The following is a 55,840-nucleotide window of genomic DNA, read 5'->3' as shown; positions in this document are numbered from 1 at the left end:
TCCTAGTGATGGCTTCCACCAAAAATAATAATAAAGAACCAGCATCATCCAGGACTGGTACAATACAATAAAACAGTCCTGGATATAGCACTCTGCTTCCAATGTACATAGGATCAGGAGTAGAAATCTTTGATGTGGCATTTAACATCCAATCACATGTACATCAATCAGCCTTACTGAAATGGTTTAAGCTTCCAAACCTTAATAAAGGTAAATCTTTTTAATTGAGCTGGGAAGAGCAAGCAATAGGCCACTGTAATTTTATGGGATATATATTTTTTCCTACCCTGTCTAATGTATAATCTGGTATTTCAATTTTAAACTTTACAACCCTGTAATATAGCAAATCATAACCTTTCCTCATACACAGGAAGAAATATTGTTGGCCATCCTTGCAGAATCGGAATGGCAGTTTTCATAAGCAGTGAGCAAAATACACATGAAACTATTAAGGCACAAGTCAAGCAGAGATTAGAAAGTGTCATGAGAATAATTAGAATAAGTTAAAATAATATCTGGCTTCTTATGGAGGCACAGGCTGTACAATCTTGAAGAGCAGTAGTAATCTTCAGTCTTGTCAGTCCAAATTTAATTTTAGTCTATAGAAAAAAGGGGGGCAGGGTTTTTTTTCCCCCATGTTAAAATTAACCAGACATTTTCATCTCTTCTCATATCCATTAGATTCATTTGCTTGAAAATGCATGAAAGTATAAACTTTGGGATTCACTTTCAGAATTTTCTGTTGACAGTTTTGTCAGACAATTTTTGACATTCATAAGGGTGCCTATAGCTTGAGTGGAATATTCCAGAAAGAAACACAGCGCCATAGCTTAAGTTAATATAACATCAGTTTTTTAGAAGAACTCTGAGCTTCATTTCTATCTGATTGATTTACTTATAGTCAATTTTATGGGGTTTTTTAACAAATATACATCAGTGAGCGACTATAAGAACACTGCACTACTTGTTAGTAACTTCTACTGCTTCATTAGTCCTGCATTATTAATTGTATATAACAAGTCTAATCGAAACACATAATTTAGAATATAAACGATGCTGGAAGCAGAATTAATAGGGCTAAAAGATTTCTGTAGTCATTTGGGTTAAGTTCCCTTGTTTCTAAATTACATCTGGAATCATTAAACAAGAACCCTTTGCACTTCACCTCTAGCAAGTGATGTGCCTATCCTGAATCAATTAAAATCTAAAATGTATTCATTTCAACTCTTTGAGTTTTCCTATAAAATATATATAGTGGTGTCCAATCTAAGCAGTTGCAGTGCTAATAAGTCATCCTCAAGCACTCAGCTGACTAATAGTCACAAGTTTTAAAAATATTTATGCAAGAAAAGTTGCCGAATGAGCATGGTATGAATTATTATGCTTGATTCCTTCCATTTTGTCCTTGAACTGCACTCAATAATATATAATTGGTGTGGTGTGCACTTAATATAAATTTATTTTGTCATATGGCTCACTTGCATCTTCTTTACCAAATGTATTTTCAATAACTTAAACTAGCATATGTATAATAACAAACCCTGCATTTATAAGTAATATATTTTATTTACATATTATATATATATATATATATATATATCAACATACATGTTTATGTTTCAATGTTCTGTCTTAGTCCACATGTTACTCCTTCCATGCAGATCACACCAAAAATGGCCTCCCATAGTGAGTTTTCCATCCCCAGCAATAAGATTAAGTGCTACTCAACATGTAAATTAGGGCAATAATGTTGCAGATTTCTTGGTTTCGCTGAATTTAGTAGAGATGCTAACCACAAATTACAGCTGGGAATGGTAAACTTGTCATGGCCAAATTACAAGCTTGACCTGGCTAAAGTAGTATGTGGACAACTTATTATTTATGGCTATTAGTCCTTTGATAGATTTACTCATGAGTAAGACCCATTGATTTGGTATATTTTGTTCCCCGATAATGCATCTGAAATTGAGACCTTGCTTTTCCATAATAAGAGGTGCAATGGCATATCTGCATAAAAATGAGTTTGCTAACAAATTTAAGACACACTGATTAGAACTAAGTTCTAAAGAAACAGATGAACTGTAGCTCAATATAGGGCTGCCTTCTCCATATAAAATTATTTAATAATAGGACCACAGGAAAATATTTATGTAAATAGGCATTTTTTCGTGTTGATATTTTATGGTATACATATAGCTTTTTCTTTAGACCTTCATTGCATTATTTTCATTTTTCTTATTTGTAAGGTAATGTTTTTAGATCAACGTAGACTTGAATTAATGTCATAATTGTCAGTATTACTGAAGTTTATGTCAACTGTACTGTTGTCCATTTGTCCCATAGTTTAGAACATCATTTAGTTATTTGGCATTGTTGCAAGTGCCTTAAATTCATGGCATCCTATTAAAAAAAAATACAAATTTGGTGTTATGCTGCATGACCAAGACAAACACACCTCAAAATGTTGTCCTTTCTTAGCTTGCTGCGTTTTACAGTTCTTTCGGCTAACAGTTTATAAGCCTTTACTATATAATATTGATGAATTACAGAAATGATGAAGTTGTTCTCTTATTTCTGTTATAAATGTACCAGAGCTGTGTATCTGTTAATGAGATACAGCGTCATTTCTGTGAAATGTATAAATGTATGTGCAGGTCAAATTAATATATGACATACTATCAGTCTGTATACAGGTATTCCTGTTTGCTAAGGTGTGCAAATTTTAAAACAGTAGTGCGGTAAAACTTCAGACATGCCACATTTTGTAATAGATTCCATAGTAAAAAATTTTAAAAAAAATTCTAATCAGGCAGATTAGAGAATAAAGTTGACATCATAGCAAAAACTGGGGGGAGGGGGAAATCCTCTGATTGGAAAATCATTGACTGCAAAAAAAAAAAAAGGAATGAATGAATGAATCTTATTGCACCGCTGAACAAAACAGAGCCCATGCTTTCTCTGGGTTGGTTCCAGACTAAGTTACCTTTAGAGTAAACCCATTCCCATCAATGGGACTTACAGAACTTGTAATTTTCATTGTTAATGGTATACTCAAAGCTGGCTTAAATCTGAAATCAGTCCTATGATTTTATGTATATGCAAACTGTTTCTGAGACACCTTCTCAGTAGTATATCTAGAAAGTAAAACACTGAAAGCCTTGTCCTACTTCTCTATGAACAGTCTGCTCCAAGGCCTGAGACTTTGATGTTTCAGGCTTTAATAGCAAAGGGAAATTTGATTCAGAGTTGCCTACTAATGTACTTATTCCAATGTATGATGTTTTTACACATGGTGGTTTCCTTTATAATCCTAATGACTCTTTTTCTTCTCCATAAGGATTCTACACGAATGAGGAGGAGTTAGTTTTGTTTGTCCAAGAATACACTTTCATCAAATGGTCTTTGACCAGTTGCACTCTTTTGATGTAGACTGAAAAAAAAACCACCTTTTTATCATGAAGTTAACTGCTTTTGTTTTGCTCTGTATTTTCCCTGCAGCTGTAATTGCCGAGTGCCTGTTGTATACTTTATAGAGTTGAAATAAAAAAAAAATACTTTTGAATGGTGTTGTCCATATGTCATATTTTAGAGGAATTGTTATCTAAATCATGGCTCTATTATTTATTTTGTTTCTGAACTCTGATCTCTGCCAGACATTATCTAAGAAGTCTATTGTAATTAAATGAGCATTATTTTTTTCTTGTTGGAGCTTCCTTCGCATATAATCAGATTATTCTCTACAGATCAGATTATTCTATATTAAGAATTTTTATGAGCTAGTAGCTAGTTGTCCCTTAAGCCAAAGGATTTTGGCTTGTATCTTTAAAAATAATGTATGTTAGAACATAGTTTGTTCACTCTGTAACTATTTCACAGGACTGAGAGAACTACCACTAGGATCATGTTGTCTCCAGTTTATCTACAAATGTACATCCATAAGTCTTAGTGAAGACAATAAATCCCAATAATCAAAATTAATCAAGATCTCAAAGAGGAATTAGAAACAATGGGGTGTGTGAATTGACTGGTGGAATACTATTATTTATATGCTGTGTAGTAGCCAATTACCTATAAAGCTGGTTTAGTGTAGATTTCTTTTTAATAAAGATTATAAGGATTATAAAAGTTACATGAAGGGATCCTATGCATATTTCTCAAAAGTAGCTCAACTATTTGGAGGGGGTTTACTCTCAAATAACCATATTTAAGGATTTCCCTCTGGTATTGTTTTTCCACTGATTAAGAAAACTAATAATAGAATGAAATAATGATATATATGAAAAAGTCAGTTTTCAAAATAGGGTTTGTGAATACCAGTAATGGCCAAAAGAAAAGGGACAGTTCAGAAACAAAACTGAACCCTGAAACAGGAACAGTTAATGCATTCAAAGGGCAAGGATATTGGTTATTTCATTATATATTACAACTTATAACAAAAACAGAAAGTAGGATCTAAACCAGGGGTCTTCAAACTTGGCCCTTTTATGACTTGTGGACTACAACTCCCAGAATTCCTCAGCCAGTGTGCCTGGCTGAGGAATTCTGGGAGTTGAAGTCCACAAGTCATAAAAGGGCCAAGTATGAAGACCCCTGATCTAAATAGAATGAATGGATAAAGGGATGAATACGTGTATTACAAAATCATCTATATTAATTACATGTACTTCAAAACATTTAAATTCCCTTTCAAACAAATGATAATAATCACAAAGGAGAACAGGGAATGGTATCTTCAACTGACTGCCATTAACATTTGTAGAATTTGTTTCTCAACCTGAACAATTATAAGATGTATGGACTTCAACTCCCAAAAGTTGTAGTTCATACGTCTTAAAGTTGTCCCATTGAGAAACATTGGGATACTGTATTGGAATGTCACCAAGGAAATGTCACACTGTAATTCTAATATTGCCTTAAAGACATGGTTGTGTCAGGAGGTTTGGGGATCTTGATGACAGAGTCTGTGCAATGTACAATGCAACAGTGGTTATGTCCATTTATTTGTTGGTTGTTTGGGTTCTACACTATGAATATTTCACCTCTATCGTTAAATGTTGTTATACAGGTTTTTTAAATTGCTATTAACTGTCAGCAGTTTCAATCAATCAATTGAAATAGAACTGGAAGGGACTTTGGAGGTCTTCTAGTCCTACCCCCTGCTCAAGCAGGAGTTCCTATACCATATCAGACAAGTGGCTGTCCAGCCTCTTCTTAAAAGCTTCTAGTGATGAAGCACCCACAACTTCTGAAGGCAAGCTGTTCCACTGGTTAATTGTCCTCACTTTTAGGAAGTTTCTCCTTAATTCCAGGTTGCTTCTCTCTTTGATTAGTTTCTATCCATTGTTTCTTGGCCTGCCCTCTGGTGCTTTGGAAAATAAGTTGACTCCCTCTCATCTCATTTCAAATACTGGAATATTTCTATCATGTCACTCCTTGTCCTTTTTTCTCTAGAGTAGCTATACCCAATTTCTGCAACCATTGTTCATATGTTTTAGTCTCCAAGCCCTTAATCATCTTAGTTGCTCTTCTCTGCACTTTTTCCAAAGTGTCAACACCTTTTTTGTAACGTGGTGACAAAAATTGGATGCAGTATTCCAAGTATGGTCTTACTAAGGTTTTAGTAAGTTTTTAGTAAGGTTTACTAATGTTTTAGTAAGGATTGAGAAGAATGGCTACATAAATTGAAATGTAAATAACTAAGCAACCTAAACTATATTTTCAATTATGCTTTGGGATTTTTAATCAAATGCTGTTGAAATAATTTATCCTGGATAAATGGATATTGATTTTACTGTAGAGTGATTAGCATTTCTTTTTCAAATCACATCACAATAAACTCTAGAGTAGCAACACATTAAAATGCCAGAATGCAAAAAAGGAAATGGCTGGGCATGTGAAAAATTGTTTTATTTTAATAAAACTAAAAACAACACATGACCTTCATAAGAAAATTTGGTTCAGAGATAGGATTACTCTAAAGAAAGTCTATGTCTTTTGCAATTATCCACCTTATGTAAGCAGATGCGAAAAGCCACAGCATCATTTGATAGCCAGGTTAATGACAGACATTTTGGTGAGGAGGAATAGACAAATGTGTTACTGATTTATGTCATAATAGCAAGATGTGCAAATGAAGTATTTTTAGGACAGGGGTAACTTTGACATTTGAAGTGAGTGTGATGTATATCCTTCTGAAAGCAGCAAAGATGCATATTTTTTCCTTTGAAAAAAGCCTTTCCAATAATCACAAATCCAGTTCATAACACAGCAAGTTTTTTATTTTGTAAAGCCACCGCAAGACATTTTCTACAAATTCTGACACTGCCTCAATTTTCAGTTCCTACCTATTTTCTGACCTCAGCAAGTATTCAATTCTTTGCAGGACCTGAAAGCATTTTTGTTAAAAAAATGTCACCTATAGACAGTCAGCTAATTCCAATTATATAATTAAAGAGCTCTGTTCTAAAATACAGATACCCAACTCTTAAAGGGAATTGACATTTGCAGTCTGTACTGTTTTCATGAATAGTAATGCAGTTTTATGGAATTTTATTGTTTGGTCTTTCTACTTTGACAACCCTTTTCATATGGAAGATAAGTTTAATGATATTTTTATCATTTCCCGAGTGAAGGAAATCAGTAAAATGAATTGTCTACATTTCCTGAGAATGGTGAAAAGCTATTGCAAAGAACTGGAATGAATTGAACAACCTGACCCCGTACAAGGGAACTATAAGTCTTGATGGAACAGCCCCAACTATGAATACATTAGGTTTACTGCTACTATAATAATCAAGAAAGATCAGAGAGAGCTGTTGCATCATTGAACAATGCCATAAGGAAATATGAGTTTTGGAGCAACTAACTGGTGCAGGACAGGAAGAATGTTAATACCTTTGAATTTAGTTGCTGGAGAAGACTCCTGAGGGTATCATGGACAGCTGAGAAACAAATGTATCATTGAACAAATTAACCGAGAGGTCTCTCAAGGCTCAAATGACCAGGCAAAAATGACCAGGCACATAGTGTCAAGACATATCAATAAATTCAATAAAAGATGGGAAATGCAACAGATCCAGGCTAAAAGCCTGGATGAAGATCAGATGTCCAATCGGTTAATTTGCTCCCTTGAGGATGAAGAAAACCTACCCAGTAGCATTCAGAAAACCAAGGGTTTAAATCTTCTACCTTTCAACAAGAGAGTAGAAGGTTCAGCCAAAAATCAGACATAGCAAATTTTCAGGGGGAGAAAATATAAAGTTAGCTAGTTTGACTCAGTGGTTAAGGTGCTGGCATAGAAAGCAGGAGGCTGTGAGTTCTAGTCCCGCCAGAAGCACCAAAGCTGGCAAGTTGACTTTTATTTTACTCAGTCACTTTTTCTCAGCCCAACCCACTTCACAAGGTGCCTTTGGGGAAAATAGGATGAAGCTGCCTTGAGTTACTTGTATAATAATAAAAGGAGAGAAAAAAAACTAATCTAATAAATGAATAGATAAAATAGATATCACTTGCAGAAATCTGAGTGTATGCCCTCATTTTTTTTATTATGTACTTCATTATTGTTATGGTGTGTGTTTTGTTTAAATTTTGTACCTGTGTTCAGTTGATTTGGGACTATACATTATGAAATATATTTAAAAAGCAGATATTTCATAGGCTCAAACAAACCTCACTTAATCAACTGTATTGGGAAAATACCTCAACTAACCCAATCAACCAGTTTGCCTTGGTCTTCAAGAAACAAGACCCTTTGGTCTATGATTGTATGTAAGGTAGTAACAGCAACCCACTGGCCTTTATTGGGCTTTATCACAGTTTTCCCAGTGGCATCTTGGCAACTGTGCTTTCATTAAAGGACTAACAACATTGCTAGTTGGTGAATGCTCAACCTCTACCTCAAAGACTAAGTGTTCCCTTTCAAACCTGCAAGCGTTTCACAGATATGCTGTTCATACTATAGAGCAGAGATGTCAAACTCACAACATCATGTGATATTGCAATTTTTTTCCATTGCCAGCAATGGGGTGGGTACGGTTTCACTATGATGCATCCGGCCCACAGGGCGGCAGTTTGACACCCCTGCTATAGAGTAAATTTGTTCAAACAGGTGCTCTTAAACTCTCTCTCTCTCTCAGATGGGAACAGCCAAAGTCAGGATAAGGCAAGGTTAGAAAAAGTTCTGTAGATCCATGTAATGAGTAGATGGAACTCCAATCTTACTCTTGACTTTTTTGACCAAGCCTGCAAAGACTCACCACAATCTTTCTTCCTGGGTGAATGCATCAACCCTGGGTGAGCTAATTTCTGTACATCTTGTTCTATCATCTCTATATATCTGTCTATATATCTATATATCTATCTATATATCTGTGTCTGTCTGTCTAGCTATTAAAAAAATGCTACAAGTGGTGCAAAGAGCCATGGAAAGATACATGCTGGGCATCATAAGGCAAGACAGAAAGTCCTGCACATGGATCAGAGAACAAACAAAAATATATGATGCCATCAAAAGATCCCATTTAATAAAAAACATCTCCGAAAGTGACCTAAAACAAGATGGATCAACAACATAAAAAGTATTGCAGGCCCAATTGGCAAAAGAAAGCTCAGAACTTGATATTGGTTGGAAACATGCACAAGAGGCCTTCATCCTGAAGTGGATAGACAATGGCTGGAATAATGATGTCTGTCTGTCTCTCTCTTCCTTATTTATTGCACTCCAATACTGCCTTTTATCCGGGAGCCCAAGGAAATTTCATCGGGGAGGGAGAGGAAGACTCTCTTCCAATTTTTGCTTCAGGATAGCTGTAGGAAAGCAGGTTGGGAGCAAGCGCCCCGGCTGCCCCCTCCACGCGGGTTTCGGGGTCCAGAAGGTCTTCCCGGTCTGCACCTGAGCTCTCCCTCCCCCACCCTTTTGCAGCGGGAGCCTTGCTCTCGCCGCGCAGCCTCTCCGATACCCCAAACGCTCGCCAGCGGCGCAACGAAAGCGGAGCCTCCACCAGGGGGAGCTGCCCGAGTGGGTTTCCTCCGCGCCCGCCAGCTCTGCGCCGAGTTACGATCCCAGTCGCTGCTCTCCTTCCTCTGCTTGGAGAGGGCTATGTTGATGGGGCAGCCCGCCGGTTGGCTTCCTCGCTCGGGCACTGCCCGCAATCAAGCACGGTCCGGCTCGGGGTGGCAGAGAAGAAGCTCCAGGAAGAAGGCGGGAGAGCCCGTTTGCAGATGCCGCCAGACAGCTGATGAAAGTCTGGAGTCGTGGGACTTTATTTTCGTAACCTCCACGCTTCAAAGAGAGGCCCCAGCAAGCTTCATTTGACACCGGTCGCTGGCCCGGCTTTGGCTTGAGAAAACACATCCGCGGAGCCCAAGGCGACCATCGCCGCCTCCTCCCTGCTCCTTTCAAGCGATCCGGGGAGCTTGGATTGTTGATCAACACGTCGGCGAGTTTTCTTTTCTTCCCTTTCTAATAAGGCAGTGCTGCTGGCTTTCTGCGGTGGACCCTGGACGCTTCCTTCTCCCTTTCGCCCCAAAGGATTGTCTCTAGGTTAGGATAATCCGGAGTTAACCTGTCCAGAAAAGCAGCAGAGGGAGGAGCAGCGTTTTCCTTTTAGGAATAAATGTTTGGACTGGTGGAAATTGTAATTCGGTAGATCTGGAACAGCCTCAGACTAACGGAGAGCTATTTAAAAATAGAGGGCAGGACAAAGAAACAATGGATGGAAACTAATCAAGGAGAGAAGCAACCTGGAATTAAGAAGAAACGTCCTAACAGTGAGGACAGCTTGCCTTCAGACAATGTGGGTGCCTCATTACTGGAGGTTTTTAAGAAGAGACTGGGCAGCTACTTGTCTGAAATGGTATAGAGTCTTCTGTTTGAGCAGAGGGCTGGACTAGAAGACCTCCAAGGTCCCTTCCAGCTCTGTTCTGATTCTGAGAGGAGGAGTTTGAGTGGGTTGTATGCATTGGGAAACAATCCCTGCAGTTTTCAGTGGCAGGAAGCATTCCAATGTACTGAGTTTCTTAATGATTATTCATATTCCTTCCTCTTCCAAGAGAAATAGAGGTGGATCTTCCTCCAGCTGCCTGCCATTAAACAGGGCTACCATTCAACTGAGAAAGGCACAGGAGTGTCCTTGGTGCACATTACAAATGGGTGGGGTTTCAGTGGTACCATTGGGGCTGCCATCTTGACTCTTTTGACCACTGAAAGGCAACTGCCTACTAAGGTAGCATAGAGCAGTCAGGCATCTAGGAATCAATTCTGTGTTTTGAACAAATTAATCTATTGCTCCCAGATACAAGGAAAAAAAGGGGTTTCATTGTCATTGGTTTGTAGCTACGAAATATCATGGGACAAACCCTGAGAATCTGAGATGATATTTAAAAAGTCAGTGACAGAGTTCCCATGAGAGTAATCAATTTTTATCTTCCCAGAAAAAACAAATACACAATCTTATTTTCATCCACTATGTGATGCATGATATGATAACATAGGTTTTTCATTTAAAAAAAAATAGCAAAGCTTCTCTATCTGGTCTCTTTTGTAGAAGGCAGAGATGCATTATGTTTCACTTCCAGTTCAGTGCTGCAGATCCCATCCTTTGAACTCCTGCTTCTCATCTGTTTTTCTATAACTGGATGAAAACAAACTCAGTTTTCAAAAAGTAAAGAGTAATACTATAACTCTGAATTGGTTTCAATTTTCTGTCAAAGCTTTGGATGATGGAACATTGGATAGCTTCTTGCACAGACTAGCTTCCTAATCATGGTTAAATTCTGCAGTATCTCTGAGAAGCCCAACTGTGTCAATCATGGTTCTTCTAGGACATTCTGGATTTGCCTTACTGTCATCTTGCTCACTGAGAGGATAAAATGCACAACAGGATTAGCTATCTCTGACATGGTATTAATATGAAAACCTTAGTCAAGAATGTAAAAGGAGCAGAAATATGGGATAAATTGGCTACCAACTGGAGTGTAACAAGTTTCAGTCCTGGGTCTGTATATGACTCAGAACCACCATGATAAAGTAAGAAAAAAAAAAGAGCTGAATTAGTACTTCTAATGTTTTAGTCATTCTCTTGCGGCTGGTTGGCCTCTTCTTTCTTTCCACCTTTCCAAGCATTCAAGCCTTCTCTAGAGAACTATATATCCAAAGAAGGATAATTTGAACTTGGTCTTTTGTCCCTTAAATGAGAAATCTGGGTTAATGGGATTAACCAACAATCCATTCATATGTTTTCTTGGCTGTCCATGGTATCCTCAATCTCCCGTATTCTCCAATATGAAAGTTCAAGAGTATCATGTCCATCCTATCTGCTCTTCAAAATATTTGCTACTATAGAATGTCATAAGAAATACCATCGCTTGCATAATTCTACAATTTTGATGGTGTCTCTTTTGCTGTCAAAACACTGCACAGATGCTTTCCTGAGAAATGAAAAGCCAGCTTTCATATAGTGGTGGGAAGGGAGGAAAAGAGACACAATTTCAGCCCCAGATGTGAGAAATGAATATGACTAGCTTCTGTAGACCTGATCTTCACCACTGGTAGAGCTTCTTCCAAATCTGAAATGAAAGCAACTTACCTATTTTCACCTCAACCTTGAATTATCCCATGTGTTTGTGTTTCTAGAGATATATTTAGCGTCATGTCATGATGAAACTGAAAACCACAGGATTAGAAATTAAGTCCTATGAAGAAATTAAGAATGGTTAACCTTGACGAGATTAAGAAGGATGTGATGTCACTTTTCAAATCCCTAGAAGGATATCTTACAGCAGGTCAAGGCCTGTTCTCCATTGTTCTAGAATGCAGAATAGGGAATGATGGATTTAAATCATATGAAAGCAGATTTTGACTGAATAATCCAATAAGCTTTCTAACAATAAGAACAATGAATTGATGGTGAGTTCTCCTTTGCTCCATGGCAGAAGTCAAGGTTAAACAACCATCTGTGTTTAGATGCCTTTAGTAAGAAATTTGAGTTATATAATTTAAATGCCCAGTTCCATCTGTTACAATTTTGGGAAAGTGACTCATCTGGATTTGGCTTCAAAATATTTTTTAATAATTAGCAACCATGCAGTTAGGTAGACAACCAAATGTCTTTCAGATAGTTTGGGCTTCGTATCCCATTATCCCAAGCAACATTACCAATACTACAGATGTATTGTGCTCCCAAATATTCCAGTGCTTCCAAGCCTATTCCTGCTCTGTGACACTCTTCTAATAATGATGCCTGAAATACTCTGATTAGCCAGGGGCAAATTGCTACCTCTTTATCTCTGTTGCTCACCAGATACTAATCCTGAAGCTCTTTATATCCCTAAAGCAAGCACTCCCTCGCTGAGTCAGAATGCCACATTAGTTTTGGCCTTCTGGGGGAGCGTATTGTGAAAAAGGCGTCAAGTGAAGACAAAAAATAAAATAACCACTTAAGTTCAATGATTGCTATATTGAAATATTTTTTCGTCTGCCACCAGTGGAAACCTATGAAATAAATCTATTGGTCACTCTCATTTGATTTTACCGTTTTCGCTGTGGAAGGGTTCAGGTTTTTTCTTTTCCTAAATCAAGGATCAGTAGCTTAATAGGTGGAGGAAATCCTGTCTTTTACTTACTTAGGAATAAAACCTATTGAACTCAATAGATCTACCGCTGATGGAAGCATGACTGTAGCTTATATTTTACTTGTTGAGAACTACGGGTTTTCCTAAATGTAAACAATTAGCGGAATTAATTTGAATCCACACATTCATCTTGGAAGAACTACATGGAAGGGGTTTATGGATCCCAGCTATTGCTGGTTGGCTGACTTTGAACTCGCGATCAACCTACCCTGGTTATCGGATCTAAATCCAAGACTAGGCTCAATCAACAACTGAGGATCAGAGAGGGCTTTTTATCGACCTGAACTCATCAAGCCATCTGTTCCGAGAAGGCATGAAAGGTGATGATGATTTCGCTCAGAGCTTCTCTGGGCTTTTGATCTCCCCTCAGTGGTGGTTCATCAGCCGCTTCAGCACTGGCCAATTCAAAACCTTTCCGAGGAGGCTGGAAAATGCTTTGAACGGGATAAAACTTCAGAGATAGAAGCGAGTAAAAGAAGTGATTCGTGTGGCTGCTTCCCTTTTGCAAATTCCAAAGAGGGGGTCCTTGATGCTCTCGGAGCTTGTTTCCTTGCAGACGTTTCATTCCCCTAACTAGGTAAAGTCAGTGCTGATGATGCTACCTAGTTAGGGGAATGAAACGTCTGCAAGGAAACAAGCAAGCTCCGAGAGCACCAAGGACCCCTCACTGCAACCCTGAGCTACAAATATTCTCCTTCAAATTCCAAAGAGCCATTCGCCCTTTCCCCCTTAAGCTGCGATTATACTAAACGGCGGTCTCTCGCCCTTCCTCCGGCTTCGAAGCAGCGCACCAAAGAGCCATTAGGGCGCCCCGCCCCTGCCGGTTCCTTTCTTGGGTGTGCGTGTGTGTCTGGAAATCGCGCCCCTCGGTGAGGACGTCGGAGGCCTCGGTGGAAAATGAAATACCAAGGGGAAGTATCCAGCTGTTACCCATTCACAGCCCCGTTAGATGATTACATTCTGAAACTAAAATATCGATTTAAAAAGAAAGCCGGGGAAGGGTTGAGTCTCCTCGGCTAAACACTTAAGAGCTGCAATCCTCAAAACTCACCATCTACGTGTTAGCCCATCCAGAGGAGTTTATGCTTCCCCCCCCCCCGCGCAGCATTTTTGGAATAAAATATAGTACGGAGCCCCTCCAACTTTTATGGAGTAAAATAGTACGGAGCCCGTTCAAAGTTTAGACTCTCCGGAAAGCAGATCTATTCAGGCTTTCGGGGGATTCATTAATTCCCTTTTATTGAACCGGCTTGAATTTTGGAATAAACCCACCTAGGATGGAGCTGCAAGAATGGCAAAGGGGAAAGAATAAGATCCGTGCGAAAGCGTCGTTTCTCCTCCTAACATCTTAGGCGCCTCGACTCTCCCCATCCCGATTGGGTGAGGACGCGGGAGCCCCGAATTACTCCGAAACTACTCTTAGAGAACTCCGGTTGCGATTCGTCCCAAGAGAAAGAGGCAACGGGGTGGGGTTTTTTTTTTTTTTTTTTTTTGCTCCGATTCTCTGCGCCCCTTCTGTGGGGCAACCAAAGCAACAACGGGTAGGACAGACCCCCCTCCCCTCCCGCTTTTGCAAGCAGAGCGTGCCTCAAATATGCGAGTAGGGGATCCACGCAGGATCTCCTCTCGCACGGAAACTACTCGCATGATAATAACGAAGTCGTACCAACTGTTTGGAGAACCATTCATTTATTTCCCCCCCCCCCAGGGCGCGCGCGCACACACACACATACAAATCCCGAACGCCCAATGAGCCCGTGACTTTGCGGAGAATGTCCCGTAGCTTTCTCCACCTCCACCCCACCTTCCGTTTTATAACCCCACCCTCGTTTATCTTGCGCGCCCTCTTCCCTCTCCCTCCCTTCGAGAGGCGGGAATCTAAAAGGCGTCGAGCCTATAAAGGCAGCCCCAAAGCCGCCAAGCTGAGAGTCTCCACTTGGATACGCGTCTCCGCCTTCCTCCCGCAGGTTGCCTCGTCGGGCTCGCCTTTACGAAGATGCTCGCCCTGCGTGGCCGCGGAGCCTGCCGGGCGTGGGCGGCCGTGGCGGTGGCGCTCTGCTTCCCCACCTGGTTTGGAACCGCCGCCGGCGGCCTCCCTTTCAATTCGAACGGACTGGGCTCGAACTCCATCAAGAACCCGCTCTCCGGCGGCTCCTCGCTTAGCGGAGGGAGCGGGGCAATGTACGACGGCAGCAATAAAAGCCGTGCCGGCGATTCACAGAAGGTAGGTCAGTTGGGCGGGGAGGGGGCTGGTCAGGGCAAGGTGAGACACCGTGGCTTGCGTCTCACCTATTCCTCCGCTTCTGCCCTCTCGCAGCTTGCCTTGTGCGCCGCGGACGAGGATTGCAACGCCGAAGAGTTTTGCTCCACCACTGCCCGAGGGGGCGTCTCCGGAGGAGGAGGAGGAGGGGGACTGGTTTGTCTGACCTGCCGCAAACGCCGCAAGCGCTGCTTCCGCGACGCCATGTGCTGTTCGGGCAACTTTTGCAACAACGGTGCGTTCGAGGGTCCCGGGAGGAGGAGGTGGCGGGGGGGGGGGGAGACAAACGGAGCCTTCAAACTTTTTAAAAATCCGAGAAAGGAACTTCTCCAGCATCACCCTGACATCTCCCTGCCATCCGAAGAATTCTTTGGTCTTTTGAGAAGCCTTCGTGGGTCCTGAAAGGGTATGGAGATCGGGTCCCTCAAGTTTGCTCCTCTCTTGCCTGGACACCTCCATGTAGTAGTGTTTTGTGGCTTCCTGATGGAATGGACTGGCCATCCTTCTTCTGGGATTCCTGGCCTAGTATGCACTCCTGGGGGGGGGGTGTCTTGAACCCAGATTCTAACCTAGAAGGGTTTGGTATTTTTGAGATCATCCATAAGTGGATTGTGTAGTCTCATAGGGTTAGAAGTAAAGGGACCCCTCTTGCATCTGTCCATGGAGAGTTTTGTGGATTTGTTGTTTTTAAGGCCAAGGGATATTGGCAAAAACCAAAAGAGGTTAGGTTGTAAATTCTAAGCATCCTTACTTTGAAATAAAGAAAAACTAGTCAGAAAAGAGCTGGAAGGGACCTTGGAGGTCTTCTAGTCCAATCCCCTGCTCAAGCATGAGATCTATACCATTTCAGACAAGTGGGTGTCTGTCTTAAAAGCCTCCAGTGATGAAGCACCCACAATTTCTAAAGGCAAACCATTCCACTGGTTATTTTTTCTCACTGTTAGGAAGTTTCAGATTGCTTCTCTTTGTATTGTGTTAATAGAAGGTGTATTACTCAGTATTCTGGAATCCATTCTACAAGGAACGAGACACGCTATTTTTTGCCTTGTTTAGGAAGGGCTATTAAGAGTTCTGCAATTTTAAAGAAGCAAACATTCATTATTAAATAACTTCCTTGCATACAGTTTAATCTCTTTTCTCTGCATGAGCCAAGTACCCACTGAACATCTTAACTAGCATCTTTTTTTCATCAATGGCTGTTCAAATTTAATAAAACTCCAAGCAGTACCTGGATATTTTTCCTGCAACATATTACTAAGCTATACCCTTTTTCTGAGGCTATCCTAGTATCTCAAGTCAAGCTTTAAAAGAATCTAATTATCTAATAATCACATTAGTGCTTGGATACACTCCTTGCTGATACTCATTCAGGCTCCAGTGCTAAGGAAAATTCCTATTTTAACAGAGAAAACTTAAAAAAAGATCTGCACCAAGTCATTTATGTGGTTTGGATTCTCTGTGATCTATAGATAGTTTCTGCCTAAGTGAATAATCTGCAGTCCTCTAGAATCTGAATAGTCAATATCCAGAATATTAACATTTTTTTTTAATCCTTGGGAAGTTGACAGATGTTCATGATTCCCCCCCCCCCTTTTATCAGGTATGTGTGTAGAATTTGACCACTTTCATCCTGGAAGGTTTGAAATCATCACAGAAAATTTTGACCATGGTACTTTGGACTCCCATCTGAAAAGGACCACGACGTCATCCCAAATGTATCACATAAAAGGTAAGGCCAATAACGCAGTGCTTTTAAATCCAGAAAAGAATAAATATCATTGTCACTGAAACGTGTTTCAGTGCTGAAAGAATGTGCTTGATTTTGGGTTGATCCAAGCAAGCTTGGACTCCATAAAATGACAGCTGTTAGAGGACTCTGAATACCTTTTGGAAAGCAATGCTGGTAGTCCTCAACTTACAACCACAATTTGAGCCCAAAATTTCTGTTGCTAAGCAAGACAGTTAAATGAGTTTTGTGCCACTTTCCGACCTTTCTTGCCACATTTGTTAAGTCAGTGGTTCTCAACCTTTTTAATGCCGCGATCCCCAACCGGTCGTAAGTCGAGGACTACTCAACTGGTGCAGCACTGTTTGCAGAATGGGACTTTTGGCGGGCTCAGCAGGGCAGAGACAGCCTGAACAATTCCTATTGGCTTTTGAAAGCCAATAGAATTAGACTCTATTCAAGAGAGTCTATTCTATTGGCTTTCAAAAGCCAATAGAATAAAAGGGAGTAGCACAGCTAAGGAAAAGGGGGCAAAAATGGCGGACTGCGTTTGGCGACCCCCGTGAAATGGTCGTTCGACCCCAAATGGGGTCCCAACCCACAGGTTGAGAACCACTGTGTTAAGTGAATCACTGCAGTGAAGTTAGCAACGCTTTGCTTGTCAGAAGGTCGCAAAAGGCAATCACATGGCCCCAGGACACTGCAACCCATCATAAATATGAATCACTTGCCAAGCGGCTGAATTTTGATCATGTGACCATGTGGATGCTGCAATGGTTATAAGTGTGAAAAATGGTCACAGCTTACTTTTTTCAGTGCTGTTGTAACTTTGAATGGTCAATAAACTGTGGTAAGTCAAGGGTTACATGTACAGGTTCAATTGCTATTAGGAAAACTTAAAGACTTTGTGGATATGCTTCTTAGTTTCTGCTTCAAACTATTATTTTCTGAGCTTCAGTTATTTAGATTGGTTTTCAATGTCTGCTCTTTTTTTTTTCAGTCTTTTATTTGCCTAGTTCAGTGGGGTGCTTTTTCCAGTGTAGTTTTCCTTCTCATAATAATACTGTTTAGCTAGGCTAGAGAATATAATCTTGCTTGTTCGCTTACATAGCTTGCAGGGGTCTACTCCTGTTTGCTAGGAGAGCTTAAATATTTGACACAGGACCAAAGGGTGTTGCGGGTACATATCGTTTGATAACCTGTGGCAATATGTACAGCATGCTTACACTAATTATTTCACCCCTGTGGTGGATGCCAATAGTAGATACCAATAATAGCAATTCAGGCTTTCTATCAAATGACCCCAAATCTATTATATTAGTTTGGCTTTCTCCATCTTTGTGCTTCATAAGTGTGTCAGATCACTACTCCTATTGCCTTTCCTTGCTTTGGCTGCTGGAATTATAATGGGAAGAGCATCAGCTTAGGGCAGGATTTCAAGTTACCTCAGTATGAAATGAGCTTGTGAAGAAATGTTCTGTATTCTTTTACTCACTCTCTCTCTCTTTCCTAAGGCCAAGGAGCTGTATGTCTCCGTTCCTCAGACTGCACTGAAGGACTCTGTTGCGCCCGTCACTTCTGGTCCAAGATTTGCAAACCTGTCCTTAAGGAAGGTCAGGTGTGTACAAAGCACCACAAAAAAGGCTCTCATGGTTTGGAACTCTTCCAGCGGTGTTACTGTGGGGACGGACTGACTTGTCAGCTGCAAAAAGATCACACTCTCAGCAATTCTTCACGACTACATACTTGCCAGAGACATTAGCAGTGTTTGCTTTCTCCTAATCCTGATGGACTCAGAGGGACTTTAATTAGTGTGGGATGCTCTCGTTACTGAAAATACCTTGAAAGACTGACTTTTTTTTCAGAGTGTACCCTAAAGTACTCTGGCATTTTCCCCTCTGCAAATGGAGTACAAGGCATGTTTCTTTCAGAAACTATTTTTCAAGTGACTAATTGCAGTAAATTACTGTGTCTGTAAATTCTTGGGTGTGGCACTTAACTGTACACTGTATGGAATTTTAATTTTTCCCAAAGTGCTACATGGTGTCTATTCTGACATGCGTTATACACACTGGTTTTATTATATTGAACATAAAAATTGTTTGGCAAGTTTAATAAAATCTTTTAAATATGCCTTATCTGGTGATCTTATGTTTAATTAATTAAACTGACTCCAGTGCGCAGAATGGGAGTCCAACAATTTGACAGAACTCTGAAAGTCAGGCTAACTTAAATTGAAGATCTGTGGTGTTAGATTCTTGTAAATGAACAAGTAATACTTTGCCCGAAAGAGTTAATAATCCAGTTCACACACTGTGTTAAGATGTGGTGCCTTTGTATTAGTGTAACTTAAGTCACTGGTGGCTTACTTAATAAACCATGTTAAAAATAAACCCTGGTTTTGCACAGTTTTTGGACTGGGCCATTCTTTTTGAAAATGGCAGAGAAGTTATGACACGTGATAAGGCAGACAGAGCTTAAAATACATGCTTCTTTACTACACATAAAAATCTTACCATGAAAAATGAAATAGATTTCACCAGTTAGCTGATAACCGCATGAACCAAATCCTGAGGATTGTAACTTACTGTATTTTGTGTCAAATATTTAAGCTCTCCTACTGTATTTTTAGCCTGTTGCAAACAAAGATTACTTTTGCCTTCATTGGGGTGAGTGACTGATTATTGATGTTTACTGGTCTTTATATGAAGAGAATTTTATGGGCAATTTTCTGCGCTCAAAAAGTTTTTTTTCTCTTCCAGGACTGGATAAATTGGCATAATTTCTCCCATTCTGGTACATGATTTATGTACTCTATCTTTTTATAGGAATATAAGTATTATAAAGAGATATACATCTCAAACTGATAGAAAAGCTCTTTTTTTTAAAAAAAAATTACAAATAGATTCACCTTCAGTTAGAGTAACCCCAAAGCAATATTTAGTGCTCCTGAAAATAGCTGGGATTCACTTTCCTCCTAAATAGGCCATTTTAGAAAAATCAAACAAAACTTGAAATTCAGCCAGGTTCTGATGCCTGTCAAAGTTTCTAAGATTAAATAGTTGGACAATTTATGAGTGTTCCTTGAAAAGGAGGGAGGGAGGTGTATTCTCTAGGACATTATTGTGCTTTGATCATTATCTACTGCATTATGTAGGTTTACCTATCTATACCTTTCTCCCAAAAGACATTGAGACAGCAACTTAAATATTTTATCGATCACAACCAACTAGTCTTGAATGTGCTATCTCAAGGATTGTATGGAGTCATGACAGATTGGGGGCGGCCTATACATTCTATAAAAAAGTAAGGTTGCTAACTTTATCGTCACATTTCTCCAGTGAGGACTGAATCCTTTTCCTGTTCAGGAATCTAAGCTAAAGGGTTTGCCATGATGTTTTCTTTGGCAATTGTCTGCATGTTTCTCTCCTCAATCTACTTTTATCTCATTCACTGGGCTAGAGCACTTTATGCAGATCCTGTCAGCATGATTTCAAAGCACAGGAAGTGCAGTTATTATCACTTCTTCTAATGGAGGGGTGCTAAACATTTCAAGAGGAAAAAAACCTCATAATCGCTCCTCCCTTTGCAGGCCTCTGTCCATCCCAGGAAGTTGCAGATCCCATCCTATTCATCTCTGTAGCTTGGATGTCAGGAAAACACAACAGAGAAAAGGAAACAGGAAACCCACTTAGTTGCAAAAAAGAACAGATCCTCCAAAGGGGATCCTTAAGAGGGAAGATAGGTGATTAAATGATGCCTTTTCTAACCACATCCTTCTTTCTCTTTCTTGCCTCACAATGTTTCAGATCAGGGTCTCCTTAGGAAAGTGGTAATTGTAGCCATGGGGAAACTTAAGGCTTGTGTGCAGGGGATTTCTTTATCAGAGGTTAATGGCAGGGAAACAAAGGAAGAAAAGGCCTCAGTATCCCCAAAGAGCAAAAGACTGATATTCTGCTTCACAGTGCTTTACAGCCCTCTTTAAGTGGTTTACAGAGTCACCATATTGCCCCCAAGAATCTGGGTCCTCATTTACCAACCTCGGAAGTATGGAAGGTTGAGTCAACCTTGAGCAGGTCAGAATCAAACAGCTGGCAGTCAGCAGAATTAGCATGCAACACTGCATTCTAACCACTGAGCCATCAGGGATCTTAAAGCATCTTTAATCCATGCATAGAAATGTCAATGTTAATTTTAATTATTCCTTGATGTACTCATTTGAGAATTACTTCTGAAAATAAATGTTTGATACAGGTAATCCTCATCTTACATCCATTTGTTTAGTACCATTAGAAGTTACCATGGCACTGAAAAAAGTGACTTATGACTGTTTTTCCACACTTATGTCCATTGCAACACCCTTCCCCCCATGGTCACTTGATCAAAATTCAGGCACTTGGCAACTAATATGTATTTATGATGGCTGCAGCATCCTGGGGTCAAGCAACATCAATGGGGAACCAGATTCACTTAACCATTTGACTAACTTAACAATTTATTGATTCACTTAATAGCTATTGACAAGAAAGATCATAAGATGAAGCAAAACTCACTTAACATCTGTCTTGCTTAGAGATAGAAATTTTGGGATCAATTGTGGCCATAAATCTAGAACTACCTGTATTCAATAAGATAACAGCTAGATTGCTAGAACATAGAATAATAATATAGTTAGAAAGGACCTTGGAGGTCTTCTAGTCCAACCCCCTGCTGGAGCAAGAGACCCTATACCAGTGATGGCGAACCTTTTAGAGACCGAGTGCCCAAACCGCAACCCAAAACCTACTTATTTATCGCCGGGTGCCAGGTGGGCATGGCCCACTGGGTGGGCATGGCTGTGGTGGTCATGGCAGACTGGGTGGGTGTGGCCATGGTAGGTGTGGTCATCTCGATGTTGCTTGTGAGGAGGGATGCCTGTGGGGGCCGGGCAGGGTTGGAGGAGATCCAGGGGGTCTCTAGCAGGTGGGGTAGTGGGCAGGAGGCTCGTCCTGCGGGGTGAGGCAAGGTGAGGCAGGGTGGGGGTGCCATTATCTCAGGGCAAGGCAAGGCAGGGGCCGTGGCAGCTACTGCCTGACACTATCGGCCTCCGCACACACAGGCCAGTGAGGACATGGAGGCCGACAGTGTCCGTCAGCAGCCACAGCCTGCCAGCCCCTCGACCGGTACATTCTGGGGCTCCACAGCCCACCAGTTCAGAGAAGCGCCTACAGAGAGGGCTCTGAGTGCCGCCTCTGGCATGTGTGCCATAGGTTCGCCACCACTGCCCTATACCATTTCAAATAAGTCTCCAGTCTCTTTCAGAAAATCTCCAGTGACGGAGCACCCACAATTTCTGAGAGCAGATTGTTATTTTGGTTGATTGCTCTCACCGTTAGGAAATTTCTCCTTAGTTCTAGGTTGCTTCTCTCCTTGGTTAGTTTCCATCCATTGGTTCTCATTTTGCTAGAAAGAGCCTAATCTAGTTTTCTAATAACATAGATCATAGGATGTTGTCCTGAGTACATTTAAAAGGAGTATATTCTTCTTCTGGTCTTACGTGTGATTACTTCAAAGTAAGCCCTATTGAACTTTGCAGACTGCAGTGCAAACCTCTAAATGCAGATATAATTGTCAAGAGAAATGGTTGTAGTCATGCCTAATCTTAGGCCAGGACAATTTTAACCTGGCTTCTTCAGCTAAGCAACTAAGTTACAACATCTGGGTTTATGCATCACATTAACTCCTCCCCCCCAAAAAACCAAGCAATGTTATGACTTAATGTAATAAATAAACCTAGCCAATAACTTTAAACATCTCCACAGCACTGGGATGTTAAATTCAGTAAAATATCTGAATTATTACCCCACACTTTGGCATGGCTTAAATGATCCCTTTAATTTGAATGTGTCTTACATGGCTATAACTTGTTGACAAATGTTAAAGCAAATGTTGCGTGAACAAGCTTAAAACCACCGCAATTTTTATTCCTTTGAGTTTTTCCACTTCCATTTTTTCCCCATTGTGTCATGCTATGTAAATTCTGCTTGTTATAGAAACCATATTGGCAGATTGGTGTGGGCTTTCTTCCAGCTGTGGCTTCTTTTTGAAGGGAGTTATAATTTTTTATGAGGACACCCAGCATAATGGCTTGTAAAAACTTAAAGCCCTCAACCTAACCTGACTTCAGTTCTCTTGTGTCCTGTTTCAAACTGCATTTATTTCCTTAAATTTCAGCTTCCACATCTAAGAAGTACATGAGTAGAATTAAATTCTGTTGCCAGTCAAAATACTAAAGAAGTCAGTACTGCTCCGTCTGCCATATGCAACAGTTCTTGGTGCTCTCTGAGTTTGGCTGTTTGCTTGCAGATATTTTATTACATCACTAGTAAGGGTAGGAATAACTCCTTACACTCCATACTTACAACCCCACACTCCCTAGCACTGATGATGATATCTAGTTGAGTAATGAAATGTCTACAAACAAACAACCAAGCTCAGAGAGCATGAGAGGCTCCACAAATCGGTTCTGAGCTATATATATTCTTTTCTATATATAATGGTTTTCAGATTAGGAGGGACAGTTCTTTTTTCCTAAAAGCACAGGCCATAAAGTCTATTTCTTTTGAACAGTAAAATAGGTGTTTGAGTAGGTGGGCATGTATGTTATATGAGTAGTCAGGTATCTTGTCTTGAAGAGGAACTATTAATTTATCTGATAATTTTAAATAACAAAAATGCCGCAGATTCCAGGGATGTTTTTTTCATGGAAAGAAAATACAACTCTTCCTTAAACTTGTATTCCTACCTTAGTTTTCAAGAAAAAAAAAAAAATAACATTGTTGCTCAACTGGAGTCAAGGTCTGCTTGGTGGTGTTTTATTGATCAAGGTAACTTTAATATATTTTACTATTTTGAAAACCTATTGTTTCTATTTTAATTGAGCACAGAATCTTCATTTGCTTAAAGGACCCATGCTCTAGCTTGATTTGTCTTCCTCCCATTCAGCAACTTGACTCCAGAGCAGGGATTCTCAATCTTGGCAATTTTAAGACTTGTGGAATTCTGGGAGTTGAAGTTCACAAGTCTTAAAGTTGCCAGGGTTGAGAACCCCTGCTCCAGAGTTTCATGGTGACATTGTATGTAGAGAGTAGATCTGCTCAGCCCTGATGCTAAACATGAATTCTGATTCCTAGTATCACATTTTCAAAAGAAGAAATATGAGGAAAGATGTTGGAGATAGCGAACAAAAAATGGAGCCACAATTTTTAAAAAGTAATCTGCGAAAGTTAATCTGAAAAAATGAGTGAAAGCAGACCATTCAAGCTCTTAGGAACATCATTCATTCATTCATTCATTCATTCATTCTCATTATTATTATTTGTTGTTTGTTTACTAAATTTATTTGTTGCCTATAAGGCCATGGGACTATTCTAGGTGGCTTTCATGGCTAAACTGGGATTTGAACTCACAGTCTCCCACTTTCCAGCCTCATGCCTTAAATGCTAGATCAAACTGGCTCTCTTAAATGGCTTTCTTAGACTGAACTGCATTAAGATTTTGGCTTAGTGCAACATGTATGACCATTTAAAAAGCAGTTTAAATTGTACTGCTTGATAATGCTCTTGAATGATATTCCCTCTGGTTAGCTAGCTAGCTAGCTCTTCCTCCTCCTCCTCCTCCTCCCTCCTCCTCCTCCTCTTGCTTCTGCTTCTCCCCCTTTCCCCTTCTTTTCCTCCTCCTCCTCCCTCCTCCCTTCTCTCTTCTCACTTCTCCCTCCTCCTCCTCCTCCTCCTCCTCTTCCTCCCTTTTACCTTCCCCTCCTCCATTATTCTGTTGTTAATAAGAAATCTGTTTGAAACCTGTTGTTTGTTCCTCCGTCTTAAAAAAAGAAACCATAGCAAGAAGCATCAAGATGAAAGGTTCAACCAATCATAGGGTTTACAGCAAATTATTTTGGATCTGAAAGGTAAATAAGAGAGACAAAGTCTGACTTGTGAACACACCACGCTTAGTATCCCATTGATGCAAGTTGTACTTTAAACAGGAAATGAAATCAGGCAGGAGAGTAAAATATGACTATAATCCAAAAGAGAAATAATCAAAGCTTGAATTTGTGTCTCGAGCAGGTGATTCTTGTACTTCACTGGTGTTCTTGTGTTTCTGTGTACTACAGTGGCTTTCCCTCCCATTTTGGCACCAGACCTACAGTAACCCTGCAGCTTTAACTACCTAAGATCAGAAAATCCAGCCTTTTATCTTTTATCTTGCAGAGTGCCCCAGAAGCAAAATGTCTTGAGTTGTTTCCTATATTGCTTCTTTGGGGGTTGTTAGGCAGGGGATGTAGTGTTCAAATGTGTTCAATTTATTTGCCGTGACCCAGCACAATTGTTTGGATGGTTGAACATTATTTGCAAGGGAGATATGTTTATTTTATTCATTTTATTCTATTCTCAGTCAAGATTATAATGTCCTTTGTACTTCACATTCTTGACAAAGCTAAGAAAAAGGTTTTGTTGGGATTCAAAGTAAGACATTTGGTTGCATTGGGCTTTTTCATGCATGGTCTGCACATGGCTTTGATGAGTTATTTTACTTTAGAAATGTTTGTGTTTTGTATCACTTGTGGAGAGTTGGGGGTGTTTTTTATCATTTTTATAGCACCTATTATGTCTTTCTCCCATTTTAAGGAATTTGGCTTACTGTTCTACATGGCTGGTGGGTGGGTGGGATACCTTTTTAACATTTATATCCATAAAGTTAGCTCTTAAAAGACAGCTTTGATAAAAGAAAGATAAAACATCAAAACTACCCATAATAATAGTGTTGTATTTACTCAGCACATTAACTTAAGATCTCTAAGGTATTTTATCTAATGAATGTAAATAAAATGAGTTTCAAAATAATATTTACCAAGATCACAAGCATTTTGAAAAATTGAAATTACTTCAAAATTGCAATAAATTTCTTCCTAAATAACTCATTTGGCAGCCTGACTATTTTCTCAAGGAATTCCGGCAATGGTTGTGTACCAGATCCAGAATGCTATCTGAACGTTTTTTTGAGAGTAAGACTGCAACATTAGAACTATTATCAAATTGTGATTATGTAACACTTCAATATCTGATTAGATTAATACAGTGTTTCCCAAACTTGACAATTTTAAGGCATGTGGACTTCAACTCCCAGAATTCTGGGAGTTGAAGTCCTCATGCCTTAAAATTGTCAAGTTTGGGAAACACTGGATTAATATATATATCACATAGTGAATATGGAATTCTGGCTGTAAACCAGAATATTGGCCCATGCAAACATTACGTCAAAATCAGATTTGCAGACCATTATTTTCCATATCCTCTGAAGCACAGTCATAAGTACCCTAAAATACACAATTTTTCCAATGTTTCTATAGGAATTTGCTGTTTATTTTTCTATAGATGGCAATCACTGTTTCAAAAGTTGAATTCACAGTGAATCCATAAGTTCATTTCTTGAATAATGATTTCTTTGAAGTCACAAAATGTTTGGGTTATCCTCATCTTGCAGCTACTTGTTTAGCAATCTTTCAAAGTTACATTAAAAAAGTGACTTACAACTTGGTCCTTGTACTTAACCACTGTCACAGCATCCCTACAGTCACTTGCTTAAAGTTCCAAAGCTTGGTAACCAGAATGTATTTATGATGTTTGTAGCATCCTGGGGTAATATGATCACCACCTGTGATCTTTTCAACTGATTTCCAACAAACATAGTCAATGGAAAAAATGTGATTCACTTAGCAACTGTGGTAAAAAGGAAAAAGGTTGCAAAATTAAGTGTAATTCACTTAACAACCACCTTGCTTAGCAATTGGTCATACATGAAGGACTACCTGTAACAGACTTCAATAGAAGCTAGGAATGGGACACTTTGTCTCAAAAAAGAGAAAAATGTGGGAATGTCTTATATCTTCATTTCTACAAAGACTGGAGAAAGCAGTAACACTTAGACTTATAGACCGCTTCACAGTGCTTTACAGCCCTCTCTAAGTGGTTTACACCAGGGCTTTTCAACCAGTGGTACGGGTACCATCTGTTGTACATTAGCACTTGGCAGGTGGTATGCGACTATCCTAGAAAAGTGGTAGTGGGGGAGGGGAATGAGCTGAACCGGTGGCAGCACCACACAAGCCTGAGCGAGAGATGGCTGGAACTGCAGGGCTATCAGGGCTCAGCGGAAGCACCAGGATCAGTGCCACTTTCCAGCTGATCAGTGCTTCTTCGGGGCTGTCAGGGCTCAGTGGAAGCGCCAGGAACAGCGCCAGGCTCCAGCTGAAGCTCGGCGGTGATCCTGGTGCTTCTGCTGAGCCCTGAAGAAGCACCAATCAGCTGAAAAGCAGCATTGATCCCTGCACTTCTGCTGAGCCCAGAAGAAGCGCCAATCAACTGGAATATTGCAGAATCTCCAGGGTCTTGTGATTTACATTCAGATGCTTGGCAACTAATTCATATTTATGATGGTCACAATGTCCCAGGGTTATGTGAAGTGACCAAAACCTGCTGCAACCACCCAGTAGACTGGGGGAATAAATACCAAACACCCCCCACCCTACCCCCACTGCCAATCCTCAACAGAAATGCTCACAACAATGAAAACCTTGGATAGGAGGAAAAGTGCCGCCGGGTGGGCAGGCAGGTGTCTTGCTCGGCTGTGGCTTGGGGGGCACTTTTTTCAGTGCCATTGTAACTTCGAACACTCACCAAGTGACTGTTGTAAGTCGGGACTACCTGTACTTTTTTTCCTTTTTTTTTTTTGGTCATCAAGTTTTTGACACCTTGCTAGGCGACTGGTGGTACTCGGATATTGCCATATCCTAAAAGTGGTACAATGGGTGAAAAGGTTGAAAAGCTCTGGTTTACAGAATCCGCATATTGTCCCCTGACAATCTGGGACCTCATTTTACTGACCTCAGAAGGATGGAAGCCTGAGTCAACCTTGAGCTGGTGAGAATCAAACTCAGAATTAGCATGCGATACTATGTTCTAACCACTGGGTCACCATGGTGCTATTATTCCTTTCTCTCTCCATCTATTCCAGGGGTATCAAACTACCAGCCTGTGGGCCGGACACGTCACATGGAAGCCGCGCCCACCCCATTGTCGGCAATGGCAAAACAGTCCCGATATGTCGCACGATGTCACGTGACATCACAAGTTTGACATGTCTGATCTATTCTTTCCACTGAAAGGTGCAACCTGGGCTAGTTAGGGGACCCTCTAAAACTTGAGATACAGAGTCTAGGGTGCAAGTATCTGGACAACTAATAAAATAGTTATAGAGACATACATGCTGTTGCCATCTTTTGATCTTCAGATATTTGACAGCTTTAGATGATGAGAAGATCAACGGTGCCTTCCTCCTGTGGGCTAATCTGACCATGTTTGGAATTCAGCACTAGTGCCTTCTTCCACTTCCAATTATTTTCCCTCTTTCCTCTTGGGATGGATCTATTTTCACACTACAGTATGCAGACTCTCACATTTTGCTGAAGTTTTCCAGGTATAACTTTGAAACCTTTAAAGGCAAACTAATCTCTAAGCATGGTTTTGAACTCTTGTTGGCATCTCAGGGCACCGTTACTAATTAACCATATTGCATACAAATTGCTTAAAAATAGGATCTACTAAAATCAGTGGACTTCAGCTTTAATATATATAGAGAGAGGGTTGGAAGCACGCAAACTGATCTGGCATGCAAATTTATTCAGAATGGTTTCCCATCATGTGTATCCTTGATTGCAAGTTGCACACCGTGAGAAGAGCCCTGAAAATCAAGTTTAATCATCTTCAAACTTCCTTTTCTGAACCCATTAAATAAGTGGATAGAAGTCTCAAAGGTTATTCTATAAAAGGGGGGGAACCAGTTAATTTCTTGATAGAAGGAAAGCTATAATGATTAAACAAAAGAAAAAAGAAAGAGGTAAGCCAGCTGCTTAAGCTGTTTGCTTTGCTTTTCTAATTTGGCTACAGGGCTCCGTAACTAAAGCTTGATTCCCTTTGAGATGGGAGATGCTTACAGCAGATCACAAGTCCAAAGACAGACATCAGTATTGTTCATTGCGTCCTATCTTTACTTTTTCAACAAGGCCATTGCATCACTGGACAATTCTACATAATGATTAATATATTTTGTTTGTTTGAAATTACTGGGGTATTTTTCCCAAGGATATGGTTCCTAAAAACATAGGTAGGGAAGCAGGAATGGAAATGCCTCTGTGTATTCCCTTGCTCTTTGGGTATAGAAAAAAATCAGAGGGAATGCTAATAGAATAGAATAGAACAGAACAGAGATAGAGACTAGACTAGAGACTAGACTAGACTAGAACCTGGAAGGGACCTCAGAGGTCTTCTAGTCCACCACCCTGCTCAAGCAGGAGACCCTATATACCAGACATGTCGAACACAAGGCCCAGGGGCCAGATGCGGCCCGCAATATGGTTTCATGTGGCCCGCAAAGCCATACTGGAAACAGTGAGGAAATGGCCCCCGCTGCCTTGGCCCCGGCCGCCCGGGAGCCAATGTACAATTTTGTGGTGGCCATCTATGCTGAAACGCATTCAGTTTTAGCTCCACAAGGCCATTTGGAAACAGCAAGGGACCGGCCCCTGCCGCATTGGCCCCACCCCCTGGGTGCGCACTGGGGAGGTATCACCCTTTGTGCGGAATGAAGAAATGCACCATCGCCTGGAAGTTGCCAGCAAATGGCCGTCACCTACTTCACATATCTGGCTTGATGGGCTCTGGGGGAGGGTTTTGGCAGGCTCTTCCAGTGGACCATGCCTTGGTATTTGCCCTGGTCCCACCCCCTTCTGCCAGAGACCCTCAGATTTGTCCCACTCCTGCCCAGGCCACCACAGGCACCATTGATGCGAATGATGTAAAGCTGGCCATGCCCATCCAGTAGGCCACACCCACTCCAGCCACGCCTACCCAGTAGGCCGTGCCCACCCTGGCCACACCTACCCGGCCCCCCAAGGACAACCACAATGCTGATGCAGCCCTCAATGAAATTGAGTTTGACACCCCTGCTCTAGTAGGAAGGGCAAGCGGTTAAATTGTATTTCTCTAATTAATTCAGATGAAAATCTGAATGAACCAGAGAAGAGTTTAAGAGTGGGCGATTTATAGCATAACATAGAAGGTAAAAATATATGGAGGAAAAATAGAAGTTTAAACTTTAATAGTTTTTAATGTATTTACAGAAATATACTTTAACAATTCAGTACTGTGTTTACATTTTTATCTTTGTACTTCTTTTAAATTAAATTAGGTTTATGGAAATGACATTTATTAAAATGTCTTACAAGTAATGCATAATACAAATGCTGCACCTGTACCCCTCTGCCTTCCATAACATGAATCATCTATATGGTAGATGATTTTGGCAAAGGAAACATAATAAAATGAACATAATTCAAAGTCAAAGAGGCAAAATGGGCTACAATCTGAACTTAAAGTCTACAAAAATCAGAGGTAAAATTTATACCACCTTTTAGACCCAGTTTTCAGTCATAATCCTACCTGAAAACTATGTATACTTTCATACATTCATATTTTTATACAATATAAATCTCTTTCCATATAAACAAAGACCATGCCGTGGAGTTCTTTCCAAGTTTTTAGCTACCAGGGAACACTAGGGACTAGGACCTTGGTTTGCTTAAAATGCACGCTAAGATGATCAAAATCCTGCAAAGGGATCCAACTGGAAAAGAACTACAGTGCACGAGACAGGGAGGTCCCCCCCCCCCTTTGCAACCAACATCTGCTCACTGCAGATCGGCTTATAAACAAGAAGTGGATATTTGTCTCGAAGGGCAGACTGGAGGCACAGCAAAGAGTAAAGAGCAGGTTGGCTGGCAATTAGTAAGGAACGGAATTGAAGCATTACAGCCGGAGACACCGCCGTCTGGTTCTGAGAGACAGCGTGCATTAGCCGCCTAGGCAGAAGGCAGCCTTTCCATAAACCTAATTTGGTTTGTCTGTCAGGAGTGGACGAGACCCGGGACTTGCAGAAACGCCGAGGGATTCCAGAGAAAATTTAAAGTTCAGGTCTGACGGGTTTGGGTGGGTGCAAGGAGGGCGATGAGTCAAAGTACCGGTAGTTGCAACGTCTGGAGATCAACGATACCCCAGCCAACCGCCGAGCCCGAAGGGCGACTGGTTGAAGGTGCAGCGTTGCTCCTCGGAAGGTCGAGGGGGGGGCGTGGCCTGAGCCGTGCGGCAGCTTCCTTTTGCGTAGTGTCTGTTCGGCATGTGTCCAACTTCGCGCTTCGGAATCATGGTTTTTCGTTTTAACCGAGGGGTCTGCAACCTTGACAACTTTAAGACTTGTAGAATTCTGATAGCTGAAGTCCACAAGTCTTAAAGTTGTCACGGTTGCAGACCCCTGTTTTAACCCGTTTACTCTTCCTCTCTGTTTCAACATCTGTCTCGTAGCCTACCCTAATGCACACTATTGCTGCCTTTGTGCCTCGGATTTACTTTTTCTTAGCCTCTCTCCTTCCCCTCCCCCGCCAACGGCAACCTACCTTTTAAATTTCTGTGGAGATTCTCAATCGTCCTGGTCATGCCTTGGTAAGGCCACACTTGGAATACTGCATCCAGTTTTGGTCACCACGATGTAAAAAAGGTGTTGAGACTCTCAACCTTCCTAATGCCGCGACCCTGCAACCAGTTGTAAGTCGAGGACTACCTGTATTTCCCTGCCTGGGAGTGCCGCGCATGCGTGGTGCCGCCCCCTGCGCCGGCTGAGGCGCAGCTGGCAAGCGGCAGAGATGGTGCAGGCTGACCACTGGCTGAGCCACCAGCTGGCCCAGCCCAAGGCAGGTAAGGCACCTGCTGGGCCCCACGCTCACCAGCAACCCTCCCTGCGCCTGCCGCTGTCCCACTAGCCTTACCTTGGCCACTGCCCATTCGGGGCGGCAGCAGGCAGGCCCAGGCATTCCTGGGCAGCCACGGCAAGCGGCAGCGACGGCGCAGCCCGACCACTGGCTGGGCCACCAGCTGGCCCAGCCCAAGGCAAGTAAGACACCTGCCGGGTCCCATGCGTGCCAACAACCCTCCCAGCGCCTGCTGCTGCCCCACTAGCCTTATCTTGGCCACCGCCTGTTCGGGGCAGCGGCAGACAGGCCCAGGCGCTCCTGGACAGCCACGGCAAGTGGCAGCGACGGTGCAGGCCGACCACCGGCTGGGCCACTAGCTGGCCCAGCCCAAGGCAGGTAAGGCACCCGCTGGGCCCCACGCGCGCCAGCAACCCTCCCTGCGCTCTCCGGCCTCCCACCCCTGGCCCTCTTTTACTTACTTTTAGTAGTTGCTCAGCAGGGAGGGAAGCTTTCCAGAAAGTTCGCCTTGCAGCACCGTTTGCAGACTGGGCCTTTTGGCGGGCTCAGCAGGGCAGAGACAGCCTGGACAATTCCTATTGGCTTTTGAAAGCCAATGGAATTAGACTCTATTCAAGAGAGTCTATTCTATTGGCTTTTGAAAGCCAATAGATTCTATTGGCTTTCGAACGCCAATAGAATAAAGTCTCTTGAATAGAGTCTATTCTATTGGCTTTCAAAAGCCAATAGAATAAGAGGGAGTAGCACAGCTAAAGAAAAGGGGGGAAAATGGCAGAGAGCCTTGTTTGGTGACCCCCATGAAATGGTCGTTTGACCCCAAATGGGGTCACGACCCACAGGATGAGAACCACTGCTTTAAATCAATAAAAGCAGTAGAGTTTGCCACCTGGTGTAATAGCGTATTTATCAACCAGGTGTGCTAGGACAAAACAGTGGTCCAATGTGGCACAGCCCACTTTAAACCCAATCTGCTCTGCACCAATAATGTTAGACTCCTCAACCCAAGGGAGGAGTCTACGTTGAAGATATTTAGCATACAATTTCCCAATGATGGAAAGCAGGCTTATAGGACGGTAATGGCAGGGTTGTTCCTGTTTCCTCGTTTAAAAACTGGAATAATAATTGCTAGACTCCAAGAGATAGGAATCCTACCAGAGGATTAATATGGGTGAAGAGTGTTGCCAAAATAGGAATCCACCACTCGGGATTACATTTTAGCAAAATGGGGGGTATAGCATCAGGGCCAGGGGCTTTGCCTGACTTATGTTCTGAGATAAGCTCAGTGATTTCAGCATGAGTCACAGGTTGCCATATAGGAATCGCCAGAGGCAATTGTGATCCAAGCTCAGTCGAAATTATTGAAGCCTGAAAGATTGACAAAAAATGATTTTCCCAATCTCTGTTAGAAATACAGCAGAGAGGGTGTTCTTGGTAATCAGAGAGAGAGCTGGCAACAATTTGCCAGAATAGTCAGGTGTTCTTCTGCTGGATAGAGAAGAGAAGTAAATCTCACTTCTCTCTCACTTTAGCCCTCTTTTTCTTAACAATTAGCCCTTTATACTCCCGCTTCAGGTGGTAATAGTCCTCTGGTGGGCGTTTAAGCAGACGGTGACGGTAAAGCAAGTATCCTGGTTAATCTGGTTCCTAAACATCAGACATTCTTTATCAAACCAGGAATTGCTTCTTAAGTGATATGGACCCCTTGGCCTACAATCAGCTCCTAGCTCCTTTTGAACACTATTAATTAGTGATTCAAAGGCCAAGATTGTCTCTGAGCCACTACTTGTTAGAACCTGATTATAAAGGCTAAGACATTCCGGAGATGATAAAAAGGAGTGAAACTTTCTTTTGGTATTAGAAGACAATTTGATCCTCTTTATATAGAAGGCCGCATGGGGATCCAATATCTGGGGGCCTTCAGTTAGGTGTATATTTGAGGAAAGCCCAATAATTGTAACCAGGGGGTAATGATCGCTCTCCGTGTGGCAGTCCACATAGAAAGCATGGACTGCCTTTCTTAGTAACTGAGAAACCAGCACAAAATCAATAGTGCTGCTCCCACGTGAGGAACTAAAAGTAAACTCACCGACTAGATTGCCTGGGGTACTCCTGTTAAGGATTATCTTGTCATGTTGGGATGCTAAAAGTGCTAACTGAATACCAGCAAAATTTGTTAGTTCATCTTTAGAATGTCTAGCTGAAATCTGGCCTTTTACCTGAAGGATTTCTCGGGAGTAAAGTGCCTCAATCGATGGAGGAATTTGGACTCCCAGTCGGGCATTAAAGTCACCCCCTATAAGGATGTATAGCCCTGGAAATTTTGTTTCAATACAAGTAATATAGTTCTCCAGTCCATCCCATTGAGCCTTAATGTCAGCTTGCCTCACCGCCGGGGGGAGGTAGACATTAAACACTAGCAATTTGCTGCATCCTCTATTAATTAGGAGCGCCATAGCTAAAGAGCCACAGGGGCACAGCTCCACTGTCTCCACCTTTAAAGAGGTAGAGACCAAACAGCCAAACCACTCTTGGGTCTTCCCGTCGCCGATTGTTTGATGGCGGCCAAGGAGGTGGCCGTAAACCCTGCAAGGGATATCTTATCACATGCCCAAGTCTCCTGAAGCAGAACCACATCAAATGCCTGGATATAGTTGGTAAATTCTATAGTACCACACCTTCTCCCCCAACCTGCTATGTTCCACAAAAGACATTTAAGAGTACAGAGGGGGGTTGCCAAATTTGATAGCCATTCTACGTAATTAATTTTTTCAAGGGAGCCCTTTTGGTCCAAAAAGATACACCCGTTATTAAGAGGCAGTATCAACCTCATGGGAGATAAAGGCAGGGAAGAGGGGAAGCGAGGCGAACCTTGTTAATGGGGCTGTAGAACTCTAAACGCACTCCAGTTCGTACTTGTAGCATTAGTTGGATACTTGGGTGGCAAGCATTCAGTGGCATCAGCAGACGGGGTCTGAGGGAGCCCACGATCTTTATATTGACGAGTTAGACATCCTGGGAAAAGGGCCAGGGGAACTTCCACTGATGAATCGATATGGGCTCCCTATAATCCAGTGCAATCCTTATCAGATAATGAGAGACTCCAAAGCTTGGCTTTAACTGCAGCCAGACGCTTAATAATTTGGGCCCTTTCTGAATGTGGGAGCCCACGAAAGGAGTCGAAGAGCTGTATCTCCTCCTGGTTCCAGAAATTATCTTGAGATAAGTCAGTCACATGAATAGATGGAATCCCAGAGTCACTGGCCTGGGGCTTATTCACTAAGAAGCCTTGAATACCCTGGGCTGATATCGCTTCCTTTGAGGCCATTTCTTCCCGGCTGATCAAATCAAGGCAAGGATCCTGAAGAGATGTTACTCGCTGAGGGGGGTTGGTTGGATTGACAGTAGGAAGATCAGTCAAAACCCCATCAGAGAGGGCACCATCAGGAGATTTTACAAGCATAGATGTATATTTAGTACAGTGGTTCTCAACCTTCCTAATGCCGCGACCCTGCAACCAGTCATAAGTCAAGGACTATCTATATTTCTCTGCCCGGGAGCACCGTGCATGCATGGTGCCGCCCCCTGCACCAGCCGAGGCGCAGCTGGCAAGCAGCAGCAACGGCACAGGCTGACCACCGGCTGGGCCACCAGCTGGCCCAGCCCAAGGCAGGTAAAGCACCCGCCGGGCCCCATGCGCGCCAGCAACCCTCCCTGCGCTCATTGGCCTCCCACCTTTGGCCCTCTTTTACTTACTTTTAGTAGTTGCTCAGCAGGGAGGGAAGCTTTCCAGAAAGTTTCCCTTGCAGCACCGTTTGCAGACTGGGGCTTTTGGCGGGCTCAGCAGGGCAGAGACAGCCTGGACAATTCCTATTGGCTTTTGAAAGCCAATAGAATTAGACTCTATTCAAGAGAGTCTATTCTATTGGCTTTCGAAAGCCAATAGATTCTATTGGCTTTCGAATACCAATAGAATAGAATCTCTTGAATAGAGTCTATTCTATTGGCTTTCAAAAGCCAATAGAATAAAAGGAAATAGTACAGGTAAAGAAAAGGGGGAAAAATGGCGGACAGCCTTGTTTGGCGACCCCTGTGAAATGGTCGTTCGACCCCAAATGGGGTCGCGACCCACAGGTTGAGAACCGCTGCTCTAAAAAGAGTACAGAGAAGAGCAACAAAGATGATTAGGGGACTGGGGGCTAAAGCATATAAGGAATGGTTGCTGGAATTGGGTATGTCTAGTTTAAGGAAGAGAAGGATGAGGGGGGACATGATAGCAGTGTTCCAATATCTCAGGGGCTGCCACAAAGAAGAGGGAGTCAAGCTATTTTCCAAAGTGCTTGAAGCCAGGACAAGAAGCAACAGATGGAAACTAATCAAGAAGAGAAGCAACCTAGAACTAAGGAGAAACTTCCTGACAGTTAGAACAATTAACCAGTAGAACAACCTGCCTCCAGAAGCAGTGAATGCTCCAACACTGGAAGTTTTTAAGAAGAAACTGGACAGCCATTTGCCGAAATGGTATAGGGTTACCTGCCTGAGCAGGGGGTTGGACTTGATGACCTCCAAGGTCCCTTCCAATTTTATTATTATTATTATTATTATCAATCATCGCACAGTCAGCCAGATGTTCAGACTGGATTTGGCATTTTGTCTACCTATCGAGTCCTTACCCAGGACCTGGGATAGGCAGATGTGGATGTTTGATGGTATTACAGATATCGTCGCAGGATGGAAGCAGTTCCTAGTAAGGCCGCCTTTTGCAATTGACTAATAGCGAATTTGTCAATGTCAATGGTGTTCAAGTGGTGCTCCAGTTGTTTTGGGATTGCACCCAAGGAGCCTATGACTATTGGTACTACCCTTGCTTGCTTTTGCCACAGTCTTTCTATTTCTATTTGTAGGTCTTTGTATTTTGTTATCTTCTCCAGTTCTTTCTCTTCTATTCTGCTGTCTCCAGGCACTGCCACGTCCACTATCCAGACTTTTTTGTCTTTCTTATCGACAATTGTTAAGTCTGGGGTGTTATGTTGCAGGTGCTTGTCTGTTTGAATTCTGAAGTCCCAGAGCAGTTTAATTTTATCATTTTCTATGACTTTCTCTATTTTATGATCCCACCAGTTTTTGCTTACAGGCAAATGATATTTTTTGCAGATCTTCCAATGCACCATTGTTGCTACTTTGTCATGCCGCTGCTTGTAATCAGTCTGTGCAATCTTCTTGCAACAGCTTACCAAGTGGTCCACTGTTTCTTCAGCTTCTTTGCATAGGCGGCACTTACTGTCTGTTGCTGTCTTCTCAATTTTGACTTTGTATGCATTTGTCCTTAAGGCTTGGTCTTGTGCAGCCAGAATTAGTCCCTCGGTCTCTTTCTTCAATTTTCCTGCTCTTAGCCATTGCCAGGTTTTATTATTATCTGCTTTCCCAGCTATTTTTTTCATGTATTGGCCATGTAGTGCTTTGTCTTCCCATGCCTCTATTCTGTTCTTCATTTGGTCTTTCTTGTAGGCCAGTTTGGTCTCTCCAGTAGTTAGTAAGCCTTCCTGATATACTAATTTCAGTGCATCTTCATCATTGTTCTTCAGATATTCTTCCAAAGCCATTTTTTCTTCTTCAACCATCTGATGTACTTGTAGCATTCCACGCCCACCTATTTGCCTTGGTAGATAAAGTCTATCAATGTCACTGCGTGGATGAAGGGCATGATTCATTGTCATTATTTTTCTGGTCTGCCTATCCATTGCTTTTAGTTCTGCTTGAGTCCAGTCCACTATTCCAGCTGTGTACCTAATGACTGGGATTGCCCAGGTGTTGATTGCCTTTATGGTATTTCCTCCATTGAGTTTGGATTTTAAGATCTTCTTCACTCTCTTGATGTATTCACCTCTAATCTTTTTCTTGACTTCAGTGTGCTTGATGTTGTCAGCTTGAAGGATACCCAAGTATTTGTAGTACTCTTCCTCATCCAGACTCTTAATGTTATTTTCGTGGGGCATCTTGATTCCTTCAGTTTTCACTATTTTTCCTTGTTTGATAGTAAGTGTGGCACATTTGTCCAAGCCAAACTCCATTACAATATCTTGGCTATATATACGGACAGTGTTGAGCAGCGATTCTATTTCAGATGATGTTTTTCCATACAGCTTCAGATCATCCATGTAAAGGAGGTGGGATAGTCTGCAGATGTTTTTGATGTTTGATAGCCATGTCCTGAGTTATTCAGTATTGTTGACAGAGGAAACAGTGCAATAACAAATAGTAATGGTGATAATGAATCTCCTTGAAATATTCCTCTCTTGATATTAACCTCTCCCAGCTTCTCACCATTGATCTGCAACTGTGTCTTCCATTGTGCCATCGATCTTTGCACAAATTTTCTGATGTTTCTACTTACTCCTGTTATTTCTAGGCACTTGATTATCCAATCATGTGGCAGAGAGTCAAATGCCTTTTTGTAGTCAATCCATGCCACATTCAGGTTGGTCTTCCTTCTCTTGCAGTTTTCCAAGATCATTTTGTCTATTAGGAGTTGATCTTTTGTTCCTCTGCTATTGGGGCGGTTTCCTTTCTGCTCAGGTGGAAAGAGATTGTTTTCAACTAGATGCTGTTGTACTGCATCAGCTACCACACCAGTTAGTAATTTGAAAGTTGTTGGTAAGCAGGTAATTGGCCTGTAGTTACCTGGTGTTGCCCCTTTTGCTGGATTTTTCATTATTAGGTAGGTTTTCCCAGTTGTTAGCCACTTTTCAATTTCTCCTCCTTGTAGTATATTGTTGAACTGCTTGGCAATGAGTGGGTGTATAACAGTTAGATGTTTCAACCAAAACCCATGCAGTTCATCTTCACCTGGTGCTGACCAATTTTTGATTTTCTTTGCTCTTTTTTCTACCATTTTTGTTGTTATTACTAGTTCTTTCATTTCAACTTCTGTTTTATTTGCATCCACCTCTTTTAACCAAGCCGCATCCTTGTTGTATTTCTTTGGGTTATCCCATATCTGCTTCCAGAACTGCACTGTTTCTTCCTTGTCAGGTACTGACTGATTCCTTGCAGTTTCTCCATTGATGGATTGGTAGAAACGTTTCTGATTGGATTGAAATTGGAGGTTCTGCCTATAGTTTGCAATTCGAGCTTCATATCTACTGATTTTCCTGGCTATAGCTGTTATTTGTTGCTTTATTATTTCCAGTGCTTCCTTGATCTTCCTTGTTTCTAAGTGGTATTTCTTGATTAGGTATTCTTTGGTCTTCTTGTTCTTCAGCTTCTTTTCTTTCATCTGTTCTAGCTTGCTTGCATGTGATCTTAACTTGCTGATCTTATTTTCTAGTCTAACCTTCCATTTTTGTGGTGCACTGTTTGTTTGTTTTTCTTTTTTGTTGATTTTACATCCCAGGTATTCTGTTATAACTGCAGCTGTGCTGTACATTAGTTGGTTTGTTTCTTGCAGTGAATTGGTGCTTATACTTGCTATTGCAGTATTTGCATCTTTTAATGCTTGTGCTAGCTGTTTCTTTGGAACAAGCTTCAATGCAGGCAGCCTTATTCTGTTGTTTTTGTGCTGTTCTAGATGCTCAGTTATTCTTTGTTTCAATTCTTTTATTTCTTTAGTTAGAGGGTTTTGTTCTTCCTGAGGAAGAGGTGCCTGGTTTCCAAATGAGAACAGTTGTATATCTCTACTGGATTCTTTCACTGCCAACTCCCCCTGGTTTGCCTCTACATTCTGAATTACTTCTGGTAAGGCTTTGATTTCTTTGCCCTGGGTAAACTTTGCAGTTCGTCCAATTCTGTTTCTGTAAATACTTTATTTCGTGTTATAAATCGGCGTTGATCTGCTAGTCTCTGTTCTGTTATTTCTGATTCTGGATGTTGTTCTTTCCAGAATTGGTGCATTCGTTTTAGATATCCTCGTCTTGTTGGACTTGATCTGTAGTAACAGATCATTATTTCTTTGTTTTCCATCACTGTGTATCTGCGACGGGTAAACACCTTTTCTTCCAGTAGTTCTGCAGCTGCTGGCCCTGGTTGCTCAGCCAACAGTCCTGAGTCCTGTAACCCATTTTTCACCAGATATCCAGGAACTCCAATATCTAGTGCGGACCTTGTTAACCCGGGCGACGTCCGAGCCGGTATGGCATTCTGAAATTTACGTCTCACCATATTTTTTATGGGAGAGACACTCTTTGTCTGACTCCTCTGATGAGACCTGTCCAGTATGGTTGAACCTCTGGCATAGCTCTCATCTTCCTCAGAGTACACAAGCCCCACAACCACGTCAAGGTAGTGCCTCACTGGGGCACTATTATTATTATTATTATTTTCTATGACTTTCTCTATTTTATGATCCCACCAATTTTTGCTTACAGGCAAATGATATTTTTTGCAGATCTTCCAATGCACCATTGTTGCTACTTTGTCATGCCGCTGCTTGTAGTCAGTCTGTGCAATCTTCTTGCAACAGCTTACCAAGTGGTCCACTGTTTCTTCAGCTTCTTTGCATAGGCGGCACTTACTGTCTGTTGCTGTCTTCTCAATTTTGACTTTATATGCATTTGTCCTTAAGACTTGGTCTTATGTAGCCAGAATTAGTCCCTCGGTCTCTTTCTTCAATTTTCCTGCTCTTAGCCATTGCCAGGTCTTGTTATTATCTACTTTCCCAGCTATTTTTAATGTATTATTATTATTATTATTATTATTATTATTATTATTATTGTTATTATTATGGTTGTCCTAAACATGCTTCCCCCCACCCCCAAAAAGGCAACTAGACTTTATTTTTCCTTGAAGGAATTTCTGAAGCAGCTTCTTGGATGTGAAGGGAAAGGTTTTCAAGGAAAAAACAAAAGTCCAGTTGCCTTTGGGACTATCTTTTAAATTGTCTTCACCTCTTCACTCAACAAGCTTTCTCTGCCTCTCCCTGTACACCACCACATCTATTTGTGCCCTGCCTGGAGTCACACACAGTGTGCTAGATCAGGCTAAAATGGGGATTTGGGGGATACCTGGCTATTTAAAAATGATTAAAAACAGGTGAACTCACCCATCCCTGTGCAGATGTAGGTGTGTGGCTTTGTGAAATTTGAAGCATTATGGGGTGTCCACAAGGTGGGGTCAAGGAAATCAATATGGTGGCCCAGTGATGCAAAAAAAAAATATGTTTTTATGTGCATTACGTATGTATGTATATGCAACACACATAAAAATGGGCAAAGCTTTGATCCCATTTTTGTGATGTCATTTTGGGGTTTTTTGGCTACACTCTGAGGTTATCATAGTGACAGTCTGGAACATGGTCTAGTCATGGTTTTTATAAATAAATATTTTATAAATAACTAGCATCTTTCAATATTCAAGTAGATAATTCTTAACCAGTGTTTCATTAGTTGCCAGGTCACGAAAAAGGAAAGAAATATGGTTTAAATTGTGCTGACAGAAGAACGAGTTGATTTTCCACTGTTGCTCTATTCAAAACTTCTTAAACCAGGGGTCTTCAGACTTGGCCCTTTTATGACTTGTGGACTTCAACTCCCAGAATTCCTCAGCCAGGCACGCTGGCTGAGGAATTCTGGGAGTTGAAATCCACAAATCATAAAAGGGACAAGTTTGGGTGATGTAAATAGTTTATTAATTTTCCAATTTTACATTTGAATAGTTAAAAAGCAACGTGGTGGCTGAGTTAATCAATAGCTCAATAACAATATGTTAGTACAAATCTCAGGCTACAACATCAAATATTTCTTCTTCTTTTCCCTTAACAATTACTGTCTCATGTTCAGATTGGCACATTTCTAATTATATCAATTCAATAAGGACATCATTATTACATTTATCAAAAAAATTTTTAGCTTATACATATCTTAATTACATTCAATCTTCATAAACAATCCATATCCTGTTATTGATTTTTAGTCAATTTTTAATTTCTTGTCAATATTCCAATTTAATTTTTGATATTTATAATTTTCAGACTTTGGTTAATTAAAATTTCCCTTATTTCACTGCATAACAAACTATAATATCCAAAATACACATTTTATCTATTTAAATATAATCTTATTCTATTTCCTAAGAGTTATCTATTTCCCACCATATTAAATCATCTACTTAATAATATAATATCCCCTTTAATAAATCAAAAACCATTATATATATATATATCCTAGATTAATCAATAAATCAAACATATTCATAGTATTTAATTTTCTTTTCCCTTTTAGATCTAATTTTTAAATATTGAACCGATAAAATCCTTATTCTCCAGCATGATAGATGTAGCATCCACCGATTGGGTAATCAAAGCCCTCCTGCTCAGATTTAGACTAAGACCAAACTTTAGCCACACCTCCCTTGGGCGCTCCTTTCCCAGTTTTGTCTTAGTCTATGCTCAGAGAGGATACAGTTTTGTTAGCTCCTCAGCAATTGTTAGTTTAAATAGTGTAGCATTAGGATTATTAATATAGCTTCTTGTAGTGTATTCTTTACATAATTTTTGTTTTTTTGGTAAAGGATAGTGAATTAGCAACCTTGGAGATTTGCTTTCCAGAGGGCCTAATTGGCCTCGTGGATCGTCGGAGCTTTGCCGCTGAGGCAGCTTTCAGCTCAGAGTAGCTGTTCAGCACACCGAGGGAGGCTTTCCTTGCGTCTGATAACAGTTTTATTGCCAGCGTCTCTGAAGAATTCAGCCGGTTACCAGAGCTTCTCTCTTGCCTCGTGGCCATGAGGCTCTATCCAGGATCGCACAGAGACTCCCCCAGGCTGCAGAATCGCAAGTAGTTTGTGGTGCCTTATAGCTGTAAGGGGGGAAGTGTGTGTAAGGTTCCCTCCATCTTTTTGCCTGCCTGAACGGGGACTTCAAAGACGAGGCCGGAGAAGCTGTCTTACAGCTCTGACTAAGAGGAGAGGCCATTTTTAGGCGCAAAGAAGACTTGCGGCCGCCATTTTGAATTTGGTGCTGGGCACGGTCGCCATTTTAAGGTTGCTGTTTGCCTCCAATTCAGGCCTAGCATTAGTGACTCACTGCGTTGGGTCCTCTTGGGGGTTTAGCTGTTGTTTTTTTTGACGCATTGCTTCTCAGAGATTTATTACAAAAATAAATAAAAAATAATAAAAAAATAAAAATAAAAAAGTAATAATAATAATAATAATAATAACACCTATTATCTTAAATTGTGGGGTTCCTGACCTGTTCTATTTAGCTCCCGGCACTGTGCCGGCAGGGCCCAGCAGACAGTTTTAGACAGCTGTTCTGGCTGTTTGCCATTGTGGTTGTCTTAGGGCACGGGAAGCTTCCCTCCCGGACAACTTGATCTGCGTAGTTACCCCCACCCCAGGGCTTCTCCTACCTGGAAAGCCTGGGCACAATGGCAGATGGTGAGTCTCCTCAGGCTTTGCAGGGTTCTGATGTTCCCCCCATTCAAGCAAAACGCAGATCCTCTGATTCAAATACAGGGGGGAAGAAAAAAGCTAAAACCAAGCATTTATCAACCAAAGAACCCTCCAAGACTGCTGAGCGAGAGGCCTCGAGGAGACACCAGGCACTGGAGAAAGAGTTCTCCAAAGCACAAAGGCTCAGGTCCAGAGAAGCCGAATTGGTTCCCCCTGCTTCTCTGGCCAGCTCACCTTATGAGCCCTTACTGGTGCCGTCTTATCAAGCCCCCAGGGCAGGGTCTCCTCAAGGGGGAACTGAACAGGTCAGTCTATCTGCCCCTAGACAACATATCCCTTCGTCCCCTCTGCCAGGGCCTTCCATTTCTCCTGCTAACATTAGTACGCATACTCCTGAGACCACCGCTGCTGGTGTGCCTTCAGCTGAGCGATCCTTATGGGCTCAACAGTTTCAGAGCTTTATGCACCAGGCCTTCAATCAATTCATGTCTTCTTCCTTAGCAGCTGGTCCCTCGCAGGTTTCACCTTCTCCACCCTTGCCCGCAGACCGAAACTGGACGTCCCCAGTCAGCGGGTTCAGGTATTTCTGAGACTTCATCTCAGCTTGGGGAGACTAAATCTGTTGACCTGGCGACAACTGAAGGACCTATGTCTGAGGATGAGGAGGTAACTCAGGGTCCAACCCCAACATCGGGGCTTTTTGATCCAAATCTATTCAAATCTCTTTTGTTAAAAGCCTGCACAACGGCCAACCTGGTCTCGGAGCAGGAACCCAAGCCATCTACCTCGGCTGCACAAGAGTCAAACCCTTTGTTTGTTAGAAAGGTGGTAGAGGAAAAAGAGTGGACCTCACTGGCCACCCTACCCTCTCCTAGCAGCACGGAAAAGAGATTGTATAATGTATCTTCTGCATTCTCTTCCCTTCTAGAGGTTCCCACAGTGGACGCTCCATTAACATCTTTGTTCTCCACATCCACTGTTCCTGGACACATGGCCGAACATCTCAAGGTGGAAGATAAACGTTTTGAGTTTTCTCTTCGCTGGGCTCACCAGGCCTCTGCCTGGGCCATCAGGGCGTCTTCATCTTTGTCCTTTTTCATGAGAACTTCTATCATGTGGCTTCGGGAACTACAGGCATTAATTCCTCCAGACCAGGTACGCACACAACAAACTCTAGGTAAACTAGTAACGGCGGCGGAATACATGTCAGATGCTTCCCTCAACTCCACCAAATTTTCGGCCAGATCTATTGCGGCCACAGTTGCGTCCCACAGATTCATGTGGCTCAAACAGTGGAGGGCTGACCTAAAGTCAAGATGGCATCTTGCTACAGACACCTACAGTGGCAAGAATTTATTTGGCCAAATCCTAGAGCCATACCTGGTTGAAGGGAAAGATAAGAGAAAAACCTTAGCTCATCCGTCCAAGAAGACGGATAGGAGACCTCAACAAGAATTTTGCAGGCAGTCCTTCAGGGCCGGAAGTTCTTGGGAATGGAGGCAGCCCTTTCGATCCAGGCAGTCCTGGGATTGGCCCAGAGGTTCCCGATCCTTCTCCCCCAGACAGGATCGCCAACAGGACCGCCAGAATTCAGGAGCCAGGGGTCAGTTCCAGACCAAGCGACCCTTCAGGGGGGCAGGAGGCCGTCCATTCCGAAGGTCTAAGTGATGCCAGATTGGACCCTCCCATAGGCGGACGCTTAACCCTGTTCAGCAACACTTAGGAGGTCACCACAAACGATACCTGGGTAAGAGAGACCATAAGATTCGGTCTAGCCCTAGAACTAAAGTCCATACCACCAGACCATTTCCTTCACTGCCCCGCCTCAAGACACGCACACAAGGCCGAACTAGTAGACACAGCAATATCACACTTATTGGAAATAAGAGCCATAGAATCAGTTCCTCTGGAACAAAAAGGAAAAGGGTTCTACTCCATTCTCTTCATGGTTCCCAAGGCCTCGGGGGGATGGAGAATGATATTAGATCTAAAGGGACTCAACCGCTTCCTAATCTACAGGAAGTTCAAAATGCAGTCCCTCAAGTCCATTCTAGCCAGTGTCAGGAAGGGAGATTACCTCTCCTCCATAGACCTGTCAGAAGCCCACCTTCATGTTCCTATCAGACCACATCACTGCAGATTCCTCTGCTTCTGCCATGCAAACAGACATTATCAGTACAGGGCACTTCCCTTCGGTCTATCCTTGGCACCACGGGTATTCACAAAGATACTGGCAGTATTAGCGGCACATCTCAGACTAATACCGGTAAGAGTACAATGTTACCTGGACGATATAATCATCCAGTCCAGTTCATTCCGCACTGCTCAACTAGATCTACAGACCACAATGAGACACTTCAGAGACACGGCTTCTCAGTGAATTTCAAGAAGAGCCACACCACCCCTACCACTCGGATCTTACATCTAGGGGTGGTGATAGATTCAGACCTATGCAAGGTCTACCTCTCCCAGGAACACAGGGACGGTATCAGATCCCTAGTTCCAGAGAGAGAAGGTAGTTCCCCTCGTCCAGTTGTCACAGCTGTTGGGGAAGATGATTTCTTGCCTAGGAATAGTGCCGTGGGCCAGTCTTCATTCCAGACATCTACAATGGTTCCTACTTCCCTTCCAGAAGCAGAACATGAGTGCCTCCACATGGAAGGTGAGAGATCCATACCACACTCTACAGTCACTCAGATGGTGGGGGTCACCAGCCATACACAAGGGGACATTCTTCAAGGAGCCTCACAGATTTATCCTGACCATGGACGCCAGTCTGTTCAGTTGGGGAGCGCACATGCAGACACATATGGCTCAGGGTCAATGGTCCAAGCACGACCTCACGCACAATATAAATTGGCTAGAACTCAGGGCAATACACCTGGCTCTTTGCCAGTTCTCCAACATAGTGAAGGGGAATCATGTCCTGGTAATGATGGACAATGTCGCAGCCAAGGCTCATATCAACAGACAGGGAGGGACCAAATCTTGGTCCCTCATGCAGGAGGCCCTAGCATTGGGTCTGTGGGTAGAATCCCATCTGAAATCCATCAGAGCAGAACACATTTCCGGGGAGGAGAATCGTCAGGCAGATTCTCTAAGCAGGGCGACGATAGACTACTCGGAATGGCGATTGGAACCGAACCTCTTCAAGGAAATATCGGAGAGGTTTGGGCAGCCTCAGGTAGACCTGTTTGCTTCGCCAGCAAATGCTCAGCTTCCCAGATATTTCACGCGGTTTCTGTCACGGGGGGCAGAGGGAACGGACGCGCTACGCAGCAGATGGCCCAAGGGACTTCTGTTTGCCTTCCCTCCACTTCCCCTGATTCCAGCTGTCATCAGGAAACTCCTATTAGAGGGGGCAGAATTAATCTTGCTGGTCCCAAATTGGCCAAGGCGTCCTTGGTTTGCAGATCTCGTGGACCTATCGATCTCCCCACCTTGGAAGATTCCAGCAGATCGCATCTCCCTCAGTCAGGGTCAGCTCCAACATCCGGACCTGCAGTGGCTTCAGCTAGCCACTTGGCACTTGAAAGGGAGAGCTTAACTAGACAGTCCTATTCGACTGGAGTGATTGCAATAATTCAAGCCTCCAGACGTCCCTCCACTAACAGGATCTATGATGCCACGTGGAAAAGTTTCTGTGCATGGTGTAACACCAGGAGGGTCAACCCACTGGCTACCACCATTCCGATATTATTGGACTACCTTTTAGACGGGCTAAACAGGGGACTGTCTCACAATACCATCCGTAGGCAGATCGCAGCATTATCCACGGTCCTCATTTGTGAGGATCAGGTACAGCTATCTCATCATCCAGCTGTTACGGCCTTCCTTAAGGGAGCCGTTAATACAGGTCCCCCTGTAGTACACAGATATCCCACATGGGACCTGCCAAAGGTTCTGCAGGTTCTTACCGGTTCACCATTTGAACCCCTCAGATCTTGTTCACTACACTTCCTTTCATTGAAAGTAGCCTTTTTGATAGCCATCACCTCGGCAAGATGCATCTTGGAACTTGCTGCACTCTCGATCAGGGAGGATCTTTGTGTTTTTCTGGATGACAGAGTGATCCTAAAATTGGACCCTTCTGTCATTCCGAAGGTCAATACTGGCTTCCACAGGTATCAAGATCTGATTCTTCCGGACTTTTGTCCGCGACCTTCTCACCGTCTTGAAAGATTATGGCATACATTAGATGTACGCAGGGCTTTGCATCACTATGTGAAGCGAACCGCTGCATTTCGTAGATTGGTGGCCTTATTTGTGTCTTTCCAACTTTCTTCCATGGGTCTGAAAGTATCATCCTCGACCATTGGTAGATGGATTAGGGCCTGCATCTCTCACGCTTACAGGACTCAGTCTCTTCCTGTTCCTCCTCGCATCACTGCTCATTCTACACGTAGCGCTGCTAGATCTACGGCCTGGTCCACACAGGCCTCGATTGAGGAAATTTGCAGGGCAGCCACCTGGGCTTCCCCCTCTTCATTTATAAGGCATTACAGGCTTGATAAATTCGCTGCCTCAGACGCATCCTTCGGCAGAAGGGTTCTGCAGCAGGTAGTCTCTACGCATGAGCCACAAGCCTAGACTTCCCTCCCGACAGGGATACGGGTGGCTTTGGTATGTCCCAATCGGTGGTTGCTACATCTATCATGCTGGAGAAGGGGCGTTGTCTTACCTGAATGCCTTTTCTCAGCATGAAGATGTAGCATCCACACCCACCCTTAACACTTAGTCTAGGCAGATTTTTTTCAGGAAGAGCTACTGTGTCGGACCTAATGAACGCTTCGCCTCAACAAAACTGGGAAAGGAGCACCCAAGGGAGGCGTGGCTAAAGTTTGGTCTTAGTCTAAATCTGAGCAGGAGGGCTTTGATTACCCAATCGGTGGATGCTACATCTTCATGCTGAGAAAAGGCGTTCAGGTAAGACAACGCCCCTTTTCAACTGATTTCCAAATATTTTTAAATCTAATAACCAAAATTCCCTTTGTCTCAACATCTCCCTTAGCCCACTAATTGGCAATATAAAATCCCTTCTAATGAGTCAAAGTCCCAATTTTTTCAACCTTATTCTAGCTTTCTTCTTTTGCCAACTAGGCCAAGTTTGAAGACCCCTGTCTTAAACCATTCAAATAATAGTGTTAATGTTTTGTTCTTGCATTTTTAAGAAGCACTGTTCTTGCTGCTATCATTATGTGAATCACCCAGTCTTTAGATCTTATTTTCTCATCATCTTCAATGAATATTCCCAGTATTGATGATGGTGAATCTATTTTAAGGAACTCAGCTGGTATTTTTAAAATTAGCATACTATATGCAGCAAGCCAGCATGTGAAAACATAATATATTTTGAGGAGCATGGTATATTTTGTGAAGACAACAGTGTGTGAATATTTCCATCCTTCTGTTTCTCTTGTGTTTTATAAGTTCTTTCTGAACCTTATCAAACTGTGGTCTCTATTACAGGCAGCCCTTAGCTTACAACAGAGGTTTTCAAACTTGGCCCTTTTATGACTTGTAGACTTCAACTCCCAGAATTCCTCAGTCAGTATGCCTGGCTGAGGAATTCTGGGAATTGAAATCCACAAGTCATAAAAGGGCCAAGTTTGAAGACCCCTGGCTTACAACAACAATGGAGTCTTGCCACTTATGGTTGTGAGTCAGGATGATCGTAAGGTTGTGATCCACCTAAATTTACAATCTTTTTGTAACAGTCATTAAGCAAACAGCAAGCCCATTGTTTGCTATGGGGCATTTTTTTTTTGCCAAAATCACAGTTATGTATTTACAGAACACTGAAAATAACTGTAAATATGGGCCAGTTGATCAACACCTGAAATGGGGGGAGGGGACAGCTGAACTTGATCATAGATATCTTTTGAGGGGTCCGTCATAACTTCAAACAGTCACTAAGCAAATGGTCTTAGGTCAAGGACTACCTGTACTCTGTTATGTTGGTAGTATTTTTCCTCTCTCTGTTTCCCCCATCCCCCAATCTTTTCTAGCTATATACACCTCCCGGGAAATCCTTAGGATACAGTGTCTGTCTATGGAGGTTGTCATTCATCTAAGTCAGCGGTTCTCAACCTGTGGGTCACGACCCCATTTGGGGTTGAACGACCATTTCACGGGGGTCGCCAAACAACGCAGTCAACCATTTTTCCCCCTTTTCCTTAGCTGTGCTACTCCCTTTTATTCTATTGGCTTTTGAAAGCCAATAGAATAGACTCTCTTGAATAGAGTCTAATTCTATTGGCTTTCAAAGCCAATAGGAATTGTCCAGGCTGTCTCTGCCCTGCTGAGCCCGCCAAAAGTCCCATTCTGCAAACGGTGCTGCAAGTTGTCTGCAGCGAAGGCGAGCTGTCTAGAAGTTTCCACCCCTCCCTGCTGAGCAACTACTAAAAATGTAAGTAAAAGAGGGCCAGGGGTGGGAGGTGGGAGGCCAGTGGGCGCAGGGAGGGTTGCTGGCGTGTGTGGGGCCCGGCAGGTGCCTTAGCTCCCTTGGACTGGGCTAGCTGGTGGCCCAGCCGGTGATCGGCCTGCGCTGTCTCTCCACTTGCCAGTTACACCTCGGCCGGCGCAGGGGACGGCACCACGCATGCGCGGCGCTCCCGAGCAGGGAAAGTCCTCGACTTACGACCGGTTGGTTAGTCCTCGACTTACGACCGGTTGGGTAGTCCTTGACTTACGACCGATTGGGTAGTCTTCGACTTATGACCGGCTGGGGGTCGCAGCATTAAAAAGGTTGAGAACCACTGATCTAAGTCATGATTGTCCCAACGGCGCTTTTATTTTAAAGACAACTGGACTTTCTGATTTTTTCTTTAAGACATTTTGCTTCTCAGCCAAGAAGCTTCTTCAATTCTATCTAAACAATTGGTGGGAAATGGAAGAGATTTATTCTCGCTTCAATCAGCCAGTCATTAATATGCTGAGGCTCATTGAAACTATCTTGGAGCTAATCTGGGTCCTCAGAGTCACATCAGAATGTAAATGAATGTGGAACCCTCTTGTGCCTGTAGATACAGCCTTAGGATCTAGGATACAGCCCAAGCCGTATCTTCGAAACTAGTATGAATGGGAATTGTCCTAATACATCTAGAGCTCCCCCCCTCAACTTGCTGCATCACCGATATTTGTCCTCTGACGAATCAAAAGATGGCTAGCTGTTTATCATTTGGTAAAATGTTACCAGGCAATTCATAACATATTATCAACAGTTCCAAATATACCTATCAGTTATATACTCAGTGCCCCCCCCCCTTAATTTTCCCTGTTCATTCAGATTTACTTTGGGCGTGGTTCACAAAGTCTGGGCAAGGCATCATCCCCAGGGTTAAAAATACAGGCAGCAGTTTACTAGGAGGAAATCACATGACTGCAATCCTATCATTAGGCAAAATGTCTCAGGCAGAAGATCCAAAAGTGAAGACAAAGCAGAAGACAATGCTCTGGAAGTGGTGTAACCTGTTGTGCTGATCCTCACAGCCATTTCGATGCCTTCAGGTAGGATGAAGGAGGTCTGCCATTGGTGAAATAAGACCCAATTGTCAGAGAGTTTATAAACTGGAGCAGGAAGTGCAAGCAAGGAGAAAGGGTGAACTCTTTCCCCTGCAGCAGAATGTCTTGAACTGCTTCTAAGCTTTCCAGGGAATTTCCCTTGGGAAGATAAGATTATTGTGTCCTCCAAAGAAAAGTTGTAAGGAGGAGTGATGATATATTATCCTTTGGCCTAAAGGCATGTCTGCAAGTTGAGAACCTATTTTGTAGAGAAATCAGGGGATCTTGAGTTCCTTTTTTTTCTTCATCTAATCAGATTCAATGTCTCTCTTATCTAGAGGAGATCCTACCAAATTACCTTCACTGACCTCTCTCCAGGTTTCATGCATGTGAATTTGCTGAAAGCAATTTGCCAGCTAACTGTTCACCCCTTCCGACACACAGAGGTATGTTGCCCTTAAATAAACATGATTATACCCTATGAGAAACTGCAGTTTTCTTCAAATGGTAAAAATAAAGCATCCAGAATGAAGAAACTTAAATTAGATGTGGGTTGCCCAACAATATAATTTCTAATTGGTTTGTGGTTCTTCCTTGGCTAAAAAAATGACTCTGTTGATTTACAGCTCATGGGTTTGGCAAACAGGGAGAGAGATGTTCCTTCCAAGTATAATTAAAGCAGGGCTACCATACCTTGGTTGCAAAAAATCCAGACAATCAACCAATTATATTTATTTATTTTTATTTATCAATAGTTTTATAGCCCTCCATTTGATAAAAGGTAACTCTGGGCAGCTATACAAAAAAGTCCAAAGAGATGCAGAAAACCTGCTATTTATTTTGCCATCTGGTGGTCATCTGGATTCTTGTAGCCAATTTATGGTAGCCCTATTCAAAGCTGATGGTATTAGAATCTTACAGAATAACAGAAAGGCCCTTGGAGGTCTTCTAGTCCAATCCCTTGCTCAAGCAGGAGACTCCATTCCAGACAAATGGCTGACCAATCTCTTCTTATAAATTCAATCTTTTGTCTTTGTCAGTGGTGTGGCAGCCAAACACAAACACAATTGTGGGAAACAGAACTTCTACAGTATATCAGGTGCATACTGATGATGAATTTATGGATGAACTCTGTCTCTTAGTCATGCTCAGTATGATTAAAATGCCAATTGTGTGCATAATTTCTTGTGAGAAGGTCACATCAAACATAGTAAGACTTATCCATAATGGGTAAGTTAGCCATAATGTTTTATATCCAGCCACAGATTTGTAGAGAGCTTAATCTCACACCTTCCTTTTTCAAAATATAAGCACTATAGGTAACAACGATCTCTGCCTCTTAGTTCCTATCCATTCTCTTATGAGTAAGTGCAATTGTGTATTCAGAACCTCAGAAAGGTTCTCATGCTAATATCTGGATATTTTTTTTAATCAGTTGAAGAAATGGGTTCTATCAATTCATACAGAAACTGTAGTTCAGTGGCTGAAATAGCTCCTGCTTTAGCACTCTGAAATGGCTCCTGAATCTGAAAAAAAAAAAATCCTTGTTATTGAGACTTCCATAACTTAATTTCTTTTCAATAAATCTGGATTAAGAAAACTCTGTGAGAAACTCATTTGTTGACTGCAGGCATAATACCAATGTAATATTAAGAATTCAAAAAGTCATCTACGAAACCGTGTAACTTGATTAATGGCACCTACAGTAGCCATCTTGACTGATGTTGAAATTAATAACTAAGATCACACTCCATATTTCATAAAGGTGGACTAGAGTGTGAAGTTCTGGGTAAAAGTAAATTACATGGCCATAACCAGATAATCATGAGGAGAGTGGTTCTAGTCAAGGGAGCTTTAGTTGTATTAACTTATTTGCCACATGACATTCACAAAAATAGGATACAATGCATTTCTTTTTAGAATGACTCTGTACATTGCTCTTCTGACAATTTTATTCTTATCAATGCAATCACCTGCTGACCTGGAACATAGGGTAAGTTAATTGACACCAAAGCCTACCTTTGAAAATCTGAAGGGTTTTTTATGCATTTTCCAGCCATCTAGTATGGAGTATAGCCTCAAAGCTATGTCAGATATTGTGATTAGAAGTCCACTACACCAAACTGTCTCCCAACCTTTTATTTGAGGTAAAAACTCTTGGAAGGATACTGATAAATTATGTTTTCAATTTGTCAGTTTGACAAATGGAACCTTCAGCTCCTTAGACAGAAAATATTACCTCAAACAATGGAATCTGCCCTATATCTTCAGCCCTGAAGGAAAGGGCAAAGATTTTTAATGATTATCTTATTCTCTGTGAATATCCTCTAGGTTTCTTCAACCAAAGACCAATTATTCTCTAGATAGGGCCTGCTCCTTGTTTACTTAATGATTTATTTGTTGTCATTAATGATTTGCTCTGAAGATAATTATTACTATTATTATTATGATTATTTTCACAGTCATTGAGGTCTTTAGATTGGCACTTTTACCCACCTATCAAATTCTTCCCAAGGACCTGGAATAAAGGTGTCAAAGATATTATCACAGGATGTTAGCTATTCCAAGTAAAGCTGCCTTTTGCAATTGATAGTGATTTTGTCAGTGCCAATGGCGTTCAAGTTGTTTTGAGACCGCACCTAAGGTCCTATTACTGTTGATACTGTCTTTGCTTTCTTTTGCCATAGTTGTTCTACTTCTATTTACAGGTCTTCAGATCTTGATTTTCTCTAGTTCTTTCTCTTCTATTTTACTGTTACCAGCTACTGTCTTTTCAAAGATTTTTTTTTTTGTCTTTCTTATAAACAAGTCTGGGGGAATTATGTAGCAAACAGCTTGTTTGTTTGGATTTTAATGTCCCAAAACACTTTATTTCTATTACTTTGTCTATTTTGTGATCTTACCACTTCTTGCTTGCAGTTGAGTGATCTATCTTGCAGTTTGCTACTCTGCTACCATTGTCGTTATTCATCCTGCCATTGTTTGTAGTCAGTCTGTGTGATCTTCTTGCAGCATCTAATAGGTGATCCAATATTTCTTTATCTTCTTTATAGAGGCAGTATTTGTTTCTGATGCTGTCTTCCTAATTCTGGCTTTGTATGCATTTGTTCTTAAGGCTTGGTCTTGTGCTATCAGAATTAGCCCTCTGTCTCTTTCTTTAACTTCTGTTCTTAGCTATTGTTGGTCTTCTTGTTATCTGCTTTGCCTGTTAGGTTTTTTGTGTGTGTGTGTGTGTGTGTGTGTGTGTGTGTGTGTGTGTGTGTGTACTGGTCATGTAATACTGTGTCTTGCCATGTCACTTTTCTGTTTTTCATTTGGTCTTTCTTGTAGGCCAATTTGGTCTCTGCAATATTCAATATTCAATGACCCTTCAAGATGCACTAGCTTCAGCTGACCTTCTTCACTCTCCTTCTTCCAATGCTCTTTTTTCTTCTTCAACTGTCTGATGTACTTGCAACATTCCACGCCTATTTTCCTTGGTTAGTAGAATAGAATAGAATAGAATAGAACAGAGCAGAGCAGAGCAGAGCAGAGCAGAGCAGAGCAGAACAGAACAGAATAGAATAGAATAGAACAGTGATGGTGAACCTTTTAGAGACCGAGTGCCCAAACTGCAACCCAAAACCCACTTATGCATCGTCGAGTGCCGGATGGGTGTGGCCCATTGGGTGGATGTGGCCCATTGGGTGGGTGTGGCTGTGATGGTAACGGCAGACTGGGTGGGACTAAAAAGTTCAATCAATCAATTCCAACTTTGCAAGATCTTTTTTTTCTCGTGAGAAGTTGAAATTGACTGATTGATTGAACCTTTTTTGTTTTGCACATGGCAGCAGACGCCTAAAGCGAAAAGGTTTTATAAAACCCAGCTGAAGGCCTAGGACTGGGGCGACAGCATGCGTGCCCACAGAGAGGGCTCTGAGTGCCACCTCTGGCACCCGTACCATAGGTTCGCCACCATTGGAATAGAATAGAATAGAATAGAATAGAATAGAATAGAATAGAATAGAATAGAATAGAATAGAATAGAATAGAATAGAATAGAATAAAATAGAATAGAACAGAACAGAACAGAATAGATGTCAGGATCCACCTCAACACCTCATCCCAAGAAAGCAGAACTCATGGAAGCAAGTTCTTCCAAAAGGAACTTTTATTAGGAGAAGCTGATGGTAGGCATACTAGACAGGATCTGAGGAATTCCTTTACAGATTGATACTTTAAAGTATCCCCAAGCAAACCCCACCCCACAGTTCATCAGGATGGTTCAAACTGATCAATCCCAGGTGTTAAGTCCATCATGGGAAAGGGGAGATAACATCAGTCCAGCTCTGGTTGCAGCAGTGATGTTTAAACAGTTTCTTCGCACCTCCTCATGAGGGCAGAGAGATAAGCCTGGCTCTGGAGGTTGTATTTCCTTCTCCCCCCACCTTTTGCTAGCTGACAGGTTAGGGAGATGAAAGTTCAGAAAGAGACACAGTGCAGGAATGCAAAATGTTACATTATAGCAATAAAGGAAGCTAAGGCAAAGTGTTACATTATGTGAGAGGGAAAGAAAGCAGGAAAGCAAAGTGCTACATTGTAGTGAAAAAGGAAGCTAAGGCAATAAACCCGTGCTCTGTTCCCCCTCCCCTCTAGGACTATGGCAGAACCCAGGGAGAAGAGAGAATGGAATCAGGAAGTGAGAGAAGGGGAGGCAGGGAAGTATGAGGTATGATAGATATTTGTTCTGACATCCTGCCTCCCTTAAAAATATGAGAGAACGATCTGTTGAGAGACAAAGCAAAACAAAAATGGTGAGAGGTTAGTCTGGTTTGTTCGGGTAGTCGGTGTGAAACTTCTTTAGTAGTTTGGGATCTCTAACGTGGCATTTGTGCACCCATTTTTTGGGGGAAGAGGGGAGGTGCTTCCACGCTATTAGGTATTGAGTTGCTCCATGGTATTTTGGGGAGTCGAGGATTTCTTTTATTTCAAAGTGCTGCTCCCCCTCAACCACAATGGGAGGAGGGGTGGGGCGGTGACCAGTCGCAACAGTGATTGCTGCTCTCGTTTTAGCAAGCTGCAGTGGAAAATGGGTGAATCTGCCTGAGGGGTTTTGGTAACTCTAGCTCTACTGTAACTGTGTTTCCATTACTTTCTGATAGTTCTACTATGAAATCCATGAAGATTTCCCTCCAGGGGCTGAGGGGTTTGCCACTGGCTGTAGCAGTCTGGGAGCTTTCCCTTGCAGTCTTTTAGCAGCTGCACAGATTGGACAGCTGGCCACGTAGCTCTCAATGTCCCTTTTCATAGATGGCCACCAGAACTGTCTCTTCATCAGATGTAGCGTTTTCACGAAACCAAAGTGACCCGCCTGTTTCGTGTCATGGCAGAGTTGCATAAACGTGATCGTCTGGGCTTTTGGGGTGTACAACTTCTCTCCCACCCATGGCAAGCTGTCAGTGATAGTGTACATGTTTTTGTGGCTCTGGAACCATTCATTGATTTC

General features: G+C 42.1%; 1 protein-coding gene across 2 annotated transcripts; it reads left to right on the top strand.

The window, feature by feature from the left end:
* Nucleotides 1–14,093: 14,093 nt before the first annotated feature.
* On the top strand, nt 14,094–18,749 carry DKK1 (dickkopf WNT signaling pathway inhibitor 1). Of its 2 annotated transcripts, XM_039327754.1 has the most exons (4): nt 14,095–14,854; nt 14,948–15,125; nt 16,491–16,619; nt 18,131–18,749. In XM_039327754.1, the coding sequence occupies exons 1-4, from the start codon at nt 14,627–14,629 to the stop codon at nt 18,376–18,378; spliced, it is 783 nt and encodes a 260-aa protein (XP_039183688.1). In that variant the 5' UTR covers nt 14,095–14,626; the 3' UTR covers nt 18,379–18,749. The 2 variants fall into 2 exon arrangements, with proteins under 2 accessions (XP_039183687.1, XP_039183688.1); XM_039327753.1 differs by having other exon boundaries at nt 14,094–15,125.
* Nucleotides 18,750–55,840: the final 37,091 nt, after the last annotated feature.

The sequence above is a fragment of the Crotalus tigris genome, unplaced genomic scaffold, assembly GCF_016545835.1.
Source record: "Crotalus tigris isolate CLP2741 ecotype Arizona unplaced genomic scaffold, ASM1654583v1 scf7180000024366.3429058, whole genome shotgun sequence".
Classification (NCBI taxonomy): domain Eukaryota; kingdom Metazoa; phylum Chordata; class Lepidosauria; order Squamata; family Viperidae; genus Crotalus; species Crotalus tigris.
Note: the sequence above shows the minus strand (reverse complement) of the source record. Positions and strands in the feature narration are given on the sequence as shown.

Bases quoted from the DNA above. Each gene is read 5' to 3' on its own strand.
- DKK1 (XM_039327753.1), top strand. From the start codon at position 14,627: ATGCTCGCCCTGCGTGGCCGCGGAGCCTGCCGGGCGTGGGCGGCCGTG. The intron at 15,126-16,490 runs GTGCGTTCGAGG...CCCTTTTATCAG, and splicing joins GGGCAACTTTTGCAACAACG to GTATGTGTGTAGAATTTGAC. The intron at 16,620-18,130 runs GTAAGGCCAATA...CTCTTTCCTAAG, and splicing joins CCAAATGTATCACATAAAAG to GCCAAGGAGCTGTATGTCTC.